Genomic DNA, 72,089 nt, shown 5'->3' on the forward strand with positions numbered 1-72,089 from the left:
CTCAGCTTTTAGCTATTGTTCTCCAAATCTTACCGGTGCATCAGTCAAGTATTGTCTAATCAGTTCATGAACTATTCGTCCTCTTGCATCTAAATTCTCTCAAGTACCTTTGTTCATTTTCTAATTCTTCCCGGTGTTTGTTTATCTTCTCTTCGTTCATTTTCAATTCTTATGGTGGTTTGTTCAAGATTCTTCTTACCTTGTTATCATATCAACTCATTTGCTATTTTCGATCCTACCGGTGGATTCGTGGAAGACCTTCTCAAGTTTGAGCTATATCTCTCTTAATCCTTTCTACGGGAATAAGTTGTATGAAATCCGTTTGCTCGTCATCAATGTAATTGGTGAAGGATACGCATAATGTAATTCTTATTCTTGTTTCATCCAAGTGATCAATTCCTTCCTTCGGAGTTTGCTCATGACGAATAAATTCTTGATCTCTTTGGTTAATCTTCCTTTTACGGAACTCCAGGTTATTTCAATTATATCTTTTCAAAGCTCCATCTAATCATTGCAAGGTTTCAATCTTATTCTTTTCATCCTTCACTTCATTTGATCATCCTTTTGTTACTGGAATTCTTCATGGAGACTCTACATGATGGTTCTTAAAGGATTTAATTCCTTCTCGAAGTTTTCATCAAGATTCTTTTCTAGGGAGCCCAAGTATTCTTCATCTTGCTATCCGGAGTGTAATTCTCTCTTCTGTATCATTGGAGGTGGTATTATGTCATTCTTGATAATTTGAGTTCATGTTCCATGATTCACATGTTGTTAAGAATGAGATATTTTAAACCCATCAATCTCGTCATTGGAGTTATCTTGGGTTATAGTTCACCTAAAGCCTTCCCTAAGGAATGTTTCTATCTATCTATGGTGCTCATAAATGAACCAAATTCTTCATTTATCCTCCCGGTGAAATAGTTTCTCGTCTCCTTGTGGATATCAATCTAATCTATCGTTTCCGTCAGTGGCAGTATTTCAACTCAGTTTTGAGATGTTGTCCATAAGCCCACAACAAGCTTACTCTTTTCGTTGTTGGTTTTCCGACAAATCCGTTTGATCCTTCTCCTAAAGATGCCTTTCAAGCTCTTTTGTGGCAGAAGTTGGCATTTTCTTCTCCATTCTCCTAGTTCAACTATCTATCTTCTATTCTTTCGTTCCGGAGGCATTGCGATGTTGTTCTTTTCACTCGTCATCTCGTTTCTTTTGTCAAATATCATGTTCTTCTCATGCCTATCCATTTAACCGAAGTGTTGTGCCCTTTTGCTCAAGCTCTTTCATTTTATCAAGTCTTTCATCTCTTTTCAACCGAAGTGCTGTCCGAATTTGTAATTCCTTGTTCCTCTTCCCTACCGGAGTGCTTTCAACTTTCTTCTTCTTCGTTGCATTCTTTCTTTATATGGTTTAATCTTTGCAAGGTTCGTGGTTTCACTCGTTTGTCAAAGAAGAAACTTAGCTTTACCTCTCCTATTTCTCTTCCGTTGTCCCTCCGGTGCCATTCTAGATCTCGGGACGAGATCCTCTCGTAGTGGTGGAGTGTTGTAGCGCCCCGAGACCGATGTGCCAGGTGTCATCCAGTTATCTGCTGTTGTTGCCTTATCATTGCTTGCGTGTCATGCATTGCATATCATGTCATCATGTGCATTTCATTGCATACATGTTCGTCTCATGCATCCGAGCATTTTCCCCGTTGTCGGATTTGTAATCCGGCGCTCCTATGTCATCCGGTGTCCCTTTCTACCTCTTTTCGTGTGCGGGTGTTAAACATTTACGGATTGGACCGAGACTTGTCATGCGGCCTTGGTTTACTACCGGTAGACCGCCTGTCAAGTTTCGTGCCATTTGGACTTCGTTTGATACTCCAACGGTTAACTGAGGGACCGAAAGGCCTCGTGTGTGTTGCAGCCCAACACCCTTCCAATTTGGCCCAAAACCCACCAAAACCTCTCCCATCGTCTAGAGCGTTCGATCACGATCGCGTGGCCGAAAACCGCACCTCATTTGGACTTTCCTAGCTCCCTCTACCTCTATACATAGAACCCTTCATTTTCGTTTTTGGATCTTTTCCCCGAAACCCTAGATCTTCCTCCTCCGCGCGCCGGACATGTCCACCCCGCCACCGGACATGTCCTCCGGACGCGTCACTCCGGCGAATGAGGCGTCGCCACGTCACCCCGCCGCTGCCGCGAGCCAATCAGATCGCGCCACCTCACCCGCGCCACGCCCTCTCTCTCCGCAGCACGCCGCCGTGGCCCTGCGGGCCCGAGGCCGGCCCGCCCCGGGCGCGACCGGGCCCAACCGCGTCAAGCCACCGCTCGGCCGTGCCCGCGCCTTGTTCCTCCGTCCGCCGCCGCCGTCTTCTCGCACCTGGCCGTCCTCCGCCGGCCGCCTTCGTCGTTGCTCCGTCGGAGTTCCCCCCGCCGGCAACCCCGCGCAGCTCGAGGCCGACCTCCTTTCGCCGGATCCCGCGGCGAGCTCCATCGCTCCCCGCCGCCACTCTGACCGCCGACCACTGCTTCCTCCGCCGCCATGCGCCTCCCACCGGCGAGCTCGCCCCGCCTGCCTCGCCTTCGCCGCCGCGCTTCGCCGCCAAAGCCTGCTCCTGCCGCCGCCATGTCGCCGGCAAGCGTGCCGCGCCACCCGCTACCGCCTCTGCATCGCCACGCGCCGCCCGCCACCTCCGTGCCGCCGCCGCGCTTGCTTGTCGCCGGCCACCCACCTCGCCGGAGTCCGCCTCACAACCGGATCTGGGCGGGTGGATGAGATCCACCCGTCCCCCGATCCAAACGCGCGCCGTGGTTCCCGGATCCCTCCGTCCCGGGTCTTCTCCGTCCAGTTTTTCATGAGGTTATATTTCTCTAAGTCCCCCAGATTCCAGTATTATTTTTGTATTTTTCATCATGTGATAACTCATTATCCGTGGCTCCATTTTGAGCATGTAGCATATCAAAATGTTCGACTGGATGAGTACATCATTTCATCTCTTGCATCATTTTCATTTGAGCTCATCTTGATGCCCAAAATGCTGTTGGAAGAGGGCTATGTGATATATTTGCCAGATCTGTTTCATCAAATAGATATTTTTCATTTTTGCCATGATTAATGTGTGCATGCTATGATCCTGAGCTCTACATGTGTTTTGTTATATGCCATGCCGTCTTTACAGAGGTGCTTACCATGTATTTTTGTGATATGTGTGGCGACTAGCACAAGCTTGCAAAGTAGCGTACTCGGTAATGCTGATTTCAGGGACTTAGAATTTCTCTAAGTCCTTGTCCTGATTTTGTCATTATGCCATATGTTCATGTTGTTTCCTAGTGATCCGTGCCTCTTTTGAGGATGATCAGTAAGGATGATTTGTTAACATTGTGGTGCTATATCCATCCATGTCTTTGTTTTCATTTATGGAGCACCCTAGCTTGAGGTAATCGAGCTCTACTTTTGCTATATTGTGAATCCTGGCAGATTGTTGACTTGTTAGCAATTTTGCCGAGGATGTTGCTATTGATCCGTGCATGCTATGTTGTTTTTCTTTCCATGTCTAGATTATATGCCATGTATTCTTGATGGGTGTATGCTTAGTTTTTCATGCCATGCTCTGTAGTGAGTGCATCGAGCTCGTAAACATGCCTACTCGTTAACTGTTTTGCATGCTCCAGTTTTTCACTAAGTCTGTAATCTGATCATGTTTTTGCCATGTTCACATGCTTGCAATTGTATTTTATGATCCCTTTTGGCTCAAGGTCACTAAGGGACTTTTGTTAAGTTCTTTGAGCAGCTTCATGCCATGACTTGCTTTGCCATGATATGTTCCTGTAGCATATAGTTTTCATGGTCTAAAGTGTGCTTCCTGATGCTAAATTCCTGACATGTTATTTCACCAAGTCTGAAACCTGTTATCGTTTGCACTTTTGCCATGCTTGTTTGAACCTGTTAATGTATGAATTAGCCGTAGCTCAGTGTTCATCTTTTGTCAAGCATCATGAGTGGATGCCTTCCATGTATTTTGTTGTCATGTTTGAGTGCTGTACCATATTCATTTTCATCCATTTAGATGGCTACTTGCTGTTTATCGCAGACCAGTGCCATATTTGTTTTGCTCGCCATTTCCAAACCGTGCATCCGATTCCGGTGACCTTTATATCGATTTCAACTGAAATCACCCCATCTTTCCAGTGGAACTCTTGGATTTCCAAGTTGAGGCCAGGTTCAGTCATTCCGTTGCAAATCATGCATATGCATCACATACCGCATCCCGCATATCATATCATGTTCATGTGTTGGTTGTTTACTATGTTGTGTGCTTCTTTCCGGTGTTTGCTTCTCCGGGTTGGTTCCGATAACGTCGCATTTGTGAGGACCCGTTCGTCTTCGTCCGTTTGTCTTCTTCATGGACTCGTTCTTCTTCCTTGCGGGATTTCTGGCAAGATGACCATACCCTCGAAATCACTTCTATCTTTGCTTGCTAGTTGCTCGCTCTTTTGCTATGCCTATGCTGCGATACCTACCACTTTCTTATCATGCCTCCCATATTGTTGAACCAAGCCTCTAACCCACCTTGTCCTAGCAAACCGTTGTTTGCCTATGTTACCGCTTTACTCAGCCCCTCTTATATCATTGTTAGTTGCAGGTGAAGATTGAAGTTTGTTCCTTGTTGGAACATGGAGATGTTGTTCCTTGTTGGAACATGTTTACTTGTTGGGATATCACAATCTATCTTATTTAATTAATGCATCTATATACTTGGTAAAGGGTGGAAGGCTCGGCCTTATGCCTGGTGTTTTGTTCCACTCTTGCCGCCCTAGTTTCCGTCATATCGGTGTTATGTTCCCGGATTTTGCGTTCCTTACGCGGTTGGGTTATAATGGGCATCCCTTGAAAGTTCGCCTTGAATAAAACTCCTCCAGCAATGCCCAACATTGGTTTTACCATTCGCCACCTAGCCTTTTCTTTTCCCTTGGGAGTCGCGCTCTCGAGGGTCATCTTTATTTTAGCCCCCCGGACCAGTCCTCCTCTGAGTGTTGGTCCAAACTAGAGCCCTGTGCAGCGCCCCCTCGGGGAAACTCGAGGTTTGGTTTTAGTTGTATGGAGAGCTCATCTGAGTGTGCCCTGAGAACGAGATATGTGCAGCTCCTATCAGGATTTGTCGGCACATTCGGGTGGCTTTGCTGGTCTTGTTTTACCATCGTCGAAATGTCTTGTAACCGGGATTCCGTGTCTGATCGGGTCTTCCCGCTAGAAGGAATATCCTTCGTTGACCGTGAGAGCTTGTGATGGGCTAAGTTGGGACACCCCTGCAGGGATTTGAACTTTTGAAAGCCGTGCCCGCGGTTATGGGCAGATGGGAATTTGTTAACGTCCAGTTGTAGAAAACCTGAAGTTGATCTTAATTAAAATACATCAACCGCGTGTGTAACCGTGATGGTCTCTTTCCGGCGGTGTCCGGGAAGTGAACACGGTGTTGGAGTTATGCTTGACGTAGGTTGTTCTAGGATCACTTCTTGATCATAGTTTCTCGATCGTGCTTTGCTTTCTCTTCTCGCTCTCATTTGCGTATGTTTAGCCACCATATATGCTAGTCGCTTGTTGCAGCTCCACCTCATACCTTTTACCTTACCCATAAGCTTAAATAGTCTTGATCGCGAGGGTGTGAGATTGCTGAGTCCCCGTGACTCACAGATACTTCCGAAACCAGCTTGCAGGTGCCGTTGAACCGTGTAGATGACGCAACCAAGCTCAAGGAGGAGCTCAATGAAGATCTTGTCCTTTGTATTGTTTCGTTCTAGTTGATCAGTAGTGGAGCCCAGTTGAGGTCGATTGGGGATCTGTTTAGCATTTGGGGTAGTCTTCTTTCATTTTGGTTCCGTAGCCGGACCTTGATTGAATTTGGATGATGTAATGCTTTATTCATGTAATTGTGTGAAGTGGCGATTGTAAGCCAACTATGTATCTCCTTCCCTTATGTATTACATGGGTTGTGTGAAGATTACCTCACTTGCGACATTGCTTTCAATGCGGTTATGCCTCTAAGTTGTGCTTCGACACGTGGGAGATATAGCCGCATTGAGGGCGTAACAAATTTCCTCACCCTAAAATTCCTTAGTGAAGAATTCTTAAAATCTCCTATTCACCCCCCTCTAGTCGACTTAACGCACTTTCAATTGGTATCAGAGCAAGGTACTCCCTTGTTCTGTGTGATTTTGGTTTAACCGCCTGGAGTTTTAGTTATGTTGACCACAAGTATGATCAAGGTTTCTGCTGGGTGTCCTACCTTCGATGGGACGGACTACCCCTACTGGAAGAATAAGATGCGCATGAATCTTGAAGCAATTCTTAACGATCTCTGGTACGTTGTGGAGAATGGTGTTCCCATGTGTCACTCCCACCATCAACGCTGCAGATGTGAAGAGATTCAAGCAACTCGACTCTCAAGCGAAGAACATCATATGTGGCCATCTGAGTAAATGGCAGTATGGCATAGTGAGTGCTTTGGAAACAACAAAGCTTATCTAGGACAGGCTGTCCAAGGTTAATGAAGGCGTCTCAACACATCGTGACTCTCGAGTTGACGTTCTTCGCAATCTCTTCAACCGCTTCAAAAGACTCGACAATGAAAATGTTCAGCAAACCTTTGATTGCCTTACTAACATCTCAAATGAGCTTCAAGCACTTGGTGCCACTGACATCACCGACCACGAGGTGGTGAAGAAATTGCTGAGATCGCTTGATTCCTCATTTGATACCTTGGCATTGATGATACAAGAACGTGGAGACTATAAGTCACTTGATCCCGCTGATATCCTCGAGAGGCTAAACACTCATGAGTTCCAGCTTGCTGAGAAGAGAGATCTCTATGAACCAAGCTATGGCAGATCACGAGCTCTGAAGGCCAAGGTAGTGTCTGAATCAGAAGGTGAGGATTCTGGTAGCTTCCTAGGTGACCCTGAAGAACTGAGCCAGGAGCTAGTAATGCTTGTGAGGAAAATCCAGAAGTTCTCAAGATGTGGTCGTTTTGGAAAATCCTCGAGAAGTGGTGACTTCAGATCAGATTCCTCATCCCATGATTACAAGAAGATACTCTGTCACAAATGCAAGAAACCCGGTTAATACATTCAAGATTGTCCTCAGTGGGAAAAGGATTCAAAGAGGAAGAAATCTTCAAAGTCCTCTTCATCAAAACCTTCAAGGTCTTCATCTCACACGAAGAGCAGCTCCAGGAAGGCTCGGGCATTCATTGGCAAGGAAATGGACTCTGAGGCTGGATCTGAGGAAAATGAGGAAGATGAGGAATCTAAGGAGTTAGACTCTGGTGTGGCGAGCCTAGCCCTCGCTACCACATTCGTCAGCAAGTCCATCTTAAACTCTGAGGAAAAGGACCTCTCCAACACCACTGACGACGGTGATGATGACTACGCTCCCACCTATTTCTTCATGGCAAAAGGTGCAAAGGTATTCAAATATCCCTCCTCTAAATCAAGTGAGGATGAATCTGATGAAGACCTTAAACCCAACTATTCTAAAATTGCTAAGATTGCTGTGAAACAGCAAAAGGCTTTGGAAAAAGTTCAAAACATGCTAGACAAAAGCGATGATATGTTGGGCGAGGAAATGGATCGCACTAAAATTTGGACTGAAAATCTTCAAAGACTTCAGTCGAAGTTTGACAATCTTCAAGGTCATCATCACACTCTCCTATATGATCTTTGAGAAGCTTTCTTATGAATTTCTTCAAAGAAAGCAATATCTTGAGCAGTTAAGAGTGAGTTATGAAGATTTTTAGAAGGAGCGTGATTCATTACTTGCTCAACAAATCAGCGCTACTCAGGAAGAATTTATTCCTCCATGTTTGCAGTGCATTGAACGTGAATCTGCTAATTCTTCACCTGAATGCTGAAATGCTTCCATTGCTGCAAATTCTTCAATTGTCTCTGCTATCACTAATTCCTCATCCGAGGACATTGCTAGTATCATTCATGATGCAGGGCTGAAGGAATTGTATATGGCATGCATGTACAAAAGCCTCAAAGGGCACCAGGCTCTTTGTGATGTGCTTAAAAAATAGATCCTCAACAAGAACCCTAGGAAAGAGGGTATTGCCTTTGAGAGGAAACTTAATGCTGATGGGACCTACTGGAAACCTGAGCAGTATCCCAAAACCTCATGGGTTGCTGCAAAGGGACCTTCACTGGATCCATCTACTTTATCTGGCTTTACATGTGAATCTTCATATTCTTCTGATGAGTCAATTGACTCCAACTATAAACTATTCAAAAATCAGAATGGTGAAGTATTTGCTAGATATGTTGGCACTAACTGCAGGAACGGTCCTCCTATGAAGAAAATCTGGGTTCCCAAAAGATTCCTTGAAAATATTCAGGTGAATGTCATCATGACACCACCTATGAAGAATAGGAACCCCAGAGTAAATTCTTCATATGAATACAAGTCCTCTTATGGACAAAATTCCTCACGTGGATCGAATTCCTCAAAAGGATCAAAGTCCTCATATGAGCATCATTGTGCTAACCCGTCTGTTTCGCAGGGAAGATCTAAGGATTATGGATATGTGCATTATTCTTCAAATCATTATGTTCATAAATCCTCGAAGAATCTCTCTACTTACTCTTATGATTACCCTAATCCCTCTTATGTGAAACAAAGTGCATTGACATCTATGCCACCTTTCTCTTATGGAGCTCGCAGAATGGTGAACTCTTTGCCACCCCTTCAGATGTGGGTGGTGAAGAAAAAGAACTAATCTCTTATGTATGGTCAAGTCTCCAGACGAACTTAATCGTCTGAAGAATTTGCTGGAGACCTGAATATGCTTGAAAGGATGCATGCTAATCATGAAGAAATTAATTTTCATTTCTCACGTCCTCATACTTCTTTATCTGTTCTATTGCTTGATGAAATTGATCTGATGAAATTGATATCATATTCTTCACTGATGAAGTATATGAGTTCGTAAGTTGCACTAATTCATCTATAGGATGATCAACCCAAATCCACTGAGTGGGTCCTCGATAGTGGATGTACAAATCACATGACTAGTGATAGGAGCTTATTGATGGACTTTGCTTTATCTCCATCACATCTGAAGCATATCACCTACACTGACAAAGGCAAAAGCAAGATATTAGGTCTAGGTAAGGTTGCAATCTCAAAGGATCGACACATGGACAAAGTCATGCTTGTTGAGTCCTTAGGGTTCAACCTCATGTCTGTCTCAATGCTTTGTGACCTTGGTATGGTTGTTGTCTTTGGCAAGTATTGTTGTGTTGTGATCATGGAAGCTGACAATTCCAAAGTCTTCGAAGGCTTCACAACCTGCTACATGTCTAGTTGCAAAAGCTTCAGAAGGCGGGCTATGGCATCGACGACTTGGTCATGTTGGGACGAGGAACTTGAACACGCTCGCGAAGAAGGATGTCATTGGCATCGAGGGTGTCAAATTCCTCAAGGACCATTTGTGTGGAGCTTGTGAAGCCGGAAAGATGACCAAGGCCAAGCATCCCTCAAAGACCATCATGACGACCACTTGTCCATTTGAGTTGCTTCACGTGGATCTCTTTGGCCCTACTCACTATGCCACATTTACTAATGCTGCATCTTTATATGGCTTTTTCATTGTTGATGATTATTCTCGATATACATGGGTGCATATCATCACTTACAAAACTGAAGTGCAGGAAATCTTCAAACGATTTTCCTTGAGGGCTTCAACCAACTTTGGTGTGAAGATCAAGCACATCAGAAGTGACAATGGAACTGAGTTCAAGAACACTGGTCTTGATGACTATCTTGATGAACTTGGTATCACTCATGAGTTATTTGCTCCTTATACTCCTCAGCAGAATGGTGTCGTTGAGCGCAAGAACAGGACTCTTGTTGAGATGGCTCGCACAATGCTTGATGAGTACAAGACGCCTGCTCGCTTCTGGCCTGAGGCAATTGATACTGCGTGCCACATCATCAATAGGGTATATCTTCACAAATTCTTCAACAAAACTGCATATGAACTTCTCACTGACAAGAAACCCAACGTGAGTTATTTCAAAGTCTTCGGTGCTAAATGCTGGATTAGAGATCCTCATCATAGTTCTAAATTTGCACCGAAAGCACATGAAGGTTTTATGCTCGGTTATGGTAAGGACTCGCACACCTACAGAGTCTTCAACACCTATCACCACAAGGTTGTTCAAACTGTAGATGTGCGGTTCGATGAAACTAATGGCTCGCAAAGAGAGCACCTACCTCCTGTGCCAGATGAAATACCTCCCGAGGAATCTATTAAGTTCAAAGCTACTAAGGATGTGATTCCTACCGAAGAATCTGCTGAAGAAGTCGTTCTAGAACGTGAAGAACGTCATGCTGATGCACCTGAGGAAAATGGTGCTGAAGAAAATGCTAATCAAATTCCTCAACGACAACCAGCTTATCCTCATGTTGCAAATGAAGTGTGGATTGAGAAAATCATCAGCGACATCAACATTCCAGGTCCTCTCACACGCTCAAGAGCTTCACATTTATCTAACTATTGTGGGAACTTTCCTTTTGTCTCTATCACAGAGCCCACTAAGATAGATGAAGCATTTCTGGAGCCTGAGTGGATTCAAGCTATGCAAGAGGAATTACATCAATTTGAGCTCAACAACGTCTAGGAACTGGTCAAATGTTCAGATCCTCGCAAGCACAATATCATTGGCACAAAGTGGATCTACCGCAACAAGCAAGATGAAAATGGCCTTGTGGTGAGGAATAAGGAACGACTTGTAGCTCAAGGCTACACACAGGTTGAAGGAATTGATTTTGATGAAACTTTTGCACCTGTTTCTAGACTTGAAGCTATTCGCATATTACTTGCTTATGCTAACCATCATGATATCATCTTATATCAAATGGATGTGAAAAGTGCATTCCTCAATGGTAAGCTTTAGGAAGAAGTATATGTTGCTCAACCCCTAGGTTTTGAAGATCCAAAGCATCCTGAAAAAGACTTCAGACTCAATAAGGCCCTCTATGGCCTCAAGCAGGCCCCTCGGGCGTGGTATGATACTTTGAAGGAATTCCTCATGAAGAAAGGCTTCAAACCTGGTTCACTTGACCAAACTCTTTTCACTAAATCTTATGACGGTGAATTGTTTGTGTGCCAAATATATGTTGATGATATCATTTTCGGCTGTACTGACCAACGTTACAATGATGAATTTGCCTATATGATGAGTGAAGAATATCAAATGTCTGTGATGGCAGAATTGAAATTCTTCTTAGGTCTTCAGATTCGTCAATAGCGAAATGGCATATTCATATCTCAGGAGAAATACCTCAAGGATGCACTGAGGAAATTCGGCATGCAAGATTGCAAAGGAGTCAAAATCCCTATGCCCACAAATGGCCATCTATGCACTGATGAAAATGGTATTGACTTCGATCAATAGGTAAACCGCTCCATGATTGGCTCTTTATTGTATTTATGTGCATCTAGGAAAAATATTGTGCTTAGTGTTTGCATGTGTGCCCGATTTCAAGCTACACAGAAGGAATCACGCCATACGGCTGTGAAGCATATTCTTCGATATCTAGCACAGACACCAACACTTGCATTTTGGTATCCCAAGGGCTCGGCTTTTGATCTCATTGGATATTCAGACTCTGACTATGCTGGTGATCATGTGGACCGCAAGTCAACATCTGGCACATGCCATTTCCTCGGACGATCCTTGGTCTGTTGGTCCTCGAAGAAACAGAACTGCATATCACTGTCTACTGCTGAAGCTGAGTACATTGCTGCTGGTTCTTGTTGTGCTCAATTGCTATGGATGAAGCAAACCCTCAAGGACTACAACGTCAACATGAATAATGTGCCTCTCTGCTGTGACAATGAGAGTGCCATCAAGATTGCTCATAACCCAGTTCAGCACTCGAAGACAAAGCACATTTAGATTGGTCATCATTTTCTTCGTGATCATGTGTTGAAGGGCGACATCTCTATTGAGCATGTGAAGACGGAAGAACAGCTAGCCGATAGCTTCACTAAGCCCTTGGATGAGAAGAGATTTAGCATGTTGAGGTGTGAGCTAAATATCTTAGAATCTTCGAATGTCCTTTGAAAAGGGCACACATCCTAACACTTATGCAAAATTGATGACATAGATGTGCAACACACAAAGTAACGTTTTTCTTCAATCAATGAAGACTAACCCTCTAAGTGTGAAGAAATTAACGAAGAATTTGATTCTCAGAACCCTACGACAATTGTACGCGGTGTGTGAAATCATCATTCTTATACGGTGGGTCATGCCACCACCAAAAGTTTAAAATCCTCAATCTGTGTTTTTTTCCTCACTTATGAAATTCCTTAGTTGTTCCTTTTTCTTCAACTTTGCATTGTCTTCACTCTTTCCGTCGTTTTTCTTCATTGGCTATATATATATATATATAGGGTCACGCTATTCGCCACCCTGTGTGAGGAATAGTTATTCTTCACCCCCTCTCTATTTTGACATCAATTCGCCGTATTTTTACGTTTCGTAAATTTTGTCTTATTTCATACATAAAAATAGAATGTAAGAAAATATGTACTCGCCGTAAAAAATATTTTATGTTACGTAAAATTACGAATGCAATAGTGTAAAACATACATAAAATGTGATTTTTCTGGTCTTATAACCTATATTTTTATTTTTATACCAAATTTTACATACTGAATCAATATGCATGTAACTATTTATATTCTAAACATAATTTATTTAGAAAGCGATCTTAAGATTACCCCAAATGAAGAATAACTTATTATCCACCCTGGATGATGAATAGTAACACTATATATATATGAGTTTATGTCCTCTACAACATTCATTTATTGCTATTTCTTCAAGTTGTTTGTTCTGCTAAGTAAATGTGATCGGACCCTTCCACCTCTATGATAAACTCAACCTAGTCTATTCACAAATTCTTCATGTGCGTTCTATTTGAAACTCGTTCAAAATCTTCACTGTGTCCTTGTCAGCTGAAGAAATTGCGAATGGAACTTTAAACTTATCTTATCTGAATTTTCGTCTTTTGCCGCTCAAACCGCTCCGCTTCCACAAAATATTATCCTATTCACCCATGATCGCACACGATCGTCACCTCTCAGTATGTGGGTGACACATGTCACGCGAATGAGAAGGGTTAGGGGCACGTTCATTTAATTTCCTCGGGCAAGTAGTTTTTTCACTTCGGCTATAAATACCCCTCTCCCTTCCAAACTTCGTTGTTACTCCGCTCGACCTCACTCCCTCGCTCGAGCTCTCAAACCCTAGCGCCGCTGCTACTTCCATCGTCGCCGGTGAGGAAGATCTTCACTGCCTCAACCTCGTCGCCGCCGTACTCATGCCGGTCGGGGATTTCTTCACTCCATCGCCGCCGTAGTTGTCTTCCTTAGCCAAGTTAGGGCGTGGAAGATCTGAACTGACGAGCTTCAAATCAACACTTCACAGTTCGTCGTGTTCTTCGTCAAGGGTAATTAAAAGTTAATTTTACTCCCCTTGTTGATCCTGATGTTTTCTTCAAATCTTCAAAAGGTGTTTATTCCTCAACTCTTCACACACTAAACACCTCACATATCATCTGCTCTTGATCTGTTTCTCTAAGCAACATTTTTCTACAAGATTCCTCAATTGTGTGGATTTTCAAATCTGTACAACTCTGGAACCTAAGTCAAAGAACGCTTAGTTAAATTCCTCAAGAGTCATCCGGTCAAATTCCTCAAACTTGTTCTTTTTTGCAAAAACTTCTGAGAACGCATATGACCTCTCCAAATTCTTCGCACCTATACTCTGTTCATAGGTACACATGTCTGCTGCTGAATCTCTAGGTTCTCATAAACTTAACTCATTTACACCATTCCTCGAAGAAAAGTTGCATACCTCTTCACAGAACTCAATAGTTCAAAACCCTCAGCTAAAGAAAATGGCAGATGGCAAAAAACCTTAGAAGGGAGGCAAGAGACTGGAGGTTAACACTGCGTTTGAAATCCCTGAGGATATCTATGATGAATATTGCACACCTGATGAGGCCAAACATGGCAAGGAGACCAAAAATACGCACAAGGTGCGCATACAGAAGATAGAGAGGAGATGGGCACGTGAATGGAGGGAATATTGCTTTGTCACTCCAAAATATATGAAGAAATTCGCTCTTCACCCTCCTTGCCCAGGACCTCCATTGGCACCTGGCCAAGAAGCTGATCCCACTAGCCTCAAGCACGGTGAGGACTATCCTGATGAATGGGCCACGCGTCAAGCTAAGTTGGACAGAATAGCAAAAGAAGCAGTGAGGAAATTCATTGAAGATTCTGAAGTTGCTGCGACCACTGTTGAGGCCTCTGCTAGCAAGCCGAAGAAGGCCATGCAAAGAAGCCTGCACACAAGCCCAGTGCTCCTTCTTCTTCAATGCCCTCACGGCCAAGCTCCTCTGCAATGCCCTCTTGGCCAACTTCTGCTAAGCCCTCATGGCCAATTCCTCAAGCCGCACCAGCTCCTTCAAAATCTTCAGCTCCTCCTTCCAAGTCCTCAGCACCTGCGCATCTCGCCTCGTGCCAAAGGACAATAGGCATGTCTATTGCCTCCCGAGGCTCTGCAAGTTCATCAGCTCCTCTGCACTCTTCAACTGGCCCCACTCTGCTGAAGACCAAGGCCACTACAGGACGAGGCACTAGACCAAGTCCTCAAAAGAAGCAGGTCGCCTTCCAAGTATCGTCCGATGACGACAAAGCTGATGACGAAGAGCTTGTTGAAATCATCAGAGATAGGCAACACAGGGCCGCTAGATCCAAAGGCAGTACTGTGCCATTGATGCTGGACCCAAAGTTGATGCTCGACTTCATTGACTTGTGGCACAAGGACACCAACACACCTCTGCCTGAGGTGAACCTCACTCCTGGTCAAAGTTATGTGCTGACTCACTTCATTGACGAAGAAAAATGGAAATATGAACAGGGGAGGAAGGTGAAGAAAGTGCAGTACAAGAAAGAGCACTTTCTGAAGCAAAACTTCTTGAAGCTCTCACATGAAGAAGTTGTAGCTGTACAATCAGAGATCAAGAAACTGAGTGATGAATTTGATCGCTACTATGCTGACTGGCTTGGAGCCAAAGTCAGATTTGTAAAGATAACTAAAAAGTTCACTACCAAGGTTGCAGCCCCTATGCAACAAGAAATTCCTCAGGCTGAAGCATCTGCTCAGCCTACTGAAGAAAATACCAGCACCGCTGATGATAATCAAGCTGCTGAGGAAAATACTAGTACCAGGGCTGATGACTGCACTCCAGCCGCTGATGAAACTGCCAGGGCAACCTCTAATATTGCACCTAAAGAAATTGCCATGACAGTTGAAGCTTCAACCGCTGTTCCTGAAGAAACTGCTTCTACCTGGGCAACCACATCTGTTGTGCATAAAGACATGGACCCAATTTCCTTTGCTCCTCCAGCACCTGCACCAAGTCCAATTCTTCCTTCTGCATCAGAAGCTAAGAAGACAAAGTCTGCGGAGCATGCAGCTCTGAAGAAAAGGAAAGCATCAACTTCATCAGACACTTCAGCTCCGAAGAAGGTGAAGAAATTGACCAGCTCATTTGAAAATCCAATTGATGTTGTTCCAGTCTAAAGCATGCCATCAAAGGAACTCGTTCCTTTTGATGAAGAATACGTGATCCCAAGCGGATCCGATGAAGACATTCCTTCTGCTTCTTCCTTAGAGCAATTGGATGAAGAAATCGAAGTGGATGCAATCCCTTTAACCCCAGTTGTTTCATCGCCCATGCCACAGTTTACTGCTGAAGAGAACGGCGTTGACGAAATGAGTGGAGAAGATGAGGATGTGGACATTAGGTGCACAACGCCAGTTCTGAATGATGACTTTTGGGGAAGTCAGCATCCCAATTCTCCGTTGTTCACTCCTCTTCAACAAAATCCTCAGTCCCTAGTGACTACTGAAGTTCAAATGGGTTCTGAAGAACCACACCCCACTCCGTCGATCCCTGAAGGGATTCCAGCCACTAACGCTGATGACATTGCTGCTGAAGAATTGAAGTCCCAGGCTGCCACTGAAGAAGAAACTGAAATTCCTCAGCCCGCGGAACCCGAGATTGCGATTCCTGAGGTTGTGATGCAATTGACTGACACTCCTCACCCCAAGCCAAAGGATCCTTTCTCAAAGAAGAAAAAATTCAAGGCTGATGACTTGTTTCACGAGCATGTCTTCTTCACGGAGTACAACCCTATGACTCTACTCGTCTTAGAAGGAAGCGCTTCTAGAGTGCCAGCCAAGCAAACTTCTATTCTTCGCTGCTGTTCAACAAAGACAAAGTCTTCGACCATGAGCATATTCCTCTCGTGGACATGGAATCACTGCCCTGCTTCGCGCTAGTCCTCAGTGTTCTTCATGACGCTGGGCTGCTCAACTTTTGCACGGATATTGTTGATTGGAATGAAGAGCTCATTCTTCAGTTCTATGCGATGCTGCACATCACAAGAGAAGCTGAAGATGTGAACACTTGGGTATTGGACTGGATGACAGAGAACACATATTTCAAAGCATCAACCTCTGAATTACTTCATGCCCTGCCTATCAGTCCTCCCCTTGAAGGCGCTCGATGCATCTATCATGAACCTGAACTTACTACTCACTACATGCAAGTGTTGATGAAGCCGCTGAAGCCCGGTGAAGCTCCAAGGACCAAATTCCTCGTGAAGGAATTGATGTTTGTGCCTAGAACCGTCTATCACATTCTGACAAAGACATTTTTTTGACCTTGTTCTGACAAAGACATTGAGTCCAATCAAAGGCCATGATTCAAATGATGAAGAAGTTATTGGCATCATGAAGAATCTCCTATTCAATATCATACATGTCATTCCTATCAACTACCATGATTTCTTCATGAGAACTCTGGAAAATGTTGCACTCTCTCCATTTGAGTTGAAGCCTTATGCTCGTTGGATTATGAGATTCCTCATAACTAGGTCTTCACTCAACTACAAGGCTGATTTTCAGAATCATGTCAGTTACTTGCCCCCCCATTGAAGTCCTCAAGCGGAAATTTTCCTCATCTGATGAAAAGGGTAAGACTACTGCTATTGTTGATGAAGGCATTCGTCCATTGGATGGTCTATTCCGCAAAGCTGCATCCTACTCCACCAATGATGACTCTGCCACTCATGACCCTGCCGCAAATGCTTCTAAGCAAAATCCTCAAGGCACAGCTCCAAGGGTGATGACTGATTGTGAGCTTCTCCTCAGTCTTCACCAGATGTTCGATTGCAAGCACAAATGGGTTAAGCGTCAGTTTGGTTCTATTCTTCACAACATGACTGCTACACACAATGCAGTGAAGAAAAACCATTACTCCCACCATAATGTCTTCGGTCGCACCTGGGCTGTTTTGTCACATCTGTATGGTGAAGATGATCTGAATCAAATGGGTTTCAAGCAGGACTTTGAATGGTCTCAGCCTCCACCGGCGAAGAAATTCAAGAAGACTAAAGTTCCTTCCTTGGTAGCCAGCTCATATTCATCATAACGCGTGACAGATGAACATGAAGACTTGGACGACACTGCGGCATGCCCTACTTCAACAACCGACCCCAACAATACTGGCTCTCCTTCATCGACTCAGTGATGATATTCTTCTGGGGCGTTAGTCCTCATTTTTCGTCCCTTTTGGTCATTCAATGACAAAGGGGGAGAAATTTGAGTTAGTCTTCAAGCGGGTCTACTTATATGGGTGTTTTTTCGGAGTTACAACTCTCGTTCTTTTGAAGACTTTGCTAGATCGAGTTGTAAACTTAAACCCGATGGTGGTCTGATACTTTTGTTGTGTTCTTCTGCATGCTTATTCCTCATATATGTTAATGCACGCATGCTGAATTACATCAGTCACCATATTTCATCTATATCTTGCAATAGGGGGAGATCTCCATGATTCTACTCTTCAAGTGTGCATTGCTTCAAAAGCTAATTCCTCACTATGCACATCTTCAGGGGGAGTTCTTTTATATCTTGCAATCAAATTCCTCAATATCAGTATTTACACTTCATATGTTTATCCCCGTTGAAAACTTAACCTATATTGTCATCAATCACCAAAAAGGGGGAGCTTGTAAGTGCATCTAGTGCCCCTTAGTGATTTTGGTGTATTGAAGACTTATAGCTTAAGGGACTGATGCGTTTGTGAGTGTACATAGGTCTTTAAGTCTATGAAGAGTTTGATATTTACACAGAAAGTCGATCCCTAAAAATGAAGTTCTTTGACTGAAGACTTTGGATTTCTGAAGAATTTCTAAAGACTTTGAAAGTGAAGAAATTGGTGTGATCCTGAAGACTTGGTATTCATTCGAGGAACATGAAGCGTGAACACTTTTGTTTTCGTAGTTTTATTTTCTCTTTCTTGAGTCAGAGGAGACACCATACTGTTAAAGGGGGGTCGAGGAAATACTAAGGAAAAAATTCCATGTGATGCTCAACTCAAAATCCTACACCTACCAATCCCTTCGAGTGAAGCCATTGGAAATATCATACTGTTCAATAAAATTTCTTCAGTGACAGAGATGAAGCTCTTCTGGTCTCTGAGGAATTTGTTATGACTGAGGAGTTAGCAATTCGCCAGTGCGAATTGCCTACAAGTGAGGAACATGATAGCCCTGAGGAATTTGTTAGTCAAATTTCCGACCGTTGCTGTGCTACGCACCAGCTGTCTCAAAATATCCTTCCACCTAACGGTCATATCATTGAAGGGCATTTGTGTCTTATCATGCCGGGATGCTCCCTAGGCTATAAATAGCCGCCCCTACAACCACTACCTGGTTGGCTTCTCCGAGAGAAACTGACACTTGTCATTTGAGAGCATTCCATCCTGTAAGGACTTTGAGCGAAAATCATCAAGTGACGAAAACCCAAACCCAAACACCTTCAAACCCAAAGTGATTAAGCATCACTGAAGATATTGATCCTTCGTGGATTCGACACTTGTTACCTTTGAAGACTGTGCATGTTCTAGACGGTTAGGCGTCATGGTTTAGAGCATCCAAGAGGAAATTGTGGATCGCCGAGTGACCGAGTCTGTGAAGGTGTGGTAGTCACCGAAAAACTTACCACGAGTGATTGGGCGAGGTCTGTGTGACCTTAGATCAAGGGGAATATGGCAAGGACTAGGTGTCCTGAGCTATGTGTTCAGGACTGGGTGTCTGGTACTGTGTGTCCTCAGGTTTAAATGCCTAGCCGCCCTAACCAGATGTACAACTGTCACATCAGTTGGAACTGGTATACCAAATCATTGTCTTCACCGAGCTAACTGGTTCCATTTCCTCAACCCTTCCATTTCCTCATTTCTGTGTTGTGTGCCTGTTCATATCTGTTTGAAGACTTTGAGTGAAGACTTTCTCTATTTCCTCAGCTCAATTTCTACAGCCTGTTTGTCTTAATTCTGTTTATCCTGTGTTTACGCTTTCTGTACTCTGTGCTTGTTTTCATTTCATCATGAAGATCATGCTCATGTTTTGTTATGTTTACTTCTGAGTAGTTATTCCACTTCAAGTAGTTCTTCTCTTAGGAATTTCCTCACCCTGAAATTCCTCAGTGAAGAATTCATAAAAATCACCTATTCACCCCCCCTCTAGTCGACTTAGCACACTTTCAAGACTACACACAAGTCGCCTCGTACCTACACAAACAAATAAGAACCTTTCAACCAACAAGATAAAGGGTTTGTCAATCCCTTCACGGCCACTTGCAAAAGTGAGATTTGATAGAGATAATAAATATTTTTGGTATTTTTATGATATAGATTGAAAGATTGCAAAGTAAAAATATATTGGAAACTTATATGATAAAAGATAGACCCGGGGGCCATAGGTTTCACTAGTGGCTTCTCTCAAGATAGCATAAGTATTACAGTGGGTGAACAAATTACTATCGAGCAATTGATAGAAAAGTGCATAATTATGAGAATATCTAGGGATGATCATGTATATAGGCATCACGTCTGCGACAAGTAGACCGAAACGATTTTGCATCTACTACTATTACTCCACACATCGACCGCTATCCAGCATGCATCTAAAGTATTAAGTTCATAAGAAGAGAGTAACGCATTAAGCAAGATGACATCATGTAGAGGGATAAACTCAAGAAATATGATATAAACCCCATCTTTTTATCCTCGATGGCAACAATACAATACGTGCCTTGCTGCCCTGCTGTCACTGGGAAACGCCACCGCAAGATTGAACACAAAGCTAAGAACTTCTCTCATTGCAACAAATATCATTCTAGTAGGCCAAACCAAACTGATAGTTTGAAGAGACTTGCAAAGAGAATGAAACCATACATATAAGAATTCAGAGAAGAACCAAATATTGTTCATAGATAATCTTGATCATAAACCCACAATTCATCTGATCTCGACAAACACACCGCAAAAAGAGTTACATCAAATAGATCTTTAAAAAGATCAAGGAGAACTTTGTATTGAGATCCAAAGAGAATGAAGAAGCCATCTAGCTAATAACTATGAACCTGAAGGTCTAAGGTAAACTACACACACATCATCAGAGAGGCTATGGTGTTGATGTAGAAGCCCTCCGTCATCGATTCCCCCTCCGGCGGTGCTCCGGAAAAGGCCCCAAGATGGGATCTCTTGGGTATAGAATGTTGCGGCAGTGGAAGTAGGGTTTCGTGGTGCTCCTGGATGTTTTCGGGGTATATGGGTATATATAGGAGGAAGAAGTAGGTCGGTGGAGCTACGAGGGGCCCACGAGGGTGGAGGGCGCGCCCAAGGGGGTAGGCGCGCCCCCTGCCTTGTGGCAGCCTTGTTTGTTTCTTGACGTCCGCTCCAAGTCCCCTGGGTCACATTTGTTCCAAAAATAACTCTCCCGAAGGTCTCATTCCGTTTGGATTCCGGTTGATATTCCTTTTCTACAAAACATTGAAATAGGCAAAAAAATAGCAATTTTCTCTAGGCCTTGGGTTAGTAGGCTAGTCCCAAAAATAATATAAAAGTGCTTAGTAAAGCCCATTAAACATCCAAAACAGATAATATAATAGCATGGAATAATCAAAAATTATAGATACATTAGAGACGTATCACAACCCGACATCTGGCCCATCCAGTGTGCCCTGAGAACGAGATATGTGCAGCTCCTAACGGGATTTGTTGGCACATTCGAGCGGTCTTGCTGGTCTTTTTTTACCATTGTCGAAATGTCTTGTAACTGGGATTCCGAGACTGATCGGGTCTTTCTGGGAGAAGGAATATCCTTCGTTGATCGTTAGAGCTTGTAATGGGCTAAGTTGGGACACCCCTGCAGGGTATAAACTTTCAAGCGCCATGCCCACGGTTATGTGGCAGATGGGAATTTGGTAATATCTGGTTGTAGATAACTTGACACTTGACTTAATCAGAATGAATCAACCGCGTGTTTATGTTTGGGTTATGTTTGAACGTAAGTAGTTTCAGGATCACTTCTTGATCACTTATAGCTTCACGATCATTGCGTTTCTTCTCATCTTACTCTTATTTGCATATGTTAGCTACTATATTTGCTTAGCGCTTGCTGCAGCTCCACCTCATTACCTTATCCTACCCATAAGCTTAAATAGACTTGATCTCGCGGGTGTGAGATTGCTGAGTCGTCATGACTCACGGATACTTTCAAACAGTTGGAGGTGCCGATGATAACAGTGTAGGTGATGCTACCAAACTCAAGTGGGAGTTCGACGAGGACATTGGTCGTTACTATGTTTCGTTTCCTGATGATCAGTAGTGGAGCCCAGTTGGGACGATCGGGTATCTAGCAGTTGGGTTATCTTATTTTTCATTTGGATTTGACCATAGCCGGTCTGTGCGTGTATTTGGATGATGTATGATTTTATTTATGTATTGTGTGACGCGGCGAGTGTAAGCCAACTCTATTTATCCCCGTCTTCTTCACTACATGTTATGTTTGTGAAGATGACCCTTCTTTCGACAAAACCGCTATGCGGTTATGCCTCTAAGTCATGCCTCGACACATGGGAGCTATAGCCGCATTGTGGGTGTTACAGTTGGAAACGCTTGCTTTGAACCAGAAGTGATTCTCTGGGAAGGGCTAGCTACTGTCAATCTCGAGACGAACGCAAGACTGATCATCCAAGCTGAAGCGGCCTATGTCTGGACCCATATTGGGATGGTAGGGAAGCATAACATTGTCCGAGGTATATATAAAGTTGCTTCTCATATATGGTAGTAACGTTGTGTCAACAGCAGCTAGATCGCCTTCCACCATCATTGGATAGTTTTGTCCAAGGAAGAGCGAGTTTCCTCCAAGACTTTCAACACTGAACCAGGGAGAAGGTGTTGGCACTAGTACACTAGTATCCATAACGAATTCCCTACAACGGATGTTGGAATAGGTCCGGAGAGTGCGACCATGTGAGACAACACCTGCTTCCTTAGTAACATTAGCAGTGCCCTGTATAGAGACAAGAAGAGGTGATCCATCGGACTAAGTTGCCAGGCGCCACTGAGTATATGGGTCCTGCTCATCCTCATGCTCGTGATCATCAGCATCGTCATCTCCCCCTTGGTTATAAAATTTTTCAAGTATAGGTGCTGGAATGTTCACATGAACTTGGAAACACAAGAAGGTTAATTAGTAAAGGGAAACTAGCCAACCTGCATGCATGTGGATGATACAATTATAATTACGGTGGAAGAAAAATGTACCGAAAGCATTAAGATTCCATGCAAAAACAGTTCCACGAGTGGTGGCAGCAAACACAAGACCTTCATATTGAATTGCATCACGGTACTCATCCGTGTACAAAAATTGATTTTTGAGAAATATCCATTGAGGCGTGGAAGTAAGGAGAGCAACAAGCTTGTCGAAGATAGCAACAACTTCAAAGTTCGTGTAATCCCAAGAGCGGTGGGGAACTCAACAAATTGCTATCTTCCATAGATGACAGTCACCATGATCGTATTTGAACTCACATAGAATACCGGTGTACTCAACCTCTAGGCAGTCTGAGATTTTTGGAAGTGGAACCCGGTGACAAGTGTACACATTCACAAGTTCCCACTCACATTTGTACCCAATATAAACAACCCAATCTCCATTTATGCCTGCCCAAGCCTTGCCCTCAGGTGATGGCATCTTAACATCACACGTATCATTATCAAGCGGCATCAACTTGCATAAGGCGAGGCTTCCCTCATCCCCGCACCAGTCAGCTGGGTCACGGCGAAGAAGATAGGGGAGATCAAACCGCTCCTGGACCCTTGGGTTCCTTGTAATGATGTTATTAGTTGAGTCGAGAATGGTCTTGAACGAACCTTCCATGCTAGCCGAGGTGATGACGTCGCACATATCAATGAGTTCCTCCACCACGTCATCTTTCATATTGGGGTAAGAATAACGGGGTCGTTTCTGGCCCATTCCCTCCATGGAGAAGATGATATAACAATGGTTGAAGGAAGGGTGAAGCAAATGGAGGGAGGAAGAGCGTGCGACAACATTTCCAAATCGAGAGGGAAAGGTGAAGAGGCAGTGGATGATTGCCAAGGTACAAGAAGAGGCTAGTGGGGAGTGAACGGTTGCCACAGTGGTCACACACTAACGATAAGGCTGAGTGAACTGCATGCCGTATATCGCACACACCTTGATCTGGCTGACCATTTATTTTGTGTTGGCTAATCACAAACAGTTCATCTAAGTGAACCACATGCCGTATATCGCACATGCCTTGATCTGGCTGACCATTTCTTTTGTGTTGCTTAATCACAAACAGTTCATCCGAGTGAACCGTATGTTGTACATCGCAAACACCTTCATCTGGCTAGCCGTTCCTTTGTGTTGCCTAATCACAAATAGTTCATCCGAGTGAACCGTATGCTGTACATCGCACACACCTTCATCTGGCTGACCGTTTCTTTTGTGTTGCCTAATCACAAACGGTTCATCCAAGTGAACCGTATTATGTACATCGCACACACCTTCATCTGGCTGCTTGTTTCTTTTGTGTTCCCTAATCACAAATAGTTCATTCGAGTGAACTGTATGCTGCGTAGCGCACACACCTTCATCTGGCCGCCCATTTCTTTTGTTCCTCCTCATCGCAAACAGTTAATTGAACTGTACTGTATGCCCTGCAACGCACACGTAACTAAAATCCAAACTGTATTTGATGCATCCGTCATCGCGAATGTTTTGCACCTTTTTGATGGGTTTTTACAACACCGTTTGCGATTATTGCATCACACACAATTTTGTCGAAGGGTCTCTGATCGTAGTGTCGTGTTAGCAGCATCCTGCATTAGTGTCTTCCGACCACGCCCTTATCCCCTGGCCACGTATGTTGCATGCATCGCATAGGGTAGGTAACGGAGGCGCGTGGTGTGGGAGGGCACCAAGGCGCGGGCCCGGTCTTCTCGAGTTGGTGGAGGAGGGCGGTGGTCACTTGTTATAGGATCAGCTCTCTCGTCCGACGCACCTATAAAAGGAGGGGCGGGGGAAGCGCAAAGTCATTCATTCTCTCTCCTGCATCCTCTACTTTCTGCTAGTCATGCTGAAGAAGAGTGGCTAGGGCCAGGCCCCGGGCAGTAGCCTAAGGCTGGTAGTGTTGAACACTTGTGCCGATGCTTATGGAGTGAGCCTGGTCCAAGCCTGGAGGAGGTGTGGTGGACGAGTTGTTCATGGCGTGGGAGATATCAAGCTTTCCCATTGCGGCGAAATGCTTGCCTTCCCTGCCATGGCCAGCCATCCGATGGGTAAGGTGGCGTCTCGGTTTAAACCATCGCCGCTCGTTAGCTTTGTGACTAGGTTCTTGGGGCCTCCGATGTTCGCCCAGAAGGCAGGGCTGGGGATCGTTGGTAATCCCAGCATTGCCCTTTTCGGTGAATCTGAGGCTGATATTGAAGGGAGGTGCACCTTCCTGCGCATCAAGATGGGGAGCGGCGCGCCTCGAGCCCCCTGGCCATCTTGGTCTTCGACAGCTTCTCCAGGAACGGTGCCGGGCAGGGGTCTTGGCGCTTCTCTGGAGTGGTGTTGAGGGAGAGAAAACGAGGGAAGGTAGAGAAGGCGAGTGGCAGGGCTTCAGGTCGGAGTACGATGACGTTGATGCCTTCGCCCCCTACTGGCGTCTTGCCGCCTCATCTTTCCGCTTTTCCCCTCCTTTCCCGGCACCATCATCATGTAACACCCCGGATATGATTTACCCAATATGTACTCCAACTCTTGCCGTTTCTGGCCTTAAGTTATTTTATTTTCTCGGGTTCGGGTTTTTGTCTCCGTGTGTTATTCTCATTGTCATGCATCTCATATCATGTCATCATGTGCATTGCATTTGCATACGTGTTCATCTCATGCATTCGAGCATATTCCCCATTGTCCGTTTTGCATTCCGGCGCTTTGTTCTCCTCCGGTGGTCATTTCTACTTTTCTTTCGTGTGTGGGGATTAAACATTTCCGGATTGGACCGAGACTTGCCAAGCGGCCTTGGTTCACTACCGGTAGACCCCCTGTCATGTTTCGTACCATTTGGACTTCGTTTGATACTCCAACGGTTAACCGAGGGACCGAAAAGGCCTCGTGTGTGTTGCAGCCCAACACCCCTCCAAGTTGGCCCAAAACCCACCAAAACCCTCTCCATCATCTAGAGCGTTCGATCACGATCGCGTGGCCGAAAACCGCACCTCATTTGGACTCTCCTAGCTCCCTCTACCTATAAATATATGCCCCCCCTCCGAAAATCTCGCAGTCCAAACCCTAAAGTCGTCCCCTCCGCCGTCGGACGTGTCCGCACCCACCGGACACGCCCGCGCCGCCGCGCCCAACCACCCAAGAGTCGCCACATGGCCTCCCGCCTCCGTCCATCGCGCCGGCCCGCTCGGGCCCGAGGCTTTCCCCCCGCGGCCCGGTCGCCGCGCGCCGCCGCCCGTCTCCTCCCGCCGCCTCCCCGCGCCCGAAGGTCGCCGCCTCCGCCGCCCAGTTCATCACTGGACGCCTCCGACCTCGCTGCCCTCGTCACCGGCGAGCTCCGGCAAGCGCGTTGCCCCGCCGCCTTGACGTCCGCGCCGGCCCCGCGCCTCCTCCTGCCTCCTCCTCGTTCCGGCCACCGCCCCGCAGCTCCGGCCACCGTCCTGCCTTCGTCACCGGCGAGGTCCCGATGAACCTCGGGAGGCGTGCCCGATCCAGATCGGCTACAGGAAACCCTAGGTTGACTTCGGATTTTCCCTAAGTCCCCAGTTTGCATTATTTTTAGGCAACTTCATCATGTCATAACTTTGCACCCGTGGCTCCGTTTTGGGCATATAGCATATCAAAATGTTCGTCTCAAAGAGCACATCATTTCATCTCATTGCATCATTTGCATTTGAGTTCATATTGATGGCCGTAATTCTGCTAGAAGAGGGCTACTTGAGATAATTGTTAGATCTGCTGCTCCATTTAGATATTTGTCATTTTTGCCATGATTAATGTGTGCATGCTATGCCCATGAGCTCTACATGTGTTTTGTTAAGGGTTTTTCCATCTTTCCAGAGGTGCAACCCATGTATTTTTGTGATGTGTGTGGTGACTAGCACAAGCTTGCAAAGTGAGGCATTTGGTAATGCTGATTTCAGGGACTTAGCTTTTCCACTAAGTCCTTGAGCTGTTTATCTCATATGGCCATATGTTCATGTTGTTTCCTTGTGATCCATGCCTCTTTTGAGGATGATAAGTAAGGATGTTTTGTTAATATTGTAGTGCTCTATCCATCCATGTCTTTGTTTGAAATTATGGAGCAACCTAGCTTGAGTCAATCGAGCTCTACTTTTGTCATTTCGTGAATCTGGGCAGATTGTCTACTTGTTAGCGATTTTGCCGATGATGTTGTAGTTGATCCGCGCATGCTATGCTATTGTTCTTGCCATGTCTAGCTTGCATTTTGTGTATTCTTGATGGGTGTATGCTTAGCTTGTCATGACTTGCTCTGTGGTGAGTGCATCGAGCTCGTAAACATGCCTACTTGATATCTGTTTCAGCATGTTCCAGTTTTCACTAAGTCTGAGAACTGATTATGTTTTTGCCATGTTCACATGCTTGCAAATGTATTTTCTAATCCCTTTTGGCTCAAGGTCACTAAGGTACTTTTGTTAAGCTCTTTGAGTACCTCCATGTCATGCTTTACTTTGCCATGTTCAGGTCCTGTAGCATATAGTTTTGTTGCTCCAAAGAGTGCTATCTGATCTGAAATTCCAGACAAGTGTTAATTTCACTAAGTCTGAAATCTGTTTGTCAAATGCATGTTTGCCATGCTTGTTTGAACCTGTTAATGGATGAATTGGCCGTAGCTCAGTGCTAGACTTTTGTTAAGCATCTTGAATGCATCCCTGCCATGTATTTTGATGCCATGTTTGGGTGCTGTAGCATGTTCATCTCGTTGCATTTAGATGGCTACTTCCTGTAAATCGCAGAATGTGGTCATATTTGAATTGCTTGCCATTTCCAAACCGTAACTCCGATTCCGACGTTCTTTATATCGTTTTCATCTCATCTTTCTAGTGGCACACTTGGACGTCCATGTTGACGCCAGGTTCATGCATTCCTTGTCACATCTTGCATATGCATCCCGCATCGCATCCCGCATAGCATACCATCCTTGCATCATATTGTTTGAGCCTTGCACGTGGTTGATTGTGTCCTTGTTGCTTGTTTGTCTTGTTTGGGTAGAGCCGGGAGACGAGTTTGCTAACGAGGAGCCCGTTGAGTTTGCTTTTGAGGATCCAGTCAACTCTGACAATTTTGCAGGCAAGATGGTCATACCCTCGAAATCACTACTATCTTTGCTTTGCTAGATGCTCGCTCTTTTGCTATGCCTATGCTACGATGCCTACCACTTGCTTATCATGCCTTCCAAATTTCCATGTCAAACCTATAACCCACAGTGTCCTAGCAAACCATTGATTGGCTATGTTACCGCTTTGCTCAGCCCCTCTTATAGCGTTGCTAGTTGCAGGTGAAGATTGGAGACCGTTCCTTGTTGGAACATTATTTACTTGTTGGGATATCATTATATTGCCATGTTATCTTAATGCATATACATACTTGGTAAAGGGTGGAAGGCTCGTCCTCTTGCCTAGTGTTTTGTTCCACTCTTACCGCCCTAGTTTCCATCATATCGGTGTTATGTTCCCAGATGTTTGCGTTCCTTACGTGGTTGGGTTATAATGGGAACCCCTTGATAGTTTGCCCTTATTAAAGCTTTTCCAGCAATGCCCAACCTTGGTCTTACCTTTTGCCACCTAGCCTCTTTTTCCCTTGGGTTTCCGGAGCCCGTGGGTCATCTTATTTTAAACCCCCTCGGGCCAGTGCTCCTCTGAGTGTTGGTCCAACCGAGCGATGTCCGGGGCTACCAGGTGCAACTCTGGGCTGGCCTACCCGACGTTTGGCTCATCTGAGTGTGCCCTAAGAATGAGATATGTGCAGCTCCTATCGGGATTTTTCGGCACATTCGGGCGGTGTTGCTGGTCTTGTTTTAACCTGTCGAATTGTCTTGAAGAACCGAGATACCGAGTCTGATCGGAACGTCTCGGGAGGAGGTCTATTCCTTCGTTGACCGTGAGAGCTTGTCATGGGCTAAGTTGGGACTCCCCTTCAGGGATTTGACCTTTTGAAAGCCGTGCCCGCTGTTATGGGAAGATGGGAATTTGTTAATGTCTGGTTGTAGATAACTTGAACCTTAACTTAATTAAAATGAATCAATAGTGTGAGTTACCGTGATGGTCTCTTCTCGGCGGAGTCCGGGAAGTGAACACGGTGTTGGAGTAATGCTTGCGCAGGTTATCCTCTAGTTTGTCATTCGCGCTTTGCCTTCTTTTCTCGCTCTCTTTTGCGAACAGGTTAGTCACCATATATGCTAGTCGCTTGCTGCAGCTCCACATATTTTACCTTGCCTGACCTATAAGCTTAAATAGTCTTGATCGCGAGGGTGCGAGATTGTTGTGTCCCTGTGGCTCACAGATTACTTCCAAACCAGATGCATGGCCTGATGATTCCGCTCCAGGTGACGTGCTTGAGCTCAAGTGGGAGTTGGACGAGGACTCTCAACGATAGTACGTGTCTTTCCCCGATGATCAGTAGTGGTGCCTAGTTGGGGGTGATCGGGACCGTGTCACATGTTGGGTTATCTTTTATTTTGGCGCCGTAGTCGGGCCATGAGTGTTTGGATGTTGTAATGCTATTTATGTACTTGTGTGACGTGGCGAGTGTAAGCCAACTATGTATCTCCCCTTTATTATTTATATTACATGGGATGTTGTGAAGATTGCCTAACTTGCGACATTGCTTTCAATGCGGTTATGTCTCTAAGTCGTGCCTCGACACGTGGGAGCTATAGCTGCATCGAGGGCGTTACAAGTTGGTAATCAGAGCCTTCCCCGACCTTAGGAGCCCCATTGCTTGATCGTTATTAGCGGCCGAGTTGTGTCTAGAAAAATGTTTTGAGTCATTTAGGAATTATATATCGGAGAGTTTAGGAATTCTTTTTACTTCCCAGTCTCCTCATCGCTCTGGTAAGGAATCCTGACGTAGAGTTTTGACTCTTCTCTTCTCAAATTTCACTAAATTTTTTTTAGGATCACGCAGGTATCTTGGAATCGTTCCTATGGTTTTATGACGAGAACATTGTCTTGGTGCCTCCTGTCAGGGGTTTTGTGGAAGTGTCCCAGGGAGTTGAGCTCTGATGTGTTGTCGTCATAATTTTATCGTTGCAGTTCTGGAATACCTGAGTTTAGTATGCCGACATCGAAAATCCCTTTTATGCAGTTCGTTGGTGAGATAACCTCGACGCCACCCAGTACTGGGGCGGGAGTTTGGGAGTATCGCCATAACTTGTAGTAACGGATGCTTTTCGAAGGTTGAGGTAGATGGTTTCTGAAGTTTTTCTCGGTTATGTGTTGAAGGATGGATACAGCTGGATGTAGGATTTGCTAGATTTGGGTGAGATATTATGCTTCCCCTGTATCCCCAACACCTGATTGCGTAACCGGAAAGGTTCGGGAGTTTCATAGGTGGGAATTCTTGTAGCTCTAGGTTCAGAAGCTCGCCCGCTTTGCTAAGAAGGACGTACCTGATGAGAAGAGCATGATATACCAGTTCAGGTGTGGTCTCAGAGAAGAAATCCAGCTTGCTCTTGTTCTCTTTGAGCCCTTGAGGTATGATGAGTTCTACAACATGGCACTGAAGCAAGAGGCCGCTCAACTGAGGTGTGATGCTTCCAAGAAGCGAGTTAGAGATGCTACTCCTTCTTCCTCTACTCAAGTGGCCAAGCAGCAGAAGTATTGGCTTCCTCCTCCTCCGTTCCGTCAGCCGTATCAGCAGAAGAGCAAAGGTGGCAGCGGATCTTCCCCCCCCCCCCACCCTGGCTTTCAAAACAAGACTTCATATCAAGCTCCAAGATCAAGTGCTCCGTATCACCGTCCGCTTTCTGAGGTCACGTGCAACAAGTGTCAACAGAAGGGCCACTATGCCAACAAGTGTTTCAACTAGAGGCGTCTTCCTCCTCCTCCTCCTGTCAGATCGGCAAGTACAGCTATGGTCAAGCATAACACCAAGTCCGTCAAGGTCAACTTGATGAATGCAGCTCAGGCAGAGGAATCGTCAGATGTCATCATGGGTAACCTTCCTGTTAACGATATTCCTGCCAAAGTTCTTTTTGACACTGGTGCATCGCATTGTTTCATCTCGAGACCATTTGTTTCTAAGCATGAGTTGCTTTTACAAGATTTGCCTAGACAGTTATCTGTTGTTTCTCCGGGTAAATTCATGAATGCAAGCGCTATGGCCCCGGATGTTACTATCACGTTGGGCGATTACAAGTTTCTCTCTTCTCTGGTGGTTCTTGGTAACTCGGATATTGATCTTATTCTCGGGATGGATTGTCTTTCTAAGCACAAGGCGCATCTTGATTGTGCAGCTAGGCAGATTCAATTGACTCATTCGTCTGAGGATGTAATTGTCTTTGCCGCTCGTGATGATACCATCCGTCTGTTTTCTCTCAATGAGAAGGGTGAACTGGATGCTATCTCGCAAATTCCAGTCGTTTGCGAATATCAAGACGTCTTTCCAGAAGAGCTTCCAGGAATGCCTCTGCACCGGCCAGTTGAATTCGTCATCGATCTTGAGCCTGGCACGGAACTTGTGTGCAAGCGTCCTTACAAGCTTAGGACTCAAGAGTTGAAGGAGATGAAGAAGCAACTCGATATTCCAGAGAGAATGGGTCTCATCAGGCCTAGTTCTTCTCCGTGGGGTTGTGGTGTTCTTTTTGTGAAGAAGAAGGATGGAACGGACCGACTTTGTGTTGATTACCGTCCATTGAACAAGAAGACCATCAAGAACAAATACCCACTTCCCAACATCAACGAGCTGTTCAAACAAGTCAAAGGTGCCCAATTATTCTCCAAGCTTGATCTCCGTATGGGTTATCATCAGATTCGAATCCGTGAGCAAGATATTCCCAAGACGGCTTTCAGGACAAGCTATGGTTCATATGAATACACTGTCATGTCTTTTGGCCTCGTCAACGCTCCTCCGACGTTCTCTCGCATGATGAACTTCATCTTCAACGCCTACACCAATGACTTCGTTTTGGTCTATCTCGACGACATTCTGGTTTTCTCGAAGAACAAGGAAGATCATGCCAAGCACTTGCGTTTGGTACTCGATAAGCTCAGGGAACACCAGTTCTATGCCAAGTTCTCCAAGTGCGAATTTTGGCTCGATGAGGTTCTTTATCTTGGACATATCATCTCTGCCAAGGGCATTGCGGTGAATCCTGAGAAGGTGTCTGCAATTGTGAATTGGGAACCTCCTCAGAACGTGAAGCAACTCCGTAGCTTCCTCGGTCTCGCAAGCTACTGCCGAAGATTCGTTGAAAACTTTTCTAAGATCGCGAAGCCTCTCTCAAATCTTCTCCAGAAGCACGTCAAGTACATTTGGTCTCCGGAGTGTGACATTGCTTTCAACACTTTGACAGAGAAATTGATCACTGCTCCAGTTCTGACTCCGCCTGATGAATCCAAGCCGTACGAGGTCTTTTGTGATGCCTCTCTCCAAGGTCTTGGCGCAGTGTTGATGCAAGAGAATAAAGTTGTTGCTTATACCTCTCGCCAGTTGAACCCAATGAGAAGAAATACCCCACTCATGATCTCGAGTTGGCGGCAGTTGTGCATGCTCTTTTGACTTGGAGACATCTCTTATTGGGAAGAAAAGTGGACATCTTCACTGACCACAAGAGTCTCAAGTACATCCTCACTCAGCCTAATCTCAACCTCAGGCAAACTCGATGGGTCGAAATGATTCAAGAGTATAATCCGAGTATCGAGTATACTCCAGGCAAGGCCAATGTGATTGCTGACGCATTGAGTAGGAAATCTTATTGCAACAGTCTGATTCTCAAGCCTTATCAACCCGAGCTTTGTGAAGCTTTCCGCAAACTTAATCTGCAAGTTGTTCCTCAAGGTTTCCTCGCCAACCTTCAAGTCTCTCCTACCTTGGAAGACCAGATTCGCCAAGCTCAGCTTCTTGATGCTATGGTGAAAAAGGTGAAGATTGGGATTGCCAAGAGTCAACCCAAGTACAAGTGCTACCGCCTTGATGACAAGGATACTCTCTTCTTCGAGGATCGTATTGTTGTGCCCAAAGGTTAACTTCATAAAGTGATCATGAACGAGGCTCACAATTCTCTCCTCTCCATCCACCCTGGGAGCACGAAGATGTATCAGGACCTCAATCAGGCTTATTGGTGGACTCGAATGAAGCGCGAGATTGCTCAATTTGTGAATGAGTGTGATGTCTGCAGGAGAGTGAAGGCAGAACACCAAAGGCCAGCTGGTCTCCTCCAACCTCTTGCCATTCCAGAATGGAAGTTTGACCACATTGAGATGGACTTCGTGATTGGGTTTCCAAAGTCCAAGCGTGGCAATGATGCTATATTCGTTGTCATCGACAAACTCACCAAAGTGGCTCACTTTCTGCCTATCAAAGAGTCAATCACTGCAGCTCTATTGGCGGAACTCTATACCTCTCAGATTGTCTCTCTGCACGGTATCCCACAAGTGATCTCTTCACACCGTGGCAGCATCTTTACCTCCAAGTTTTGGGATTCTTTTCAGAAGGCCATGGGCACCAACATCCGTTTCAGCACAGCTTTCCATCCTCAAACTAGCGGTCAAGTCGAGCGTGTCAACCTGATTATTGAAGATACGCTCAGGGCTTGTGTGATCTCCTTCGGCATGAAGTGGGAGGATTGTCTTCCTTATGCTGAATTCTCCTACAACAACAGTTTTCAAGCAAGTTCGGGCAAGGCCCCATTTGAAATTCTGTATGGCAGGAAGTGCCGTACCCCTCTCAACTGGTCCAAAACCGGTGAACGTCAGCTTCTCGGAAATGACTTAATCATAGAGGCAGAGGACATGTGCAAAGTCATTCGAGATAACCTCAAAGTAGCCCAATCCCGCCAGAAGAGCTACTATGATAGTAAGCACCGTGATTTGGCTTTCGAGATTGGAGATCATGTTTACCTCCGCGTCTCTCCAATGAAAGGTACTCGTCGCTTCGGTATCAAAGGGAAGCTTGCCCCTAGATACATGGGACATTTCAAGATTGTCAGCAAGAGAGGTGATCTCGCCTATCAACTCGAGCTTCCTTCAAACTTTGCAAATGTTCATGATGTGTTCCATGTCTCTCAACTCCGAAAGTGCTTCAAGACTCCTGACCGCACCGTCAACTTCGAGGACATTGAGCTCCAAGAAGATCTCTCTTATCGTGAGCACCCAGTTGCTATTCTTGAAGAGACTAAACGCAAGACTCGCAACAAGTCAATCAAATTCCTCAAAGTCAAGTGGTCACACCATTCCAATCGTGAAGTTACCTGGGAACGCGAGGATCACCTCCGTTCTGAATACCCAGCATTCTTTCAGTCCTAGATCTCGGGATGAGATCCTTTCGTAGTGGTGGAGTGTTGTAACACCCCGGATATGATTTACCCAATATGTACTCCAACTCTTGCCATTTCCGGCCTTAAGTTATTTTATTTTCTTGGGTTTGGGTTTTTGTCTCCGTGTGTTATTCTCGTTGTCATGCATCTCATATCATGTCATCATGTGCATTGCATTTGCATACGTGTTCATCTCATGCATTCGAGCATTTTCCCCGTTGTCCGTTTTGCATTCCGGCGCTTCGTTCTCCTCCGGTGGTTATTTCTACCTTTATTTAGTGTGTGGGGATTAAACATTTCCGGATTGGACCGAGACTTGCCAAGCGGCCTTGGTTCACTACCGGTAGACCGCCTGTCAAGTTTCGTACCATTTGGACTTCGTTTGATACTCCAACGGTTAACCGAGGGGCCGAAAAGGCCCCGTGTGTGTTGCAGCCCAACACCCCTCCAAAACCCTCTCCATCATCTAGAGCGTTCGATCACGATTGCGTGGCCGAAAACCGCACCTCATTTGGACTCTCCTAGCTCCCTCTACCTATAAATATATGCCCCCCTCCTAAAATCTCGCAGTCCAAACCCTAAAAATCGTCCCCTCTGCCGTCGGACGTGTCCACACCCACCAGACACGCCCGCGCCGCCGCGCCCAACCACCCAGGAGTCGCCACGTGGCCTCCCGCCTCCGTCCACCGTGCCGGCCCGCTCGGGCCCGAGGCTGGCCCCCGCGGCCCGGTGGCCGCGCGCCGCCGCCTGCCCGCGCCCGAAGGTCACCGCCTCCGCCGCCCAGTTCATCGCTGGCCGCCTCCGACCTCGCTGCCCTCGTCACCGGCGAGCCCCGGCAAGCGCACTGCCCCGCCGCCTTGACGTCCGCGCCGACCCCGCGCCTCCTCCGGCCTCCTCATTCCGGCCACCGCCCCGCAGCTCCGGCGAGCAGCTCCGGCCACCGTCCTGCCTTCATCGCCGGCGAGGTCCCAACGAACCTCGGGAGGCGTGCTCGATCCAGATCGGCTACAGGAAACCCTAGGTTGACTTCGGATTTTCCCTAAGTCCCCAGTTTGCATTATTTTTTAGGCAACTTCATCATGTCATAACTTTGCACCCGTGGCTCCGTTTTGGGCATATAGCATATCAAAATGTTCGCCTCAGAGAGCACATAATTTCATCTCATTGCATCATTTCATCTTGATGGCCGAAATGCTGTTAGAAGAGGGCTACTTGAGATAATTGTCAGATCTACTGCTCCATTTAGATATTTGTCATTTTTGTCATGATTAATGTGTGCATGCTATGCCCATGTGCTCTACATGTGTTTTGTTAAGGGTTTTGCCATCTTTCCAGAGGTGCAACCCATGTATTTTTGTGATATGTGTGGTGACTAGCACAAGCTTGCAAAGTGAGGCATTTGGTAATGCTGATTTCAGGGACTTAGCTGTTTATCTCATATGGCCATATGTTCATGTTGTTTCCTAGTGATCCGTGCCTCTTTTGAGGATGATCAATAAGGATGTTTTGTTAATCTTGTAGTGATCTATCCATCCATGTCTTTGTTTGAAATTATGGAGCACCCTAGCTTGAGTCAATCGAGCTCTACTTTTGTCATTTTGTGAATCTGGACAGATTGTCTACTTGTCAGCGATTTTGCCGATGATGTTGTAGTTGATCCGCGCATGCTATGCTATTGTTCTTGCCATGTCTAGCTTGAATTTTGTGTATTCTTGATGGGTGTATGCTTAGATTGTCATGACTTGATCTGTGGTGAGTGCATCGAGCTCGTAAACATGCCTACTTGATATCTGTTTTAGCATGTTCCAGTTTTCACCAAGTTTGAGAACTGATTATGTTTTTGCCATGTTCACATGCTTGCAAATGTATTTTCTGATCCCTTTTGGCTCAAGGTCACTAAGGGACTTTCTCTTTGAGTAGCTCCATGCCATGCTTTACTTTGCCATGTTCAGGTCCTGTAGCATGTAGTTTTGTTGCTCCAAAGAGTGCTATCTGATATGAAATTCTAGACAAATGTTAATTTCACAAAGTCTGAAATCTGTTTGTCAAATGCATTTTTGCCATGCATGTTTGAACCTGTTAATGGATGAATTGGCTGTAGCTCAGTGCTAGACTTTTGTTAAGCATCTTGAATGCATCGCTGCCATTTATTTTGATGCCATGTTTGGTTGCTGTAGCATGTTCATCTCGTTGCATTTAGATGGCTACTTGCTGTAAATCGCAGAACGTGGTCATATTTGAATTGCTTGCCATTTCCAAACCGTAACTCCGATTCCGACGTTCTTTATATCGTTTTCAAGCGATTTAATCTCGTCTTTTCAGTGGCACACTTGGATTTCCAGGTTGACGCTAGGTTCATACATTCCTTGTCACATCTTGCATATGCATCCCGCATCGCATCCCGCATAGCATACCATCCTTGCATCATATTGTTTGAGCCTTGCACGTGGTTGATTGTGTCCTTGTTGCTTGTTTGTCTTGTTTGGGTAGAGCCGGGAGATGAGTTTGCTAACGAGGAGCTTGTTGAGTTTGCTTTCGAGGATCCAGTCAACTCTGACAACTTTGCAGGCAAGATGATCATACCCTCGAAATCACTACTATCTTTGCTTTGGTAGATGCTCGCTGTTTTGCTATGCATATGCTACGATGCCTACCACTTGCTTATCATGCCTCCCAAATTGCCATGTCAAGCCTCTAACCCACCATGTCCTAGCAAACCATTGATTGGCTATGTTACCGCTTTGCTCAGCCCCTCTTATAGCGTTGCTAGTTGCCGGTGAAGATTGGAGACCGTTCCTTGTTGGAACATTATTTACTTGTTGGGATATCATTATATTGCCATGTTATCTTAATGCATCTATATACTTGGTAAAGGGTGGAAGGCTCGGCCTCTCGCCTAGTGTTTTGTTCCACTCTTGCCGCCCTAGTTTCCGTCATATCGGTGTTATGTTCCCTGATGTTTGCGTTCCTTACGCGGATGGGTTATAATGGGAACCCCTTGATAGTTTGCCCTTATTAAAGCTTTTCCAGCAATGCCCAACCTTGGTCTTACCTTTTGCCACCTAGCCTCTTTTTCCCTTGGGTTTCCGGAGCCCGTGGGTCATCTTATTTTAAACCCCCTCGGGCCAGTGCTCCTCTGAGTGTTGGTCCAACCGAGCGATGTCCGGGGCTACCAGGTGCAACTCTGGGCTGGCCTACCCGACGTTTGGCTCATTTGAGTGTGCCCTGAGAACGAGATATGTGCAGCTCCTATCGGGATTTGTCGGCACATTCGGGCGGTGTTGCTGGTCTTGCTTTAACCTGTCGAAGTGTCTTGGAGAACCGAGATACCGAGTTTGATCGGAATGTCCCGGGAGGAGGTCTATTCCTTCGTTGACCGTGAGAGCTTGTCATGGGCTAAGTTGGGACTCCCCTGCAGGGATTTGAACTTCCGAAAGCCGTGCCCGCGGTTATGGGCAGATGGGAATTTATTAATATCTCGTTGTAGATAACTTGAACCTTAACTTAATTAAAATGAATCAACAGTGTGAGGTACCATGATGGTCTCTTCTCGGCGGAGTCCGGGAAGTGAACACGGTGTTGGAGTAATGCTTGCGCAGGTTGTCCTCTAGTTTCTCGTTCGCGCTTTGCCTCCTCTTCTTGCTCTCTTTTGCGAACAGGTTAGCCACCATATATGCTAGTCGCTTGCTGCAGCTCCACATATTTTACCTTGCCTTACCTATAAGCTTAAATAGTCTTGATCGCGAGGGTGCGAGATTGCTGAGTCCCTGTGGCTCACAGATTGCTTCCAAACCAGATGCAGGGCCTGATGATTCCGCTCCAGGTGACGTGCTTGAGCTCAAGTGGGAGTTCGACGAGGACTCTCAACGATACTACGTGTCTTTCCCTGACGATCAGTAGTGGTGCCCAGTTGGGGGTGATCGGGACCGTGTAGCATGTTGGGTTATCTTTTATTTTGGCGCCGTAGTCGGGCCATGAGTGTTTGGATGTTGTAATGCTATTTATGTACTTGTGTGATGTGGCGAGTGTAAGCCAACTATGTATCTCCCCTTTATTATTTATATTACATGGGATGTTGTGAAGATTGCCTAACTTGCGACATTGCTTTCAATGCGGTTATGTCTCTAAGTCGTGCCTCGACACGTGGGAGCTATAGCCACATCGAGGGCATTACACATCACCAGCCTCTTTGGGTGATAGCCGTGGAGGCATGTTCCCTTGGTGCCTTTGCCTCCCCTCCAGCAATCTTCCTGTTGAGCTTTGGTGGATGACTCCACTTGTGCCTAAGCCTGGGCTTCTTGTTGGTCCTGGAGGTGGTGAGCAGGGGACCGCCGAGCTGCTCCTCTTGCCCCTCCTTTGCAGCCTCGCCTCTCCCGATCTTTTTAGGCCGCGTCTGGTAGGCCGTGAGGACACCATGATGGGCTCCTGCTTGGGTGCTTCCCCTATTCCTCTTCTCTTCCCACCGCAATACCTTTCATAGGGAAAACAAAAAGAGGAGATTACAGGGCACTTACCTTTTTTTCAATCTTAAATCTATAGGCTCTTGTCAAATTTTAGTTCAAATGATGTAATCTCTTGAGTCCATGTTTGTGTTCTGTAAGGTCTGTACTTGCTGTGTCAGCATATTTAATGAAAAATATGAACCTTTCCGGGGACTCGCGCAAGTATATGTCCATACAGAGGCAGGGTGCCTCTTTATCTTTAAATAAATGAGTTTGCCTCGGCAGGCTATCCTGCCGATACCATCTATTTTGCTGTCGAGGAACCAAGCCTACCGGACATAAATAAGGGACCAGCTGTCGGTGTCAAAACCGGCGGATCTCGGGTATGGGGTCCCAAACTATGCGTCTGAGGTTGATGGTAACAGGAGACAGGGAACACAATGTTTACCCAGGTTCGGGCCCTCTCCATGGAGGTAAAACCCTACGTCCTGCTAGATTAATATTGATGAGTATGGGGGTTACAAGAGTTGATCTACCACAAGATTGTAATGGCTAAAACCCTAGAAGTCTAGCCTATCAGATTATGATTATTCTCTGTCTCTATGGACTAAACCCTCCGGTTTATATAGACACCGGAGGGGACCAGGGTTGTACAAAGTCGGTTACAGAGAAGGCAATCTTCATATTGGGATGCCAAGCTTGCCTTCCACGCCAACGGGAGTCCCATCCGGACACGGGTGGGAGTCTTCGGTCTTGCATCTTCACAGTACATCAGTCCGGCCCACGTACCATAGTCCGAACGCCCGAGGACCCCCTAATCCAGGACTCCCTTAGTAGCCCCTGAACCAGGCTTCAATGACGAGGTGTCCGACGCGTAAATTTTCTTTGGCATTGCAAGGCAGGTTGCTTCTCCAAACACTCCAACACAGTCTTCGGACGCAACGAGCGTATCCAGCTCTACAAAACAAATACCACACACCACCGCAAAGGAAACAATATTTAGCAAGTCCAATTTGCTGACAATTTTTCTGTGACGTGATATCATGTCACCACCTAGTTATTATATCGAACCTTTTTTTTCTTCGCTCGCCATTCCACGTTCCAAGACACGGTTTCATTAGCACGTCTTGTCGAAGCAGATAACGTGTCCCCTTATTGCGGGATTCTCATCAACACAGGAGGGGTATTCCAACCGTCTGGTTGGCTTGATTCATTAAGAATAGGCAGGTTCCAAGGTCGAGGAAGAGGTGTTTGATATTTATTGCCTTTATAAATGGACTAGTGCCCGTATGGCTTCTTTACGCCAACCGTTTCCTCATTCTCTCCAACCTCAAGCTCCAGCGCCCAAGGTTTCGATTGTTTCAAGCTTCCCGGTCATGGCCGGCCCCAGTCCTCAAGGTCGTTGGGTGCCTTCCTCCGTCATAGAGGAGGACATCGCGAAGCTCCGGGCAGCCAGATACCCTACCGCGGAAATCCCCCATAGGCTTCCTGCTCAAGGGAAGGTTATTCCTACTCCTAGATCCAGCGAGAGGGTCATATTCATCTCCCACTTCCTACAAGGGCTTGGGTTCGCCCTCCACCCCTTTGTTCGAGGGCTTATCTTCTATTACGGGCTAGATTTTCACGATCTAACTCAGGACTCCTTCCTTCACATCTCGGCTTTTATTATCACGTGCGGAGCTTTCCTCCGTATTCCCCCACACTTCGGCTTATGGCTTAGGACTTTTAATGTGAAGCCGAAAGGTAGTTGACAGGGGACGAGCAGAGTGTGGTGGTGCTACAGTGGGCAAACTTATCAACGCTCCCTGGCTAAAAGGATCCTTCATAGAATCTTCCGACTTATGGCAACGGGAATGGTTTTACATCACTGAACCCCGTGGCACCAAGTGGGCAGCTATACCTGCGTTCCGATCTAGCCCTCCAATTCAACTCGCCTCATGGGTTAATAAGGGGTTGGACTGGGGATCAACCGATGAAGTGCATACTCTACAGAGCCGCATCCGGAGTCTCCTTGAGAAGAACACCGAACTCATCGACGTGATTCAAGTAATGCTAGTCGGCCGGGTCCTCCTGTGCCAAAGACGGCCCCTCTGTATGTGGGAGTTTAATCGATAAGGACCACAAACCCTTCAGCACTTCTTCGGTGCGACGCATAGAGGAATGTGGAACTTATTTTTTGGGAAACGAAAACAGTGGCCGGATACTACAGAGGACATCAGCCTCGACTACAACCATCTGGATACCTCGGTAAGCACTCGATTGTCGAACACTGCTTGGACACGCATCTCATAATAAGATGCTGAGAAAACCATCTTCTTCCAGGGCTGGATAAAGAAGGCGGAGCGAATCAGGTGTTCGGCTCCTCTTCTCAAAGACTCAGCTAGTCCCATACTAGCAAGGATGCTGGTCCCGGCGCCATACCAGGCGCCGGTGGAAGTGGAGAATGAGAAGAGTGGGGGATCCAAAGGCGGCTTCCATCCTGGAGGCAAACCACACACCATGTCCGAGGAGACTAGGGATCCCTCTTTTGAAGACAAAAGGGAAGGAGAAGCTGACATCCCTTCTTCCTATGGTAAGAAAAGGGCCACCTCCGAGAGTTGGGAGGTAAGGGCTCCTAACCGGGGCAAAACGCCCCTGTCGGGCGGTTCAGGCTCGGAAGGTGTTATTGTCGCACAATCCCTTTGTAAGGACAAACCTCTAGCCGAATTGTAAGTGAACAAAGATATTTTAAACATACCCCATTCCTTTTTCTCTTTGCAAAGGTAACATCTAGAATATGCATTTTGTAGTCCGGCACACGGTCTTCCTCAACAATCCTCCTCCTCGGGGGACCTTTTACCCGAGATGATGGAAAGCGAAATGCCTCCACAAGCTTCCTCGCCCAACAGGGCGGGCGATCTCGAGGTGTCATCCCGGAGGGTCTCTCCCGATCGGGGGATAATAGAGCCAGCCCCCCAAGGTGAAGCTTCGGTCGCCCAAAGTCCGAAGTGTGGGGTCCCCACAAGGGTTAACAATAAAGGCTCTGGACTATCCGGTTTACAGCCAGAGATGACTCTAGGGTCGAGTAAACATACCCTGTTGAAGGGGGTCCATATTGCCACAGCTACTTCCAGGAATCCGGATGCGCCGGATACACTGACGGATATGTTACAGTGTTCGTCAATCTCAGATGATCATCAGACCTTGATGGGTATGGTGGTTGAAAGGATTCTGTCTGCGAAAAGAGGATTGAATGAAGCCTTCATGATCCTGCTAAGAGGCTTTGAGGTATGTAATGTTAAATTTTTGATTGTGCTTTCTACGCAAAAATGCACCTATGGGTAGATAGTAGCCCCTGAGACCCTGGTTGGACCCCAAAGGTAGGCAATCAGAGGATCGAAAAAGATGTCCTCAGGTAATAATCTAATGATTGGAAACATAGGCTGTTACCTCCATGATGAATGCCCAAGCTACGGAGGTTGCAGGTCTGGAGCATAAGCTTGATGTGGCGGATCAAGACATCACACTTATTAACATGCGACTCGACGAGGCGCAAGGTATGTGTTGGAATATGTATAGTAACACATGCACAAAGCTAGAATTATGTTTTGAGACATGCGTATCTGCAGATGGTGCTGCCATGGTTGAGACCCTTCGGGCTGAACTTGCCCGAGCCAAGGAGCAAGCCCGGATGAGTAATGTGGCTGCCAAGAAGGCAGCTCATGAGTTAGAAGCTGGACAGGCCGCGCAGCGCTAGTGTGAGCAGAGAATGGCCGCTATGGCACGCGAGCTGAAGGAAGCCACTGTCCGGTGTGTATTCCTCGAGAAGGATAACAAGGCCAAAACAGCCAATCTTGACAAAGCATTACAAGAGGCAAGAGAAGCATGATCTGAGTCTAGAGCGGCTTAGGAATAGATCCGACAAGCTGGGGAGATAGCGGCCGGTAAGCCTTTCTTATTACAAACTAAGTTTGGCGATCCGAAGTATGCCCTCTTAATTAAATATGGAGCTCCCCAGTGGCCTTTTTGGACTTGCCGAAGAGTGCCTCCGATGCGGCGCAGTTTTACGAAGCGCAGGAAGGGCATGCAACGAAGAAGATTTTTTGGTCACAATTTGGCACGCCGAAGCGCCCACTGTTACTGAACGAATAAATGGCCCAGTGGGCTGAGCTCCACAAGATATCCAGCTCTGCCATGCAGGACATCGTAATCAAGTTGTGGCCAACTGAGCCAATTCCGAAGAGTTATTTCGGTTTGGTACAGCGACTAAGTGATGTGGTGCCGCGTATCGACGCTGTTAAGCGGTCCACGTGCATTGAAGATGCACGGATGGCCCTTGCCCGTGTGAAGACGTACTGGGCGAAGATGAAGGCCACCGATGTTGCAGCGAAAAGTCCACCGAGGGCAAGGAGCATCACACACCAGAGTATTATTTTGAGGATGCCTTAGAGGGTGCCCGCTTGATAGAGGGTCAGTGCTCAAAAGAGATGATGTTTGAGTGAAATGTATTGAGATTGCAAAAACAATATTATTATATTTAAGATTATGCCTAGAAGTTGTGGCTCCTCCTGTGCGGTCATTCGTGTATACTCTGAAAGTTTTCTAGTCATCGGCTTCAGCCCCTCGCATAAAACATGGGGGTGTTCGAAAAAGCACTTGATCACTCTTGATCCAACGTATTGGTCCGTGAAGGAGCCGTCTATGCGGTGAACTAGGCAATCAGACTATATGGCTTTAGCACTTTCACTTAGCCATAGGAGTTTGACGGTGGGTCTACGATATAGCCCCTGGTATGTACGCAGTCCTCCGAATACGGTGCATTACATGAGTGACTTGAAGACCGGTCCTTCGTGCAATACAGGAGGAATCGCGAAAGATTCTAATCAGTCATCGAGTGGTTGAACAGCTCTCGCCGCATCATGACAGTCAGTTTTTGGATTTCTCTACTAGGTGCTCATCCGGATAAACCAGGACACAATCGTAGTAGTTCTCCCTTTACTACCCGAGCCGATATAGCGGAACGTAAGGTAGTAAGCACAGGAGCCGAGCAACCCAACTATTGACCAAAGACATGATTCGGAGCTGATGCATATAAGGCCAAACTCGCGACACCGAAGTGTGCTATAAAGCGGTTCACACTTGTCGGCAATTCACTTGTTCCCACATCGAGCCCCTGGCAACCCGTGCCGAGGTGCGAGTGTGAAACAACCGGAAAGATTCAGCTTTTTGAGGAAAAAGCGAATACAGGGTATGGATTATGTTCACTGGGATGTGATCGATATGTCAATTTCCATTTTAGAAATAATAATTCCACGACCCAGGCTAGTTGACATGCCGGTGGTCGAAGGCTGAGGGAGAAGGCATTTTTACAGGCTCAAAATAGAGAGTGCGGTCTACAACATTATTTGGACCTCCTGTCACACGTCTGCGCCACCTTGCCTCGGTTAAAGGATTCCTTTAATAGGAACAACCTTGGGGTAAGTGTATGAAGCCGAACTCCGAAAGAGTCTGTGAGATGACCAATATTTTGCGTCACCTGTGATAAGATAAAAAGGAATAGTTAGAAATGACAAGGAGGAAATGGGGGTGCTTGTAGTCTTTCCCGTATTGTGCCTTCGCCGATGGCCAGGATATTTTAAGTGCATAATTATGCATGCACGGTATAAACTTCACATGATTGTAGGCTGGACTGCCAATCCTGCTCCGAGACAGTTTGGTTCCATTTAATGGGAACCGACGGCTTAATGGCCAATGAATTGTGCGGCTTGACGAGGCCGTGTTGTGCTTCGGCAGTAATGGCCGTAGTGCAATCCCCTGTACGGCAGGAGTGCCCCGTATTTCCGTTTACTATTATGACGCCGCATGGACCGGGCATTTTAAGTTTTGCGAGGGTGTAGAGTACGACCGCATTGAATTGAGGAAAAGCGGCATGCCCCATTACCGCGTGGTAGTCATTGTGGACCGGGGCAATATCAGAGGTCAATCCCTCGCTTCAGAAGTTGTTTGGCGAACCGAAAACGACTTCCAGTGTGACGGAGCCCGTACAGTGAGCTTCCACGCCGGGTACTGCTCCCTTGAGGATTGTTGTGGTGGGTTTGATTCAAGAAGGATCAATGCCCATTTTGTGGACAATGTCTTGGTACAGTAGATTAAGGCTACTGCCGCCGCCATAAGGACTTTCGTAAGATGGAACCCATCAATAACTGGATCAATGATCAGAGCTACCGATCCTTCGGGACGGGTATGTCTAATTTTTTTGGGGAACCCGCTGTGTGCCGTATGTGTCTCGTAGTGCGCGCGTGTGCTCCCTTGTAGGGGTGTGCGTCGCATATATCATATTTACGGTTTTCCCATCGGGGAGGGGGGATTGCTTTCGAACCCCGGTATTCGGCTGGCGAGTCTCTTCGTCATCGCTGTCACTGGGCGGCCCCTTCCCCTTGTGTTCGGCGTTTAGCTTGCCAGCTTGTTTGAAGACCCAGCATCTTCTATTAGTATGAGTGGCTGGTTTATCAGGGGTGCCATGAATCTGGCAGGGCCGATCCAATATCTTATCGAGGTTGGATGGTCCATCTCTATTTGCCTTGGATGCCTTTTTCCGTTTACCGGGCTTGGAGCCGCTGAATCCGGCACTAACTGTTGTGTCTTGCGTTATTTCGTCATTATTACGACGCTTGTGTTTATTGCGTCGTGGCTTTCCGTTGCCGTCTCGGAATTCGGAAGTGCCCGGGTCGCTAGCATCGTTGCTCCTACAAGCGATCCACATGTCTTCTCCCACGCAAAAGCGGGTCACTAGAGCGGTAAGGGCTGTCATGGATTTTGTCTTTTCTTGACCGAGGTGGCGAGCGAGCCATTCATCCCAGACATTGTATTTGAAGGCCGCGAGGGCTTTGGCATCCGGACAATCAACAATTTGGTTATTTCTAATTAAGAACCTAGTCCAGAGTTTTCTGGCTGACTCTCCAAGCTGCTGGATGATGTGACTTAAGTCATGGGCATCTGGTGGGCGGACATATGTACCTTGGAAGTTATCGTGAAAGGCGTCTTCCAGGTCTTCCCAACTTCCAATGGAGTTCTCTGGAAGGCTGTTTAACCAGTGTCGAGCTGGTCCCTTTAGTTTTAGTGGTAGATATTTAATGGCATGGAGATCATCGCCGTGGGCCATGTGGATATGGAGAAGAAAGTCCTCAATCCATAGCGCGGGATATGTTGTTCCATCGTATGATTCAATGTTTATGGTTTTAAACCCTTCTGGGGATTCGTGGTCCATTACTTCGTCAGTGAAGCAAAGTGGGTGAGCAGCGCCTCTATAACGGGCCACGTCGCGACGTAGCTCAGATAGAGTGGGTCTGCGGTTCTCGGCCCGAGAGTGAGTATGGCTATTGCGTTCGGCTAGATAGCCGTTATCGCATGTCGGGCATGTCCCCGTGATCCATAGATTGGTCTATTCTGACCAGCTCTACCGTCTGAGTCCTGCCGTAGGTCATATGTGTGTCCCCGAGCTGTTTTATGTTCGGCTTGAGTTGCCTCTTGATTCCAGCCGCATGCTGGTCGGTCAGCCGCATTGCACAATGATGATACAGGCTCCAGTGCCTCATCATTGACCTGAGGTAGCAGTTTGTGTTTCGGGTAACTTTTGGCTAGGCGTTGTAGGCCGTATTTGTCGGGTGGTAGGTGCGACATATGCCAACGGGTGGCTTATCATTGTGGGAGCCAGTAAGACGTTGCCGGTGCCTGGAAACGGGATGAGGCGAACACATGCACGCCGGCGAATCTTACCCAGCTTCGGGGCTCTCCGTGGAGATAACACCCCTACTACTGCTCTGCGGGGTCTCCGCATGGTCACTAGATGAACAAGTAGCTACACGGTGCTCCTTGAGCTATTTGGCGAGAGGAGGAAGAAGGGCACGGCTTGCTCTCTTCTCCTCCCTATGTGGTGTCTGAAACTAGCAGGGATTGATCTCTTTTTGCATGGATGCCCCGGGGGGTTTATATAGGCCTACCCCCCGGGGGTACAATGGTAATCCGGCTGGGCGCGGGGCCTAGCTGTCTGTGTCTTCGCTCTCCGGCTTCTGCGCCGGCTGCTGGGGCCCGCCGGCTGGTGGGTCCCGCCGGCTGCCGGCTCCTTGGTCGACAGGCAGGCCCCACTGTCCAGGGCCTTGTCGGTGGCTGGTTACTGTTGCTCAATCCTGGTGACGAGGGCTTCCCTGAAGTGGGCGTGGCTACAGTGCCGCCGTCCGGCGGGTGATCGCTGTAGCCTCACCGCGTCTCGTCTCCTTAATGGGGCGTCTCCTTCGAGGGAGGTGGCAAGCCGGCTGTGGGGAGCCGGCTCTATCTTGGGCCGACTGGGGGAGGTCTGGCCGCCTTCGGGTGTCTCTCTGCCCGAAGGGGCCCACCGCCTGTGGTCCGTACTGGTAGCCCGTCATGGATGACATCAGGGTCAACGTGGCAACAGTGCTGCGCCGGACGGGTCATGGCCACCCGTACGGCGTACTGTGCCAGGCGTGCTCCGGGATTCGGGGGTGGCAGGCTTCACTGTAGCCACGCCCCGTCACATCGCCGTGATATGGATGCAGACTTCGAGGGTACGATCTTGACCGCTTTATGGGAGCTGGCTTCTTGGAGTCGGCCTTCTCGCGGCCGGCTTCTCGAAGCCGGCCCTCCCGCGGCTTCTCTTCATGAGGGCTGAAGTCGGGCCGCCTTCCGATAGCCGGCAAGGGGAAGGCGGCCCTGTGTCTTGGATTCTTGAGGGCCGAAGTCGGCTCGTAGTTTTTTCAGAAGGGCCAGGGGGGGGCGGCTAGGCTACCCATGGTTATTTACTCCGACAGTATTCTTTGGCTGCCAGGACATCAGTCCATCTATCATTGAGGAGATCTTGATGACCTTGAAGCTGCTGTTGTTTCTTTTTCAGGCTCCTTGCAGTGGCTATTAGCTGGCGTTTGAAGCGCTCCTGCTCGAGAGGTTCCTTAGGAACGATAAAATCCTCGGTGCCAAGGCTCGCCTCAGCCTCGGAGAGCGGAAGGTAATTACAGTCATCCGAGTCTTTGTGTGTGGTCTGCTCATCAGGGCTAACCTGCCCGTCTTCCTGTTCATCTTGTTCGAAAGTTGCATCAACGGGGTCTTCATTGTCTTTGGCACTGTCCGGAGTGTTATCTTCTCCTGTGCCGGTGACGATGTCGTCAGAGCCATAATCGAGCATGCCAGTTGAGTCTTCGGTAGTGTCTATTAAGTGGGCGGGGGTGGGAAGCGAAATTCGTCATCAGCGTCCTGTTCGAACAGGATATAACTCGGTCGTGAATCCCCTGCTAAGGAGAGTGTTTTAATGAGTTTAGCACATCGCCTAACGGCGAGTACCGGAAGATGTCCGCGGAGCTGAATTCAACGATCGACGCCCGATCAAGCTCGTCGTGCGCGGAAACACATGCTTTGGAACCTATGGCCAGAAACATGTCCGTGGTTCTGGCAACACAGATCTCACTTGAGGTTGGGTCTGTGTACGGCTCCAACGCCGCTGAGTCTGCGCCCTCGATGGCGGGTTTGAGCCTCCCGGCCTCGGATGGTGTGACCTGCTCCGGATCTAGAGCCGGAGCAGTTGCAGGTTCTATCACCTAGGTGTAGTTTGATGACAGATTTGAACCATGTTCATCGTGGTGACAGGGAGCGGCTACTGCCGTGGTCTCGAATCCGTTGAAGATCAAGTCTCCGCGGATGTCCGCGACGTAGTTCATGCTTGCAAATCTGACCTTATGGTCAGGGGCGTAGCTATCGATATGCTCTAGATGGCAAAGCGAGTTGGCCCACAGTGTGAAGCCGCCGAACACGAAGATCTGTCTGGGGAGGAAGGTTTCTCCCTGGACAATGTTGTTGTGGATGATTGACGGGCCCATCGAACCTCTTGGCGACGACACAACGGAACTCTCAATGAAAGCACCAATGTTGGTGTCACAACCGGCGGATCTCGGGTAGGGGGTCCCAAACTATGCGTCTGAGGTTGATGGTAACGGGAGACATGGAACACAATGTTTACCCAGGTTTGGGCTCTCTCGATGGAGGTAAAACCCTACGTCCTGCTAGATTAATATTGATGAGTATGGGGGTTAAATGAGTTGATCTACCACGAGATCGTAATGGCTAAAACCCTAGAAGTCTAGCCTATCTGATTATGATTATTCTCTGTCTCTACAGACTAAACCCTCCCATTTATATAGACACCGGAGGGGACCAAGGTTGTACAAAGTCAGTTATAGAGAAAGGAATCTTCATATTGGGATGCCAAGCTTGCCTTTCACACCAAGGAGAGTCCCATCCAGACACGGGTGGGAGTCTTCGGTCTTGCATCTTCACAGTCCATCAGTCCGGCCCACGCACCATAGTCCGGACGCCCAAGGACCCCCCCAATCCAGGACTCCCTCACCAGCCCCGCGCCAACTTATTTTTATCAAAGGCAACTACGACCATCCTGACTGAGGCAGCGCTCGAGTCAAAGGATGGGAGGACCTAAGTTTCAAAAAAGCGACGAGGTTTTCTGTATGCACAAGTTTTTTACTTACAGAACACGTATGGACAAGAGATATAACTTATCTATTTGGTTTGTCGGAGATCGCAGTGTTGGTTCATCATTCCAGCTCGCTTTAGAGGCCAAGCTCTTGGTAGGAACCTATAGATGGAAATGATGTAGGATGCGATCTTATCTATCTGAAATGCTTATGAAATACTTATGCATGCAATGCTTATGCATGCAATTTGGTGGGGGCCCCCATCGATTCGTTTATTCTTCTGCTGCACATAGTCTGCGCCTGGCTTTGTACAAGGGGGTACATGCAACTAAGGCAAGGCCTGTACAAAAGGGTGGCTGTCGGGCAAGGCCCGACAGCCGCGCCTTACGGATAGAACTTGTGGAGATGCTCAATATTTCATGAGTTTTGCAACTGAATGCCATCTCCGGTCTCCAAACGGATTGCGCCAGGTCTGGTGACTCGTACTACCCGGTAAGGGCCTTCCCACTTTGTCATCAAGTTGTTCGCACCCTTGGCGGACTGAACACACCTAAGGAAAACGTCGCCCTCCTCAAAACACCAGGCATGAACCTTGCGGCTATGATAGTGACGCAGGGCTTGCTGGTAGCGTGCAACACATGTAGCATCCTAGAGACGGTTCTCCTCGAGTAGCACAGCGTCGTCATGCCTGTGCTGATCTTGTGCTACCTCATCGTAGGCAAGCACTCGAGGCGACCCGTAAATGAGTTCTATGGGGATAACTGCTTATGCCCCATAGACTAGGGAGAAGGGAGTCTGCTCGGTAGCCCGATTGTGTTTCGTTCTGAGGGACCAGAGGAATACCGGTAGCTCATCGATCCACCGCCTCCCATGCTTCTGCAGCATATTAGATGTTCTTGTCTTGATTCCTCGCAACACTTGAGAATTTGCCCTCTCGTTTTGTCCATTGCTTCTACGATGTTCCAAGGGCATGAGCATATTGCGTGAAGGCGCGCTCGTGAATTGGGTGCCGTTGTCAGTAATGATCCTTGCAGGGACTCCAAAGCGGAACACCAATTCTTTCAAGAACTTGATAGCTGACTGAGCAGTCATCTTTCTCATGATAGCTACTTCCGGCCACTTTTTAAACTTGTCGATAGAAACAAACAAGAATTCAAAGCTCCTGGGATTGTCTAAAGAGCTTGGGCAGGCAGGTGGGCTTCACACTTTGTGACTACCTCGACCACATCTTTGAGAGCTGTGGGCCAAAAGAATCCTTGCCGGAATGCTTTCCCAACTAGTGCCCTTGATCCAATGTGGAAGCGGCACACGCCTTTGTGTATTTCCGCCAGTAGTTCCTTTCCTTCTTCCCGGCAGATGCACTTCAATTTCACACCATTGGTCCTCCTTCTGTATAGAGTGTCATCGACAAACTGATACATACCGGCCCTTCGGGCTACTCTTTCAGCTCCATTATGCTCACCGGGAAGTTCTCTAGTTTGGAGGAAATGGACTCTGTTCCTTGTCCAAGTTGGAGCCTGAGGCTTGGCAACAAGGACTAGCAGCACCTCCTCATCTGCGGGAGCGCACTTCTTGTTCGCTTGGAGCATTGGCCCGGCTGGAGGGTGCGGTCTAGCAAGTGATGAAGAGTTGTTTCCGGCAGGGTCCCTACCAGGAGCCTCGGGAGGCTCTACTGGTAGAATCTTACCAAAGTCCAACTTACTCCTATTTCTAGACATTGTTGCCGGGGATACGGAGGGTTGAGTAAGATGGAGAACAAAAGTTCCTGGTTCCACAGGAAGCTTCTATGCAGCACACTTTGACAGATGATCAACTATGCTGTTTTCCGCACGGGGTATGTGCTTTGTTTGCAATCCGTCAAAGCGCTCCTCCAATCTCCTCACTTCCTCAATGTATGCCTCCATCAATGGACTTTGGTAATCCTTGTTGACTTGCCTGACCACAAGTTGCGAATCTCCTCAAATGATCAGCTTCTTAATTCCCAATTATGCGGCAATCCCGAGCTCGGTAAGGAGCCCTTCATACTCTGTTGAATTGTTGGTTGCCTCCTCCCGAGCAAAGTGCATCTGCACGACGTACTTCAAGTTCTCCCTAGTGGGGGCAACGAGAAGCACGCCAGCCCCTGAACTTTTAAGGGAGAAAGCACCATCAAAATACATAATCCATTCTTGGGGTGCTTCCTTGCCGGGGGTAACCATTTCCAACACTTCTTCATCAGGAGTTGGCGTCCATTCTGCTATAAACTCTGCCAATGCCCTGCTCTGAATTGTTGATGTGCTCTCAAACTTTAGACCAATGCTGGGTAACTCCTAAGCCTATTCCACTATTCTGCCGATAGCCTCAGGGTTTCGAAGTATCCTTTGCAACGGAAAGAGAGTGACAACCGTAATCTCATGTAACACCCATGATGCAGCTATATCTCCCATGTGTGAGGGCACGACTTAGAGGCATAACCGCATGGTAGGCATGTCACAAGAGGGGTAATCTTTACACATCCCATGTACTGAATAAGAAAGGGATAAAGAGTTGGCTTACAATTGCCACTTCACACAATACATAATTATGTCATACATCATCCAGAATACAATCAAGGTCCGACTACGGAACCAAAATAAAGGAAGACAACCCCAAATGCTAAATCCCCGATCGACCCAACTGGGCTCCTCTACTAATCATCCGGAAAAGAAACATAGTAACGCCCTGAATCCTCTTCGAACTCCCACTTGAGTTCGGTAGAGTCCTCTGCACTGGCATCATCGGCACCTGCATCAGTTTGGAAGTATCTGTGAGTCACGAGGACTCAGCAATATCACACCCGCGAGATCAAGACTATTTAAGCTTAAGGGTAGGAAAGGGTAGTGAGGTGGAGCTGCAGCAAACACTAGCATATACGGCGGCTAATTTACGCAAAAGAGAGCGAGAAGAGAAGCAAAGCACGGACGAGAAGCTAAAAGTGATCAAGAAGTGATCCTGAAGCTACTTATGTTCAAGCATAACACGAGACCATGTTCTCTTCCCGGACTCCGCCGAAAAGAGACCATCACGGCTACACACGCGGTTGATTCATTTTAATTAAATTAAGTGTCTAGTTCTCTACAACCGTATATTAACAAATTCCCATCTTCCCATAATCGCGGGCACGGCTTTCGAAAGTTCAAAATCCTGCAGGGGTGTCCCAACTTAGCCCATCACAAGCTCTCACGGTCAACGAAGGATATTCCTTCTCCTAGGAAGACCCAATCAGACTCGGAATCCCCGTTACATGACATTTCGACAATGGTAAAACAAGACCAGCAAAGCCGCCCGAATGTGCCGACAAATCCCGATAGGAGCTGCACATATCTCGTTCTCAGGGCACACCGGATGAGCCAGACGTCGGGTTGGCATAGACCCTAGTTGCCCAGGGGGTGCCAGACATCGCTCAGGTTGGACCAACACTTAGAGAAGCACTGGCCCGGGGGTTTAAAATAAAGATGACCCTTGAGTCCGCGGAACCCAATGGAAAAAAGTCTTACATGGAAAATGGTAAAACAAAGGTTGGGCCTTGCTGGAGGAGTTTTATTCAAGGCGAACTGTCAAGGGGTTCCCATTACACCCAACTGCGTAAGGAACCTAAAATCAAGGAACATAACACCGGTATGACGGAAACTAGGGCGGAAAGAGTGGAACAAAACACTAGGCATAAGGCCGAGCCTTCCACCCTTCACCAAGTATATAGATGCATTAAAGTAAACAAGATATAATAATGATATCCCAACAAATATCCATGTTCCAACAAGGAACAAACTCCAAGTTCACCTACAACTAGCAACGCTATAAGAGGGGCTGAGCAAAGCGGTGACATAGCCAAACAATGGTTTGCTAGGAATGGTGGGTTAGAGGCTTGAAATGGCAATATGGGGGGCATGATAAAGCAAGTGGTAGGTATCGCGGCATAGCAATAGAGCGAGCAACTAGCAAGCAAAGATAGAAGTGATTTCGAGGGTATGGTCATCTTGCCTGTAAAGTTCTCAGAGTTGACGAAAGCTTGATCCTTGTTAGCGTACTCAATAGGTTCATCGATCACGTACTCATCTCCCGGCTCTACCCAAGGCAAGAACACAAGCAAAGGACCAACAATCAATCACGGTGCAATGCACAATCAACTTGATGCAAAACATGGCATGATATGCGAGATGTGATATGCAATGCAAAAGCAGGCTCCGGAAGGGAAAGATTGATCAAGGCATCAACTTGGCAAAACCAAGTGTGCCGCTGTAAAGATGAGATGATTTCGGTCGAAATCGATATAAAGATCATCGGAATTGGAGGCACAGTTTGCAAATGGCAAGCAAAACAACAATGGCATAATTCTGCGATTAACAGCACGATGCCATCTAGAATGCAACAAGAAACTAAGATACTACACTCCAACATAGCAACAAAGCATATGACAGTGATCTACTCAAGACGCTTGACAAAACATGAACACTGAGCTACGGCTAAATCACACAAGAGCAGGTCCAAAAAAGAATGGCAAAAGTGCAAAAGATATCAGCTTCACAGACTTAGTGAAAATACTAACATGCCAGGAATAACATCAGGCAGCAATGTTTAGAGCAAGAAAACAACATGCTACAAGAACAAATCATAGTAAACAAAGGCATGCCATGAATCTACTCAAATCATAGAACAAAAGTCCCTTACTGATGATGACCCAAAAAGGCACAGAAGATATGATGGCACCCATGTAAGCATAGCAAGTTTTATTAACAGACTCAGACTTAGCAGAAAACAGCGCATGGCATAAACAGAATTATGAAGGCATCTTTGCGAGCTCAAATCACTCACAACAAAGCCTTTCATGACAAAATAAGCACATCCACGGCAATATGACATGTTCATGAAGCTAACCATGGCAAGAGCAAGTTCATAGGATGCATGGATCAACTACAACAATCATGGCAAAATTGATTAACATGTAAACAATCTGCCAGGAACATTTTATAGCAAAAGTAGAGCAAGATTAAGAAATGCTAGGGCACTCCATAATTACAAAAATGGGAATGGATGGATAGAGCATAACCATATGTCCAAATCATACTTACTTAAGCTACTCAAAACAAGCATGGATCTCACTATAGCATCATGGTTATATGGCATCAAAATAATAGCAGAACAAGGACTTAGCAAAATCCTAAGTCCCTAAAAACAGCAATAACACGAAGGCTACTTTGCATGCTTGTTCTAGTCACCACATTGATCAAACAAATACATGGAAAGCACCACCATAAAGATGGCATGGCATATATCAAAATACCTGTAGAGCACATGCCCATATGATGCACACAACAAATGTGACATAAATGACAAATCCTCATACTCTGATAAGCAACAACACCTAACAATTTATAGCACTCTTGCGTCAATGATTTGGGCATCCATATTAACTCAAACAAGCATGACACAATGAAATGAAATGAAGAGCATCTCCCAATGAACATTTCGATATATCATGCGCATGAAACGGAGCTACGGTCATGGAGTTATGATGCAATGAACATGGCCTGAAAATGTTAGGGGAAAAGGACTTAGCCGAAAAGATCACCTCCAAAATCCCAGATCTAGGTTTTCGGGCGCGTGAATCGAGGTTCACCGGGATCTTCGCCTGTGGTGGCCGGATCTGGAGAGGACGGCCGAAGCGGCGAGGAGGAAGGTGGCCGGGGCACCTTGCCGAAGGAGGAGGTGGTGACAGAGTGGCGCGGGCGTCGGCGGAGGAGCGGCAGCGCGCGGGGTGGCGGTGGCCGGTGAGCGGGGGCGGTGGAGCGAGCCGGCGGGCGAGGTGGCAAACGGCGCGCGCGAGGTGGCGAAGGGTGATTTTTAGGGTTTGGGCCCCAAATTTGTGGAGGGGTGCACATATATATAGCTAGGAGGAGGTAGGAATGTCCAAATGGGGTGTAGTTTTCGCCCACGCGATGGTGATCCGACGGCGGAGAACATGGGAGTGGTTTGGAAGGGTTATTGGGCCATTTTGGAGGGGTGTTGGGTTGCAACACACACGAGGCTTTTACGGTTCCCCGGTTAAACGTTGGAACATCAATCAGACTCCAAATGGCACGAAATTTGACAAGCAGTCTACCGGTGGTGTACCAAGGCCGCTTGGTAAATCTTGGTCCATTGCGAGAATGTTTAACACCCGCTCACGAAAAGAGACAAAAGGACGTAGGAGTGTCGGATTGCAAAACGGACAACGGGGAAAATGCAGGAGATGAACACGTATGCAAATGAGATGCACATGATGGCATGATATGGAATGCAACACATGAGCAAAAGAAAAATGAAGACAAAAACCCAACCATGAAGGGAATCTCATAACTTAAAGCCGAGAATGGCAAGAGTCGAAGTACCAATATGGTAAGTTACATCCAGGACGTTACAACACTCCACCACTACGAAAGGATGTCATCCCGAGATCCAGGGCTGATAGAACTCCGGATATTCGGAACGGAGGTGGTCCTCATGTTCCTAGGTGGCTTCTCAGTCGGAATGGTGTGACCACTTCACTTTCAGGAATTTGATAGACTTGTTGCGAGTCTTGCGCTCGGTTTCCTCAAGAATAGCAACCGGATGCTCATGATAAGACATGTCCTCTTGGAGATCAATCTCTTCGAAGTTGATGGTGCGTTCAGGAGTCTTGAAGCACTTGCGAAGCTGTGACACGTGAAACACGTCATGCACATTTGCGAAGTTGGACGGAAGCTCAAGTTGATAGGTGAGATTGCCTCTTTTTCCAATGATCTTGAAAGGACCCACGTATCTAGGGGCAAACTTCCCTTTGATACCGAAGCGACGAGTGCCTTTCATTGGAGAGACGCGGAGGTAGACATGGTCTCTGATCTCGAAAGCCAAGTCACGATGCTTGCTATCATAGTAACTCTTTTGGCGCGATTGCACGGCTTAGAGATGTTCACGGATGACTTTGCACATTTCTCAGCTTTTGTGATTAAGTCATTGCCAAGAAGTTTGCGTTCACCAGTCTGTGACCAATTAAGAGGAGTACGGCACTTTCTGCCATAGAGTATCTCGAATGGGGCCTTGCCCGAAGTCGCTTGGAAGCTGTTGTTGTAGGAGAACTTGGCATATGGAAGACAATATTCCCACTTCATACCGAAGTAAATGACACAAGCCCTGAGCATATCTTCAAGGATTTGATTGACTCGCTCGACTTGCCCACTAGTTTGAGGATGAAGCGAATGTTGGTGCCCATGGCCTTCTGAAAGGAGTCCCAGAACTTAGAGGTGAAGATGCTTCCATGATCTGAAGATATCAATTGTGGAAAGTCATGAAAAGAGACAATCCTGGAGGTGCATAGCTCTGCCAACTGAGCTACTATGATAGATTCTTTGATAGGAAGAAAATGAGCCACTTTAGTAAGCTTGTCGATGACAACGAAGATAGCATCATTTCCATGTTTAGACTTGGGAAAACTAGTGACGAAGTCCATCTCAATATGGTCGAACTTCCATTCTGGAATGGCAAGAGGATGGAGGAGACTAGCTGGCTGTTGGTGTTCTGCTTTCACCCTTCTGTAGACATCACATTCATTCACGAATTGAGCAATTTCTCGCTTCATTCGAGTCCACCAATACGACTGCTTGAGGTCATGGTACATCTTTGTACTTCCAGGATGAATGGATAGCAGGGAATTGTGCGCCTATTTCATAATGACTTTTTGTAGGTCACCTTTAGGAACCACAATTCGATCCTCGAAGAATAGAGTATCTTTGTCATCAATACGATAGCACTTATACTTGGGTTGGCTCTTGGCACCAAGAAGTTGAGTTTCACGAATTTGATCTTCCAAAGTAGGAGATACTTAGAGGTTGGCAAGAAAGCCTTGAGGAACAACTTGGAGATTTAGTTTGCGGAAAGCTTCACAAAGGTCCGGTTGGAAGGGCTTGAGAATTAAACTGTTGGAGTAAGCCTTCCTGCTCAAAGCATCTGCAATGACATTGGCCTTGCCTGGAGTATATTCAATACTTGGATTGTATTCTTGAATCATTTCGACCCAACGAGTCTGCCTGAGGTTGAGGTTGGGTTGAGTGAAGATGTACTTGAGGCTCTTATGATCAGTGAAGATGTCCACTTTCCTCCCGAATAAGAGATGTCTCCACATTAATAGAGCATGGACAACTGCCGCCAACTCGAGGTCATGAGTGGGGTAGTTCTTTTCGTTGGGCTTCAACTGGCGAGAGGTATAAGCCACAACTTTCTTCTCTTGCATTAACACAGCACCGAGACCTTGCAAGAAAGCATCACAGAAAACTTCGAATGGCTTGGATTCATCAGGAGGAGTCAAGACAGGAGTTGTGACTAACTTCTGTTGAAAGCAATGTCACATTCAGGTGTCTAGACATACTTGACATGCTTCTGGAGGAGGTTGTCAAGAGGCTCTGCAATCTAAGAGAAATTCTCAACGAATCTTCGACAATAGTTTGCAAGCCCAAGAAAGCTGCGGGACTGCTTGACATTCTGAGGCAGTTCCCAATTCAAAATTGCAGACACCTTCTCAGGATTAATAGCAATGCCCTTGGCGGAGATGATATGGCCAAGGTAGAGAACCTCATCATGCTAGAATTCACACTTTAAAAACTTCGCATAGAATTGATGCTCTCTGAGTTTGTCGAGAACCAATCTCAAATGCTTGGCATGATCCTCCTTGTTCTTGGAAAAGACCAACATGTCATCGAGATACACCAAGACGAAATCATTTTTGTAAGGGTTGAAGATGAAGTTCAAAATGCGAGAGAACGTTAGAGGAGCATTGACAAGGCCGAAAGACATGACATTATATTCGTAAGAACCATAGCTTGTTCTGAATGCTGTCTTGGGGATATCTTGTTCACGAATGCGAATCTGATGATAACCCTTACGGAGGTCAAGCTTGGAGAATACTTGGGCACCTTTAAGTTGCTCGAAAAGCTCTTTGATGTTGGGAAGTGGGTACTTGTTCTTTGTTGTCTTCTTGTTCAATGGACGGTAGTCGACGCAGAGTCGTTTCGTTCCATCCTTCTTCTTGTCAAAAAGAACTCCACAACCCCATGGAGATGAACTCGGTCTGATCAGACCCATGTGCTCTTGTTCATCGAGTTGTTTCTTCAACTCCTTAAACTCTTTTTGTCCAAGCTTGTAAGGACGTTTGCAAACAGGCTCCGTGCCAGGCTCAAGATCAATAACGAATTCAACTGGCCGGTGAGGAGGCATTCCTGGAAGCTCTTCTGGAAAGACGTCTTGATATTCACAAACGACTGGAATTTGGGAGATGGCATTCAACTCGCCCTTCTCATTGAGAGAAAACAGTCGAATGGTATCATCACGAGCGGCATAGATGATCACATCCTCAGAAGAGTGTGTCAATTGAATCTACCTGGCAGCACAATCTAGCCCAGCCTTGTGCTTAGAAAGCCAGTCCATGCCGAGAATTAGATCAATATCCGAGTTACCAGGAACAATTGGAGAAGACAAAAATTTATAATCGCCCATCTTGTAGAAACATTCAGAACCATGGAGCTTGCGTTCATGAATTTACCCAGAGAGACAACTAATAACTGCCTAGGCAAATCTTGGAAAAGCAACTCATGCTTAGATGCAAATGGTGTTGAAATGAAACAATGCGATGCACCAGTATCAAAAAGTACTTTAGCAGGAAAGTCATTGACTGGAAGATTACCCATGATCACTTCTGAAGAATCCTCTGCCTGAGCTGCATTCATCATGTTGACCTTTGCCGACATGCAATTATGCTTGACCACTGCATCGCTGGCAGATCCCACAGGAGGAGGAGGTGGTAGACGCCTTTGGTTGAAGCATTTTTTTGCATAGTGACCTTTCTGTTGACACTTGTTGCAAGTAACCTCTGAGTGCGGTCGATGGTAAGGAGCATTTGACTTTGGAGCATGAGACTGAGCTTTGTTATGATAGCCTGGGTTGGGTGGGTGGGAAGATCCATTGCCACCTTTACTCTTCGACTGATAAGGCTGACGAAACGGAGGAGGAGGAGGAGGTAACCAAAACTTCTGTTGCTTAGCTGCCACTTGAGTTGAAGAACAAGATTGAACTGCATCCCTGGCTCTCTTCTTAGAAGCATCACACTTGAGCTGACCAGCTTCTTGCTTTAGTGCCATGTTGTAGAATTCATCATACTTAGTCGGCTCAAAAAGCACGAGAGCTAATTGCAGATCCTCTCTGAGACCACCTCTGAATTGATAAATCATGCTCTTTTCATCAGGGACGAATTTTTTAGCGAAGCAAGCGAGCCTCAGAAATAGGATATTGTATTGATACACAGACATGTTGCCTTGCTTGAGATTGCGGAACTGTTCACGCTTACTCTCAGCAACACTTTGTGGAATGTGATGAGCTTTGAAGTCTCGGCGGAAATCAACCAGGATAATCACACGACGTCCTCTGGAATCTCTGTATTGTTGATACCACTCAGCAGTTTGGCCTTTGAGTTGGAACGAAGCAAACTTGACAAAGTCCTCAGGCCTGACATTGCTACACTCAAAATGTTTGCAGATATCCACAAGCCAGTCGTTGGCGTCTGTGGCCTCGACACAATTGCTGAAGGACTTCGGCTGGTTTGTGAGGAACTGATTGAGGGTAGCAAACTGAGGTTGATTGTTGCCTTGGCCTTGATTTCCTTGGTTGCCTTGCCCTTGGTTGTGCTCTTGCAAGAGTTGCAAAAGCATCTGAGTGTTCACGTTGGTGGCTGCCATGACAGCTTGCCATGCCTCCAGAGGTGGAGGTGGTGGCGGAGGATCCGGACTCTGACACGTTGGAGGAGCCATCATGAAGAGGTTGACATCCGTTAGCATCTTGAAAGACATATATTCAAAGCTGAATCAATGGATCAAAATTGTAACATAAAGCCTTAACATTCGAACAAGAATGAACAAATGAATTCCACAGTAAATCATCACACTTCCATAAATTGAGAAGACACTTAGATAGAGATAGATGAATAAAGCAACAAGGTACGAACATGAACAAATAATTGGTAAGGATTACCCAATCACAAACCAAATATCTGCCGGAAGAAATACTAGAGCTACAAGAATTCCCACCTATGAAACTCCCGAAACTTTCTGGTTATGCAATCAGGTGTTGGGGATACAGGGGAAGCATAATATCTCACCCAAAACTAGCAAATCCTACATCCAGTTGTATCCATCCTTCAACACATAACCAAGAAACCTATGGAAATCATGTACCACAACCTTCGAAAAGCATCCGTTATACGAGTTATGGCAATGCTCCCGAACTCCCGCCCCTGTACTGTGTGGTGTCGAGGTTATCTCACCAACAACTACATAAAAGAGTTTTCGATGTCAGCGAACTCAGGTATTCCAGAACTGCAACGACAAAATTGTGACGACAACACCTCGGAGCTCAACTCCCCGGGACACTACCACAGCCCCTAAATGTCAGGTGGCATCGAAAACAATGTTCTGGTCACAAAATTTGAGGAGAGAATAGTAAAAACTCTACGTCAGGAGGCCTCACCAGAGCGACGAAGGGGCTAAGGAGTAAAAAGAATCATACTCTCTGATATATATAATCCTAAGAGTCAAAACATTTTCGTCTAGACTCAACAACGTCAGTGATTCGATCAAGCAGGGGGCTCCTAAGTCGGGGAAGGCTCTGATTACCAACTTGTAACACCCACGATGTGGCTATATCTCCCACGTGCCGGGGCACGACTTAGAGGTATAACCGCATGGTAGGCATGTCGCAAGAGGGGTAATCTTTACACATCCCATGTACTGAATAAGAAAGGGATAAAGAGTTGGCTTACAATCGCCACTTCACACAATACATAATTATGTCATACATCATCCAGAATACAATCAAGGTCTGACTACGGAACCAAAATAAAGGAAGACAACCCCAAATGCTAGATCCCCGATCGACCCAACTGGGCTCCTCTACTGATCATCAGGAAAAGAAACATAGTAATGGCTTGAATCCTCGTCGAACTCCCACTTGAGTTCGGTAGCGTCCTCTGCACTGGCATCATCGGCACCTGCATCTGTTTGGAAGTATCTGTGAGTCACGGGGACTCAGCAATCTCACACCCGTGAGATCAAGACTATTCAAGCTTAAGGGAAGGAAAGGGTAGTGAGGTGGAGCTACAGCAGGCACTAGGATATATGGTGGCTAACTTATGCAAAAGAGAGCGAGAAGAGAAGCAAAGCACGGACGAGAAGCTAAAAGTGATCAAGAAGTGATCCTGAAGCGACTTACGTTCAAGCATAACATGAGACCGTGTTCTCTCACGGACTCCGCCGAAAAGAGACCATCATGGATACACACGCGGTTGATTCATTTTAATTAAGTTAAGTGTCAAGTTCTCTACAACGGATATTAACAAATTCCCATCTGCCCAAAACCACGCGCATGGCTTTCGAAAGTTCAAAACCCTGTAGGGGTGTCCCAACTTAGCCCATCACAAGCTCTCGCGGTCAACGAAGGATATTCCTTCTCCCAGGAAGACCCGATCAGACTCGGAATGCTGGTTACAAGACATTTCGACAATGGTAAAACAAGACCAGCAAAGCCGCCCGAATGTGCCGACAAATCCCGAGAGGAGCTGCACATATCTCGTTCTCAGGGCACACCAGATGAGCCAGGCGTCAGGTTGGCATAGACCCTGCTTGCCCAGGGGGCGCCGAATATCGCTCAGGTTGGACCAACACTTAGAGAAGCACTGGCCTGGGGTTTAAAATAAAGATGACCCTTGAGTCCGCGAAACCCAAGGGAAAAAGGCTTAGGTGGAAAATGTTAAAACAAAGGTTGGGCCTTGTTGGATGAGTTTTATTCAAGGCGAACTATCAAGGGGTTCCAATAACACCCAACGGCGTAAGGAACGCAAAATCAAGGAACATAACACTAGTATGACGGAAACTAGGGCCGCAAGAGTGGAACAAAACACCAATCATAAGGACGAGCCTTCCACCCTTTACCAAGTATATAGATAAACTAAAGTAAACAAGATATAATAATGATATCCCAACAAATATCCATGTTCCAACAAGGAACAAACTCCAACTTCACCTACAACTAGCAACACTATAAGATGGGCTGAGCAAAGCGGTAACATAGCCAAACAACGGTTTGCTAGGAATTGTGGGTTAGAGGCTTGACATGACAATATGGGAGGCATGATAAATCAAGTGGTAGGTATCACGGCATAGCAATAGGGCGAGCAACTACCAAGCAAAGATAGAAGTGATTTCGAGGGTATGGTCATCTTGCCTGCCAAGTTCTCAGAGTTGATGAAAGCTTGATCGTCGTTAGCGTACTCAACAGGTTCCTCAGTCACGTACTCGTCTCCCGGCTCTACCCAAGGCAAGAACACAAGCAAAGGACCAACAATCAATCACGGTGCAATGCACAATCAACATGATGCAAAACATGGCATGATATGCGAGATGTGATATGCAATGCAAAAGCGGGCTCCGGAAGGGAAAGATTGATCAAGGCATCAACTTGGAAAACCAAGTGTGCCACTGGAAATATGAGATGATTTTGGTCGAAATAGATATAAAGATCACTGGAATCGGAGGCACGGTTTGCAAATGGCAAGCAAAACAATAATGGCATAATTCTGTGATTAACAGCACGATGCCATCTAGAATGCAACAAGAAACTAAGCTACTGCACTCCAACATAGCAACAAATGATATGAAAGTGATATACTCAAGATGCTTGAGAAAACATGAACACTGAGCTACCGCTAAATCACAAAAGAGCAGGTTCAAACAAGCATGGCAAAAGTGCAAAAGATATCAGCTTCACAGACTTAGTGAAAATACTAACATGCTAGGAATAACATTAGGAAGCAATGTTTAGAGCAATCAAACGACGTGCTACAGGAATAGATCATAGAAAACAAAGGCATGGCATGAATCTACTCGAAGCATAGAACAAAAGTCCCTTAGTGATCATGAGCCAAAAATGCACAGAAGATATGATGGCACCGATGTAAACATAGCAAGTTTTATTAACTGACTCAGACTTAGCAGAAAACAGAGCATGGCATAAACAGAATTATGAAGGCATCTTTGCGATCTCAAATCACTCACCACAAAGCCTTGCATGGAAAACTAAGCATATCAATGGTAAGATGACATGTTCATGAAGCTAACCATGGCAAGAGCAAGTTCATAGCATGCATGGATCAACTACAGCAACCATGGCAAAATTGATTAACATGTAAGCAGTCTGCCAGGAACATTTTATAGCAAAAATAGATCAAGATTAAGACATGCTAGGGCACTCCATAATTGCAAACATGGGCATGAATGGATAGAGCATCACCATATGTCAAAATCATCCTTACTGAAGCAACTCAAAACAAGCATGGATCTCACTATAGGATCATGGTTACATGGCATCAAAATAATAGCAGAACAATGACTTAGCGAATTCCTAAGTCCCTGAAAACAGCAATAACACGAAGGCTACTTCGCATGCCTGTGCTAGTCACCAAATTGATCACAAAAATACATGGCAAGAACCCCTGTAAATATGGCATGGCATAGATCAAAACACCTGTAGAGCACATGCCCATATGATGCACACAACAAATGTGACAAAAATAACAAATCCTCATACACTGATAACCAACAGCACCTAACAATTTATAGCACTCTTGAATCAATGATTTGGGCATCCAGATGAAGTCGAACAAGCATGACACAATGGTATGAAATGAAGAGCATCTCCCAATGAACATTTCGATATATCATGCGCATGAAAGAGGGCTACGGTCATGGAGTTATGATGCAATGAACAGGGCCTGAAAATGTTAGGGCAAAGGACTTAGACGAAAAGATCACCTCCGAAATACCAGATCTAGGGTTTCGGGCGCGTGGATCGAGCTTCGCCGGGATCTTCGCCTACGGTGGCCGGATATGGAGAGGACGGCCAGAGCGGCGAGGAGGAAAGTGGCCGGGGCACCTTGCCGAAGGAGGAGGCGGCGACAGAGTGGCGCGGGCATCGGCGGAGGAGCGGCGGTGCGCTCCGGCGAGTGGCGGTGGCCGGCGAGCGGGTGCGGCGGAGCGTGCCGGCGGGCGAGGCTGCGAGCGGCGCGCGCGAGGCGGCAAAGGGCGATTTTTAGCGTTTGGAACCCAAATTTGAGGAGGGATGCACACATATATCGCTAGGAAGAGGTAGCAGTGTCCAAATGGGGCGTAGTTTTCACCCACGCGATCATGATCCGATGGCGGAGAACATGGGACTGGTTTGGAAGGGTTATTGGGCCGTTTTGGAGGGGTGTTGGGCTCCAGCACACACGAGGCTTTTACGATTCCCCGGTTAACCGTTGGAACATCAAACGGACTCCAAATGGCACGAAATTTGACAGGCGGTCTACCGGTGGTGTACCAAGGACGCTTGGCAAATCTCGGTCCATTCCGAGAATGTTTAACACCTGCTCACGAAAAGAGACAAAAGGAGTACACTGGAGGACATAGGAGTGTCGGATTGCAAAACGGACAATGGGGAAATGCTCGGATGCATGAGACGAACACGTATGCAAATGAGATGCACATGGTGGCATGATATGGAATGCAAGACATGAGCAAAAGCAAAACGAAGACAAAAACCTAACCACGAAGGGAATCTCATAACTTAAAGCTGAAAATGGCAAGAGTCGGAGTACAAATATGGCAAGTTACATCCGGGGCGTTACATCTCAGGAGCTTGGAAGTAGTGGAGCAGTTTCCTTGAGGCCATGATGACGACAAAAATCAACTTTGGCACGCCAGAGTACCTTGACCTAGCCCCCTATAATAGGGAGCTAATGAAGTACACTGGGTGCTGCACCACTTTCTTCCTTGCCGCGTCCTTGGGGTTGCTGCTGCTGCCGTGCTCTTCTTTGCTCTGATCCTCATCCGATCCTGCCGGGCTTTGTTCACTCTTTGTTTCCACTACTTACAGTTGTGCCACTAAGGCTGCACTGACCACTTGATTGGTTGCCGCCAAGTATAGCAGCAATGGCTCTTGTGGTCTATGGGAAACCAGAGTGGGCATAGAGGAGAAGTAGGCCTTCAAATCTTGCAAAGCTGCGTCTGCTTTCGGGGTCCACTTCATAGTCCCTGCCTTCTTGAAGATCTTGAAGAATGACAAGGCGTGCTCGGCAGACTTTGAGATGAATCTGCTAAGCGCGAGAACGCATCCTGTCAAGCGCCTCATATCTTTGACTATTCTGGGTGCTTGGATCTTCTCGATGGCCTTGATCTTGTTGGGGTTGTCTTTGATCCCACGATGGGACACGAAGAACCCAAGTAGCTTGCCGGAGGGGACACCAAACACACATTTCTCCGGATTCAGCTTCAAGTTGATCTTGTGTACATTAGCAAATGTTTCCTCTAAATCCTGGATGAGCGTCGCTTTTCCTTGGTTTTGACCACAATATCATCCATATAAGCCTCTGTCGGTTTACGGGTTCCAGCAAACCCTTGAGAGGTTCAAAATCTTGGGTGCCCATGAAGAACACTCTCTCCCTGACTCGCTCGCTCAATGATTCCATGGCATAGCTCGACGAACCCAAAGAACAAGAGAGACGGGGGTTTATATTGGTTCGGGCCTCCTTACGGTGTAATACCCTACTCCAGTTTGTGGGTGGATTGCCTCGAGGGGCTGAGGATGAACTAGTACAGGGGATGAGCAGCCTCAGGAGGTGAGTGTTCTTGAGCTCGATGACCTAGTAGTTGAGAGGGTGATCTAAATGATCCATCCCCTGCTACGGTGGTGGCTAGGTCCAATTTATAGTGGCCTTGGTCCTCTTCCCAAATTTTTAGGCGGGAAGGGATCCAACAATGGCCAAGTTTGAAGGGGGACAACTAGTACAAGCTATCCTAACAAAAGTAGTCTTCGCCTACCAAAGGCTCTGGTGGTGATGCTGTTGTGGGGTCTGCGATGACCTCCGTCCTGCCGTCCTGCTGGTCTTGGTATTGTTGCATAGATATGGAAACCTTTGCCTGATTCCTCAGGACCCCGCACCTGCGTTGCCTCCTTAGCACCAAGGAGGAAATAGGTACACTATGCCCGCTGGCACCCTCCTGGCCTTGGTCGTCATGGCTCACGTCACGCGAACGTCGCGAGGTGCCCCTTGAAGGAAATATGCCCTAGAGGCAATAATAAAGTTGTTATTTATATTTTCTTATATCATGATAAATGTTTATTATTCATGATAGAATTGTATTAACCAGAAACTTAGTACATGTGTGAATACATAGACAAACAGAATGTCACTAGTATGCCTCTACTTGACTAGCTCGTTGAATCAATGATGGTTATGTTTCCTAACCATATACATGAGTTGTCATTTGATTAATGGGATCACTTCATTAGAGAATGATGTGATTGACTTGGCCCATTCGTTAGCTTAGAACGATGATCATTTAGTTTGTTGGTATTGCTTGCTCCATAACTTATACATGTTCCTATGACTATGAGATCATGCAACTCCCGAATGCCGGAGGAACACTTTGTGTGCTACCAAACGTCACAACGTAAGCAGGTGATTATAAAGGTTCTCTACAGGTTTCTTCGATGGTGTTTGTTGAGTTGGCATAGATCGAGATTAGGATTTTTCACTCCGATTGTCGGAGAGGTATCTCTGGACCTCTCGGTAATGCGCATCACTATAATCCTTGCCAGCAATGTGACTAATGAGTTAGTTACGGAATGATGCATTATGGAACAAGTAAAGAGACTTGTCGGTAACGAGATTGAACTAGGTATTGAGATGCCGATGATTGAATCTCGGGCAAGTAACATACCGATGACAAAGGGAACAACATATATCGTTATGCGGTTTGACCAATAAAGATCTTCGTAGAATATGTGGGAGCCAATATGAACATCCAGGTTCCGGTATTGGTTATTGACCGGAGACGTGTCTCAGTCATGTCTACATTGTTCTCGAACCCGTAGGGTCCGCATGCTTAACGTTCAGTATTATGATTTTATGTGTTTTGATGTACCGAAGGTAGTTTGGAGTCCCGGATATGATCAGGGACATGACGAGGAGTCTCGAAATGGTCGAGACATAAAGATCAATATATTGGTGACTATGTTCGGGCACCGGATGAGTTCCGGCAGTCACCGGATAATTATTGGAGTGTCGGGGGGTTATCGGAACCCCCGGGGGAACTAATGGGCCAACATGGGCCTTGTGAGAGAGAGAGTAGGGGCCATAGGGCTGGCCGCCCCCCCTTGGGAGTCCGAATTGGACAAGGGGGGGGGGCGGTGCCCCCTCTTTACCTCCCTCTCTCCCCCTCTTTCCTTCCTTCTCCTTCTTCCTAGTTGGACTAGGAAAGGGGGATTCCTACTCCTACTAGGAGGAGGACTCCTCCCTCTCCTTGGCGCGCCCCAAGGCCAGCCGGCCTATCCCTTGCTCCTTTATATACGGGGGCAGGGTTGCACCCTAGAACACAGAAGTTGATCATTGATCCCTTAGCCGTGTGCGGTGCCCCCCTCCATCATAATCCACCTCGGTCATATCCTAGCGGTGCTTAGGAGAAGCCCTGTTCCGGTACAATCATCATCACCATCATCACACCATCGTGCTGACGAAGATCTCCCTCGACACTCTGCTGGATCGTGAGTTTGTGGGACGTCACTGAGCCGAACATGTGCAGATTGCGGAGGTGTCGTACTTCCGGTACTAGGATCCGTCGATCGTGAAGACGTACGACTGCATCAACGGCGTTGTCATAACGCTTCCGCTTACGGTCTACGAGGGTACGTGGACAACACTATCCCCTCTTGTTGCTATGCATCACCATGATCTTGCGTGTGCATAGGATTTTTTTTGAAATTACTACGTTCCCCAATAGTGGTATCAGAGCTAGGTTTATTCGTAGATATTATATGCACGAGTAGAACACAAAGGATTTGTGGGCGTGGGTATATACATATTGCTTGCCATCACTAGTTGACTCTTGATTCGGCGGTCCTGACCGACGTTACGCGTACGCTTACGCGAGACTGGTTCTACCGACGTGCTTCGCAGACAGGTGGCTGGTGGGTGTCAGTTTCTCCAACTTTTGTTGAACCGGATTCAATGAACAGGGTTCTTTCTCAAGATCAAAAAGCAATCACTATACCGCACTGTGCTTTTTGATGCATAGGTAAGAACAGTTCTTGCTCAGCCCGTAGCAGCCACGTAAAACTTGCAACAACAAACTAGAGGATGTCTAACTTGTTTTTGCAGGGAATTTTGTGATGTGATATGGTCAAGACATGGTGGTAAATTTTATTGTATGAGATGATCATGTTTTTGTAACACAGTTATCGGCTACTGGCAGGAGCCATATGGTTGTCGCTTTATTGTATGAAATGCAATCACGATGTAATTGTTTTACTTTATCACTAAGCGGCAGCGATAGTCGTAGAAGCAATAGTTGGCGAGATGACAACAATGCTTCGATGGAGATCAAGGTGTCAATGTGACGCCCCGAGACCATTGCGTCAGGTGTCTTCCAGTTATTCGCTGTTGTTTCCTTGTCTTTCGCTTGCGTGTTGCATCTTGCCCATGTCATCATCCGCATTGCATCATCATATTTTCAAAACTTGCATCTGTCCGGGTTCTCCCAGTTCTCTCCGTTGTCCGTTCTGAGCCCAGACACACTTGCACGCGCTCGCGGCACCTCTGAAATAGTATTTTATAAGTGGCCGGAAAATGTTCTCGGAATGGGTTGAAAGTTGGCATGCGGTGTTGTAATATTGTCGGTAGACCGCCTGCCATGTTTCATCGCATTCGGAGTCCGTCTGACGCCCCAACGAAATACTATAGCGGCATTATAGTCGGTCAAACGTCGGACGTTTTCGGTCTTCGAAAACTGTTGTCGGGCTTTCCCTCTCTTCCCTCCCTAGACCATCTACACAATCCACTACCTACCGACAGGCCCAACCTAAGCTCCCTCGTCAGCCCGCGGACCTCCTCGCGCGCGCGTCCGAAAGCTGTCCCGGACCCGACCCGGGGAGTCGTCACCGTTGGACTCGGTTCATCCCCAAACATCTACAATACTTCTCCGTTTTTCTTTTTGGTCTCCCTAGCCTATTTATCCGGGACCGTCTGATTTCGATCGGATGATCCAAACTCCCTCCTTTCCATATATATATAGTCTACCCATAGTCTATTTTGGACCTAACCCTATTCCCTAGGGATCCTCCCCAGCTACCGCCACTACACTCCATCCCATCACCCAGATCCGTCGCCAACCACCTCCTCAGTTTTCTGTGCCTGACCAACCCTCGCACCTCCTCCCAATCCCCATGGGTGTGGCCTCCCCTGCCCGAGCACCTCACTGCACCAGCACTCGCGGGACCTTCAGCCCGTGCTCGACCCCCAACCATCGATCCCCGTCACCTCACAGCACTAGCCGGAGCATCTCCATCGTTGGCCTACAGGACCTCTGCTCCTCATCTCTGTCTTCTTCTCCTCCCTCTCTCAATTTCTTTCTCTCTCATATACCTCTCTCTCTCAGGTACGCATGGTGCCAGGAGAAGAGCGCCCCGACCACCCCGTCACCAGCTCGCCGGAGCCGCTCGCTGAACAGCGCGCCCGAGTTCGCTGCTCTACGCTCGCCGGCTTCGTTCTCGCCGATGGCGAGCACCAGCAGGACCCCGCGGCCCCCCTGCCCTCTCCTCGAGCTGGCCGCAAGCAGCGAGGCCAATAGGAGACCGCCGCCATGGACGCTCGACCTCGCTGCCGTCCTTGGAGCTCTACCTCGCCCTTTTGCTGACTTCGCCGTCTGGCCATTGTTTTGCTGCAGGAGCCGAGGCCGTCGCCTCCTTTGTTCGTCGTGTCGCCTCTTTCAATTCTTCTAACTGGCCGTCAAGTTCATGCCCCGAGCCCCATGGTCACCGCAGTGCCGGATCAGCTCGACAGCCCCTTGCCTTCCTCACCATGCATGGATCCTCCGCCGCATCATCCCGGAGTCCCACGCCAAGTTCGCCGCCCACTGTCGTCTTCCCGGCGAGCCTTGCTTGAACCCATGCCTCGCCTGCGAGCGACTAGAGCCACGCCCGCGTTGACTTCTTGTCACGAGGACCTAGCCGGCCTCATCCCGATCTCCAGGCCCAGTGCCTCGCCTCTGCTGCCTGTGCCCCGCAGGCCCAGCTCCCCTGCCGGCCCCTCCTCTCCATCGAACGGGCCAAGGCCCACTGGGTGAGGCCACCCCCAGCGCCCCACCATTTTTCCTATTGTTGGGCCAGCAGATGCATCCCGTGTCATGTTTTTTCCCAGTTCTATGTTTTAGCTATTTTTCCAGAGAACGATGTTTTGCAGAAAACCCCCCAAGCTCCATGCATATCATAACTCACCAACAATGCATCTTTTGTAAAAACATTATATTTGAAAAATGCTTAGAATCTTGTCTAGTTTCATAATTTGCAATTTTCATCCATGTTTAAAATGTTTAAAATGTTGTTCGATTGTTTTTGCTCATATGCCATGCTAAAATGTTTTAATTCATAACTAAATAACCGTAGCTCCGATTTTAATAAACTTTATATTTAAATGCGGTAGAAAAATGCCTAGTTTAACATGGTGGCATTACTTTGTATGTTTAACAACTCTAAAATTGGGTTTAGGGCAGAACAGTACCAAATCTAAAATATGCACCTAAGGATTTTCTACAATTGTTGTTTGTTATTTCCGGCCTCATTTAAAATTGACTAGATAGTTAGTTCACTTATGCTTCACCTCTTGCCATGCTAACCAACATTTAATATTGTTGAGTACATAAACGGGAGAGAACTAAATAATTCATGTGGTGTTCCGTTAATATGCAACTCATTGCATGTTGAGCTCCAGATAATTTGTAGTATTGTTTGTGCACTTTGCCATGCCATGCCTCTTTAAACCGGACTTGCATCATACTTGGTTGTGCCTCATGCCATGTTTATGTGATGGTTGTTTACTATGTTGCTTGCTTCTTTCCGGGTTGCCTCTCTCGTTAGCTTCGGTTTCGTTCTAGAGTTGAGAGGATCCGTTCGGCTACGTCCGTTTGTCTTCTTCATGGACTCGTTCTTCTTCCTTGCGAGATCTCAAGCAAGATGACCATACCCTCAAAATTACTTCTATCTTTGCTTTCTAGTTGCTCGATCTATTACTATGCCGCGATACCTACCACTTCCTATATCATGCCTCCCATATTATCATGTCAAGCCTCTAACCCTCCTTTCCTAGCAAACCGTTCTTTGGCTATGTTACCGCTTTTGCTCAGCCCCTCTTATAGCGTTGCTAGTTGCAGGTGAAGCTGAAGTTTGTTCCATGTGGGAACATGTATATGTTGGGATATCACAATATCTCCTATTTATATTAATGCATCTATATACTTGGTATAGGGTGGAAGGCTCGGCCTTATGCCTAGTGTTTTGTTCCACTCTTGCCGCCCTAGTTTCCGTCATACCGGTGTTATGTTCCTTGATTTTGCGTCCCTTACGCAGTTGGGAGTTATGGGAACCCCTTGACAGTTTGCTTTGAATAAAACTCCTCCAGCAAGGCCCAACCTTGGTTTTACATTTTCCTCACCACCAACTACTTTTCCCATGGGAGTGGCGCTCCTGAGGGTCATCTTTATTTTAACCCCCTGGGCCAGTGCTTGTTTATGTATTGGTCCGAACTAGATCCCCTTGCAGCGCCACCTCAGGGAAACTTGAGGGGCTGGTTTTAGTTGTACGGATTGCTCATCCGATGTTGCCCTAAGAAGGAGATATGTGCATCTCCTATTAGGATGTCGGCACATTGGGCGGCTTTGCTGGTCTTATTTTACCATTGTCGAAATGTCTTGTAACCGCGATCCCCAGTATGATCGAGTCTTCCTGGGAGAAGGAATATCCTTCATTGACCGTGAGATCTTGTGATGGGCTAAGTTGGGACACCCCTGCAGGGTTTTGAACTTTCGAAAGTCGTGCCCGCGGTTATGGGCAAATGGGAATTTGTTAACGTCTGGTTGTAGAGAACTTGATACTTACCTTAATTAAAATGAATCAACCGCGTGTGTAGCCGTGATGGTCTCTTTTTGGTGGAGTCCGGGAAGTGAACACGGTTCTAGTGTTATGCTTGAACGTAAGTAGTTTTAGGATCACTTCTGGATCACTTCTAGTTCACGTCC

The sequence above is a fragment of the Triticum urartu genome, chromosome 4, assembly GCF_003073215.2.
Source record: "Triticum urartu cultivar G1812 chromosome 4, Tu2.1, whole genome shotgun sequence".
NCBI classification, from domain to species: domain Eukaryota; kingdom Viridiplantae; phylum Streptophyta; class Magnoliopsida; order Poales; family Poaceae; genus Triticum; species Triticum urartu.